This window comes from Manis pentadactyla, chromosome 13 (genome assembly GCF_030020395.1).
Source record: "Manis pentadactyla isolate mManPen7 chromosome 13, mManPen7.hap1, whole genome shotgun sequence".
NCBI classification, from domain to species: Eukaryota; Metazoa; Chordata; class Mammalia; order Pholidota; family Manidae; genus Manis; species Manis pentadactyla.
In genome coordinates, this window is record NC_080031.1 from 10,583,229 (window position 1) to 10,655,317 (window position 72,089).

The 72,089-nt window shown below is 38.2% G+C and overlaps 5 protein-coding genes across 5 annotated transcripts; 4 read left to right on the forward strand and 1 right to left on the reverse strand.

Annotated features, from left to right (window-relative positions):
• Positions 1-17,411: 17,411 nt before the first annotated feature.
• LOC118934639 (olfactory receptor 8A1-like) lies at positions 17,412-18,348 on the forward strand. The gene has a single exon (XM_036930284.2). It carries the CDS (start codon positions 17,412-17,414, stop codon positions 18,336-18,338), a length of 927 nt encoding a protein of 308 aa, XP_036786179.1. The 3' UTR covers positions 18,339-18,348.
• An 8,218-nt stretch (positions 18,349-26,566) lies between these two features.
• On the forward strand, positions 26,567-27,502 carry LOC118934640 (olfactory receptor 151). Its single transcript, XM_036930285.2, has one exon. The coding sequence runs from the start codon at positions 26,573-26,575 to the stop codon at positions 27,500-27,502; it is 930 nt and encodes a 309-aa protein (XP_036786180.2). The 5' UTR covers positions 26,567-26,572.
• A 13,052-nt stretch (positions 27,503-40,554) lies between these two features.
• On the forward strand, positions 40,555-41,487 carry LOC118934665 (olfactory receptor 151-like). The gene has a single exon (XM_057490711.1). It carries the CDS (start codon positions 40,558-40,560, stop codon positions 41,485-41,487), a length of 930 nt encoding a protein of 309 aa, XP_057346694.1. The 5' UTR covers positions 40,555-40,557.
• Positions 41,488-50,365: 8,878 nt separating this feature from the next.
• LOC118934636 (olfactory receptor 8B12) lies at positions 50,366-51,301 on the reverse strand. The gene has a single exon (XM_036930282.2). It carries the CDS (start codon positions 51,296-51,298, stop codon positions 50,366-50,368), a length of 933 nt encoding a protein of 310 aa, XP_036786177.2. The 5' UTR covers positions 51,299-51,301.
• A 9,172-nt stretch (positions 51,302-60,473) lies between these two features.
• On the forward strand, positions 60,474-61,406 carry LOC118934628 (olfactory receptor 151). Its single transcript, XM_036930270.2, has one exon. The coding sequence runs from the start codon at positions 60,477-60,479 to the stop codon at positions 61,404-61,406; it is 930 nt and encodes a 309-aa protein (XP_036786165.2). The 5' UTR covers positions 60,474-60,476.
• Positions 61,407-72,089: the final 10,683 nt, after the last annotated feature.

Genomic DNA, 72,089 nt, shown 5'->3' on the forward strand with positions numbered 1-72,089 from the left:
TGGGAATATAATCCAAACTACACAGTACAGGGACCATAGAGTTTCTTAAAATGAGCAAAGGTATTTAGGTCAAGTTCCACATAAAGTTACTACATGAAAGACTATGTATGAAGTGGAAAACTTTCCTGGAAAAAAATGAGGGTGAAAGGCAAGAGAGTAGGGGACAGTAAAATAGCTCTGCCCCAAAAAATGAGAAGAAAAGCATGGCCAAAAGACATGCTCATAGAACACATGAACACTGTAACCTTGCACTTCAAAATGCACTAAAATAATTTAGAAAATGCTACCAGATACAAAAGAACAATGTAAATCAGAATATATTAAAAAACTCATATAAATTAGGCAACAGACCTCAGGAACTATTTCAAAATTAAAGAAAAATAATTTTCAGAAATGACGACTAAACTAGAAGTAATAGAAAAAGCACAATTGTTAACACCTAAAGAGAAGCATATGTGGAAAAGGAAGAACAACTTAAGATCAAAAGAAAAGTAAGCAAATTCAAGAAATTTTTAAATTTCAAAGCTCTGCAAAGGTGATCCAATATACATAGAACAGGAGACCCAAAAAGATAACGAAAGCAAGGAACATAACAAATGCTAAAAGTTAAAGAGTTCAACAAAATTCTTCTGAGGTTAAAAAAAACTGAAACATTTGTTGCAAAGGAACACAGCTTTTATACGAAATAATGTTGACTCAGAAAAAAACACTAAAGTGCATTCTAATAAATTACTAGAACTTAAAAATACACCAAACTGTATTTTAATAAATTGCCAAAACTTTTTGGTACCCAAGCAAACAGGCCAGTTAACTCCTTAGGGGAAAAAATCATTGTCATCAAATGTCCTCACAACAATATTTTACGGAAGAAGAAAATGGAGTAAGAGATTTGAGAGGTATTCAAAAAATAATGTGAACCAAGGATGATTTTATATATAGCCAGTCTGACCTCAAATATAAAAGCTGCAGATACACTGCTATTAACTGATAAAGATTCAAAGGATCTTATAGCCATGAGCTTTTACTAAAGAATTTACCAGAAAACAAGCTTGAGATAACCACAGTTACTGAACAGATATCAGTAACATTAACTATCTATTTACTAATAGATCTAAGAATAGTGGTTGCTAGGACTTCAGGGGTGGAGGAAATGGGGATATGTTGGTTAGAGTGAAAACTTGCAAATATAAGAGGAATAAGTTCTGATCATTAATGTACAGCATGGTGATTATAGTTAATAACACTGTACTGTACACTTGAAATTGATGAGAGTAGATCCTAAGTATTCTTACCACAAAAAAATAAAGGTAACTATGTGAGATAACAGACATATTAATTAGCTTGATTGTGGTAATCATGCCACAATATATGCATATATCAGTTTATCACACTGTACACCTAAGTCATGTTGTACAACATAAATATATACACTTTTTATTTGTCAATCATACCTCAATAAAGTTAAAATAAAATAAAAGGTAACAAAAATAAGCAAAGTTAATTGTTTCAAGAAATAAAGTTCATTCTGTTTCCATTTAATAAAAACATTTAACTCAAATTAAACAGGTTTCTTTTTTAGTAAACTCAGTGAATTTGTTTTTGGAGAAATTTCCAATGCAGAAAGATATAAAATAAAACCTTTTTATAAATATATATAAGTATAAAAATTTTATAATTATATAAAAAATATAAAATTATAAATATGCTTTATTATACGTAACAAGAAAAAAATAATTGTGAATATTGACCACGTTGGTGATGACTAATGGCAAAAGTGCTGATGTTGTTGATACTCATGGTAAGAATTGATGTGGTTCTGGGAACGATGATGATGATATAAAAATATTCCAGGACTTGGCATCAGGCACCAAGCTTCCCAGGCTGCAGGTTAACTCCCTCAATAAAAGAAAAATTAACACCCCTGGGAGGCAGCACATCATTCATAGCACAAGTGTAAACCCAAATTAATTGCTCCTTCCATGAGGACCCAGTCTCTGGAACAGCTATATCCCAGGAGAAGTTCTGCCTATATATAAGCACCCCCAAGATGCCCAATCTCAGTGACCCATTTTTATGATTGTGTTGGCCCCTCTGACTGGAAACAGATGCAAATGTGGTGGCTTCCTATCTTCTGATATTTATTTCTTGATTGCTGAAAACAAAGTACCACCTGAGATTTCGAGGCAACACAGGTATTCAGTTATAGTTTGAAAGTAATGATGCCAGATGAGAACAAAATATTTTCCATGAATTCCCATTTCTAAAGCAGACATTTTTAATCATATATTCCCCTTCTCAAAGTGCTTTTCCCCCACTTGAAATGAAATATAGTTGTCTATGTAATTCTGAGTATTGCCATTAGCGGAATTTCTGGGCTTCTGGTACCTGATCAAACTAGTGGTAGGATTTTCAGCAACTAACAAGAAATCTGTGGCTCATGTACAATTTAGCTTGAAGATGACAGGAATAAAACTTAAATTTCTGTTGCCCACAGTTTTCTATAAAATAGGAAAGGGGTTCACATCAAGAAGCAGGAACAAACTCTGCTTCATAACAACATTCTGTTTTATAACAGTTTAATTCTTGGTAATGGTAATGTGAAGTGGGTTTTCTGTTTCTCATCATTTAGGAGAGTCGGGTTTGAGGGAAAGGGGTGTGTAAGATATCTTTTATTCCTACTGTTACTATCTAGATGAAATTTGCTCATCTCTTCTTTAAAAACTGAAATACAATTCAAAATACTTGCTATTACTAGTGACTAAGAAGTTAAATATCTTGCTGCTGATAATTTAGGGTATTAAGTTTATTATATTGCAGATTTCCTTGTCTTCAATATCACAACAAGCACAAGTAATGTTATTATTGCTGATCAAGTAAAATCTTTTAATGCCACGTGGACATGCAGCTTATAAAACAACACATACAGTACACTCACATTGAGTAAAAAAAATACATGTATATATATGTGTAAATGCATATATGCATAGAAGATCTGGAAGAATAAACATAGCAATTTTAGATTCTTGGTAATTAGAACATGATGATTTTGTTTTTTTCCTGTCTCTATGTTTACTTTTCTATGTGCATATATATTGCTTTTGTAATTTGAAAAAAAAAATGTTTCTGGAAATATAACAGTAAGATACCTCCTTGACCCTAATGTTATTATTATTTAATATAAAAAATGAGGTGCCACAAAAATATACATTACACCACATGGTGTGTATGTGAGGACAAAACAGACTGATGAACAAAAATCCTGGGTTCTGGCCCAGTTCTGCTTTTTTACTAGCCATATGGCCTGGGGTAAACTGTGTAACTTCTTGAGTAGCAGTTTCCTTGGAGCAGGAGTTAGCAAACATTTCCAGAAAGGACAGAAACAGTATGTGTTGTATACTGTTAATAGGTAATAGAGTATATATTCCAGGCAGTGCAGTCCGTAGGATCTCTGTTGCTACTCCTCTGCCATCCAAGCTGGGAAGCAGTATCGATGATGCATAAAGAAATAGCGGTGGCATTGTTCCGATGAAACTTTACACAAAAAAAGGCAGCAGGCTGGATTTGACTGAGTTTGCTGACCCCTGTCTTGGAAAATAGATGATGTAATGTAGCATCCCTCTTTTTTCCCTGTGCTCTCCACACACTAATAAATGAAGAGTACATCTCGATATTCTGCAGCCACAATATTTCCTAGAGCCCATAGCTTAGACTTACAAGGCTGAGCAGTGAGGAGGAGAGGAAAAAACCCAAATTCAGACAGCAGAATTAGGTACTATGACCTAATAAGGGTCTGTGACTTTTTAGAAAGTCTTCAAATCTCAGCACTTCAGTTTCTCATCAGTAAAATAGGGATAATAATTTCTGCTCTAAATACTTCCCCTCCTCTCCTAAATAATTAGGAGGAGTACATGAGACTAGACCCTGAAAGAAACATCTATACAATAAAGGGTTACAAAAATGTTAGAGGAAATTGAATTAGCAAGAATATAAATCTTTCAGCTTAGAAATACATCTCGGAGATAAGATGTCTATAAATATCATATCCTATATGTTTTGGTGCATGCCTCTTGGAAAGCATGTCTTTATTTGTATATTTCATCTCTGAGAGGACAGTATGGTCATGGTGTGATATTATGAGCTGATGTTAGAATTAGTAATAATAAGCATGGGCCACTTATTATGTATAATACTGTGTGCTACAGTTTGTATTTGTAAGGTAGATATTATTATTATTTTATTACCATTATCATTCTCAATCTATAGACAAGAATGCTTAGAAGTGGGGAGGTTACATAACTTGCTTAAGATCACGCAGTAGAAGTCAGAGTTGGAATTTAACCCAGTTCTCCCTTCTGAGTCTACACCTTTAACTACCATACTAAATGTCAAATATAAGATTTCCAATACAACTATGCTTCTTTATATAGAAACATGATCTGTATTAATACCACTCACTGAAAAATAAACACATTATTTCTGTCCATTTTTATTTTTTTAAATAATATATGCATATAGTTTAAAATTCAAGTGCTAGTAAAAGGTTAATAATAAGTAACAGCTACCTGCCCCCAAGTATCCCCAAATCCACCTCTGCCGCCCAGAGGAAACAACTTCCAAATCTTTTACCTGTTTTCTCTGGTATCTGCCTCTCTATTTTCTCCATTATATTTAGTGCTCTTTGAGGATTTTACTATTTTAGACATTATTCATAGACTATATTAGGACTTAAGTCATAATAGTTATCAGTAAATATCGGTTGAATGCATGACTTCCAATTAATGTAGATACAGATTTCTCTAACACTCCTCTACCCCAATCCCTCTATTCTCCCAAAATAGTTATAATAGTTTTTGATTCTTAGTACTTACTGCCTATAGTATAAAATCTATGATAATGCAGATTTCATTATCAGTTAAGTCTGCAGTAAATCATCACTGCAAAGCAAAATATATTGTATTTTGGATAATGTTTTCTTATTTGTTTTTTGTTTTTTTTTTCTTCTATTTATTTATTTATTTTTTAATAATTATTTTTTATTGAAGGGTAGTTGACGCACAGTATTACATTACATTAGTTTCAAGTGTACAACACAGTGGTAGAACATTTATATACATAATTCTAGGTTCCAGCTATCACCCTACCAAGCTGTTACAATATCTTGACTATATTCCTTATGCTATACATTACAATCCCGGTTACTTATTTATTTTACCATTGGAAGTCTGTCCTTTTTTATTTATTTATTTATTTATTTATTTATTTTTGTGAGGGCATCTCTCATATTTATTGATCAAATGGTTGTTAACGACAATAAAATTCTGTATAGGGGAGTCAGTGCTCAATGCACAATCATTAATCCACCCCAAGCCTAATTTTCGTCAGTCTCCAATCTTCTGAGGCATAACAAACAAGTTCTTACATGGAGAACAAATTCTTACATAATGAATAAGTTACATAGTGAACAGTACAAGGGCAGTCATCACAGAAACTTACGGTTTTGCTCATGCATTATGAACTATAAACAGTCAGTTCAAATATGAATACTCATTTGGTTTTTATACTTGATTTATATGTGGATACCACATTTCTCTCTTTATTATTATTATTTTTAATAAAATGCTGAAGTGGTAGGTAGATACAAGATAAAGGTAGAAAACATAGTTTAGTGTTGTAAGAGAGCAAATGTAGATGATCAGGTGTGTGCCTGTAGACTATGTGTTAATCCAAGCTAGACCAGGGCAATAAAACATCCACATATGCAGAAGATTTCTCTCAGAACAGGGGGGTGAGGTTCTAAGCCTCACCTCTGTTGATCCCCAATTTCTCACCTGATGGCCCCCCTGCGACTGTGCCTGTCTTAGGTTGTTCCTCCCTTGAGGAATCTTACCCGTCTCTGGCTAACCAGTCATCTTCCAGAGCCATACAGGGAAATGTAAAGTTGGTAAGTGAGAGAGAAGCCTTATTGCTTGAAAAGGTTAGCTTTTTACTTCTTTGCATATTTATGCCCTGTGGCTTCTATGCCCAGCATTTGTCTTGAGGTATCTTTACCATTTGGAGGAGTTATGATACTCGGTAAATTTGATATGAGGCACGAATTCTATTTAAGGGTTGTAATTAGGAAGGAAGAAGAAAAGCTATAGAAGTAGCAGGCGGAAGAAAACATGGGAAGATTGATTATTTCTTTGACATATCTTCTTGTAGGGTAACTTCAGCATGTATAGGTTTTAAGCTACTACTTAAATTGCGCACACACATTAACATAATAGGAGTACAGTTACATAACCAAAGCATATCTGTAATTACCAGCCATCTCCAGTGAAACCAAGAAAACCAGTTAGGCACCTTAGGCATTTGTGAAAACTTATCTATGATATGGTGGATATTGTCCAACTGAACTTGAACAGTCTGAGAGAAATCAGACAAATTAAAACAACCCATTCCTGGGGACTGTTCACATGCCATATGTTCTTTTAACAGTAAATAGTCTGTAGTTGTAAGATTTTGGAGCGCTACAATTTGCACTTCTCCAAATTCTTGGTTGAGTTCCAACAGTATAGATCCAGTCAAATTTGTTGTTTTACTGTATGCACAGGCCAGCTTAGATATGTCCTTCCTCATTCCCATGGCAAGTCCAGGAACTGGTGGGATGAGTGCATCTACAGCTATAGCAGTGCGTGGATCTTTGTTGGGGTTTTTTGATGATCATCTTCTGGCATGAGTCTTCCAGAGAGTGCAGATGTTGGAAGTTCTTTTTCATATCGTATCTTAGTTCATTTTCGGGGTAGCCCAATTAGGCTTTGATCCTCTGTATAAACACAAACAGACCCTTTGCCTACACTTTTATATGCCCTTTATACCCATGTGTAGAACTCGTTGGAGGTTACCACACAGGAACTGCCCTTTTCTTTTTTTTTGCTTTGTTTTTGATATCACTAATCTACACTTACATGATGAATATTATGTTTACTAGGCTCTCCCCTATACCAGGTCTCCCCTATAAACCCCTTTACAGTCACTGTCCATCAGCATAGCAAAATGTTGTAGAATCACTACTTGCCTTCTCTGTGTTGTACAGCCCTCCCTTTTCTCCTACCCCCCCATGCATGTTAATCTTAATACCCCCCTACTTCTCCCCCCCTTATCCCTCCCTACCCACCCATCCTCCCCAGTCCCTTTCCCTTTGGTACCTGTTAGTCCATTCTTGAGTTCTGTGATTCTGCTGCTGTTTTGTTCCTTCAGTTTTTCCTTTGTTCTTATATTCCACACATAAGTGAAATCATTTGGTACTTCTCTTTCTCCGCTTGGCTTGTTTCACTGAGCATAATACCCTCCAGCTCCATCCATGTTGCTGCAAATGGTTGGATTTGCCCTTTTCTTATGGCTGAGTAGTATTCCATTGTGTATATGTACCACATCTTCTTTATCCATTCATCTATTGATGGACATTTAGGTTGCTTCCAATTCTTGGCTATTGTAAATAGTGCTGCAATAAACATAGGGGTGCATCTGTCTTTCTCAAACTTGATTGCTGCGTTCTTAGGGTAAATTCCTAGGAGTGGAATTCCTGGGTCAAATGGTAAGTCTGTTTTGAGCATTTTGATGTACCTCCATACTGCTTTCCACAGTGGTTGAACTAACTTACATTCCCACCAGCAGTGTAGGAGGGTTCCCCTTTCTCCACAGCCTCGCCAACATTTGTTGTTGTTTGTCTTTTGGATGGCAGCCATCCTTACTGGTGTGAGGTGATACCTCATTGTAGTTTTAATTTGCATTTCTCTGATAATTAGCGATGTGGAGCATCTTTTCATGTGTCTGTTGGCCATCTGTATTTCTTTTTTGGAGAACTGTCTGTTCAGTTCCTCTGCCCATTTTTTAATTGGGTTATTTGTTTTTTGTTTGTTGAGGCATGTGAGCTCCTTATATATTCTGGACGTCAAGCCTTTATCGGATGTGTCATTTTCAAATATATTCTCCCATACTGTAGGGATCCTTTTTGTTCTATTGATGGTGTCTTTTGCTGTACAGAAGCTTTTCAGCTTAATATAGTCCCACTTACTCATTTTTGCTGTTGTTTTCCTTGCCCGGGGAGATATGTTCAAGAAGAGGTCACTCATGTTTATGTCTAAGAGGTTTTTGCCTATGTTTTCTTCCAAGAGTTTAATGGTTTCATGGCTTACATTCAGGTCTTTGATCCATTTTGAGTTTACTTTTGTATATGGGGTTAGACAATGGTCCAGTTTCATTCTCCTACATGTAGCTGTCCAGTTTTGCCAGCACCACCTGTTGAAGAGACTGTCATTTCGCCATTGTATGTCCATGGCTCCTTTATCAAATATTAATTGACCATATGTGTCTGGGTTAATGTCTGGATTCTCTAGTCTGTTCCATTGGTCTGTGGCTCTGCTCTTGTGCCAGTAAAAATTGTCTTGATTACTATGGCTTTATAGTAGAGCTTGAAGTTGGGGAGTGAGATCCCCCCTACTTTATTCTTCTTTCTCAGGATTGCTTTGGCTATTCGGGGTCTTTGGTGTTTCCATATGAACTTTTGAATTATTTGTTCCAGTTCATTGAAGAATGTTGCTGGTAGTTTCATAGGGATTGCATCAAATCTGTATATTGCTTTGGGCAGGATGGCCATTTTGACGATATTAATTCTTCCTAGCCACGAGCATGGGATGAGTTTCCATCTGTTAGTGTCCCCTTTAATTTCTCTTAAGAGTGACTTGTAGTTTTCTGAGTATAAGTCTTTCACTTCTTTGGTTAGGTTTATTCCTAGGTATTTTATTTTTTTTGATGCAATTGTGAATGGAGTTGTTTTCCTGATTTCTCTTTCTGTTAGTTCATTGTTAGTATATAGGAAAGCCACAGATTTCTGTATGTTGATTTTGTATCCTGCAACTTTGCTGTATTCCGATATCAGTTCTAGTAGTTTTGGGGTGGAGTCTTTAGGGTTTTTTATGTACAGTATCATGTCATCTGCAAATAGCGACAGTTTAACTTCTTCTTTACCAATCTGGATTCCTTGTATTTCTTTATTTTGTCTGATTGCCATGGCTAGGACCTCCAGTACTATGTTAAATAACAGTGGAGAGAGTGGGCATCCCTGTCTAGTTCCCGATCTCAGAGGAAATGCTTTCAGCTTCTCGCTGTTCAATATAATGTTGGCTGTGGGTTTATCATAGATGGCCTTTATTATGTTGAGGTACTTGCCCTCTATTCCCATTTTGCTGAGAGTTTTTAACATGAATGGATGTTGAACTTTGTCAAATGCTTTTTCAGCATCTATGGAGATGATCATGTGGTTTTTGTCTTTCTTTTTGTTGATGTGGTGGATGATGTTGATGGACTTTCGAATGTTGTACCATCCTTGCATCCCTGGGATGAATCCCACTTGGTCATGGTGTATGATCCTTTTGATGTATTTTTGAATTCGGTTTGCTAATATTTTGTTGAGTACTTTTGCATCTACGTTCATCAGGGATATTGGTCTGTAGTTTTCTTTTTTGGTGGGGTCTTTGCCTGGTTTTGGTATTAGGGTGATGTTAGCTTCATAGAATGAGTTTGGGAGTATCCCCTCCTCCTCTATTTTTTGGAAAACTTTAAGGAGAATGGGTATTATGTCTTCCCTGTATGTCTGATAAAATTCCGAGGTAAATCCAGCTGGCCCGGGAGTTTTGTTCTTTGGTAGTTTTTTGATTACCGCTTCAATTTCGTTGCTGGTAATTGGTCTGTTTAGATTTTCTGTTTCTTCCTTCGTCAATCTTGGAAGGTTATATTTTTCTAGGAAGTTGTCCATTTGTCCTAGGTTTCCCAGCTTGTCAGCATATAGGTTTTCATAGTATTCTCCAATAATTCTTTGCATTTCCGTGGGGTCCATCGTGATTTTTCCTTTCTCGTTTCTGATACTGTTGATTTGTGTTGACTCTCTTTTCTTCTTAATAAGTCTGGCTAGAGGCTTATCTATTTTGTTTATTTTCTCGAAGAACCAGCTCTTGGTTTCATTGATTTTTGCTATTGTTTTATTCTTCTCAATTTTATTTATTTCTTCTCTGATCTTTATTATGTCCCTCCTTCTGCTGACCTTAGGCCTCATCTGTTCTTCTTTTTCCAATTTCGATAATTGTGACATTAGACCATTCATTTGGGATTGCTCTTCCTTTTTTAAATATGCTAGGATTGCTATATACTTTCCTCTTAAGACTGCTTTTGCTGTGTCCCACAGAAGTTGGGGCTTAGTGTTGTTGTTGTCATTTGTTTCCATATATTGCTGGATCTCCATTTTGATTTGGTCATTGATCCATTGATTATTTAGGAGCGTGTTGTTAAGCCTCCATGTGTTTGTGAACCTCTTTGCTTTCTTTGTACAGTTTATTTCTAGTTTTATGCCTTTGTGGTCTGAAAAGTTGGTTGGTAGAATTTCAATCTTTTGGAATTTTCTGAGGCTCTTTTTGTGGCCTAGTATGTGGTCTATTCTGGAGAATGTTCCATGTGCACTTGAGAAGAATGTATATCCCGCTGCTTTTGGATGTAGAGTTCTATAGATGTCTATTAGGTCCGTCTGCTCTACTGTGTTGTTCAGTGCCTCTGTGTCCTTACTTATTTTCTGCCCAGTGGATCTATCCTTTGGGGTGAGTGGTGTGTTGAAGTCTCCTAGAATGAATGCATTGCAGTCTATTTCCCCCTTTAGTTCTGTTAGTATTTGTTTCACATATGCTGGTGCTCCTGTGTTGGGTGCATATATATTTAGAATGGTTATATCCTCTTGTTTGAATGAGCCCTTTATCATTATGTAGTGTCCTTCTTTATCTCTTGTTACTTTCTTTGTTTTGAAGTCTATTTTGTCTGATATTAGTACTGCAACCCCTGCTTTCTTCTCACTGTTGTTTGCTTGAAATATGTTTTTCCATCCCTTGACTTTTAGTCTGTACATGTCTTTGAGTTTGAGGTGAGTTTCTTGTAAGCAGCATATAGGTGGGTCTTGCTTTTTTATCCATTCTGTTACTCTGTGTCTTTTGATTGGTGCATTCAACCCATTAACATTTAGGGTGACTATTGAAAGATATGTACTTATTGCCATTGCAGGCTTTAAATTCGTGGTTACCAAAGGTTCAATGTTAGCCTCTTTAGTATCTTACTGCGTAACTTAGCTCGCTTATTGAGCTGTTATATACACTGTCTGGAGATTCTTTTCTTCTCTCCCTTCTTGTTCCTCCTCCTCGATTCTTCATATGTTGGGTGTTTTGTGCTGTGCTCTTTCTAGGAGTGCTCCCATCTAGAGCAGTCCCTGTAAGATGTTCTGTAGAGGTGGTTTGTGGAAAGCAAATTCCCTCAGCTTTTGTTTGTCTGGGAATTGTTTAATCCCACCATCATATTTGAATGATAGTCATGCTGGATACAGTATCCTTGGTTCAAGGCCCTTCTGTTTCATTGTATTAAATATATCATGCCATTCTCTTCTGGCCTGTAGGGTTTCTGTTGAGAAATCTGATGTTAGCCTGATGGGTTTCCCTTTATAGGTGACCTTTTTCTCTCTAGCTGCCTTTAGCACTCTTTCCTTGTCCTTGATCTTTGCCATTTTAATTATTATGTGTCTTGGTGTTGCCCTTCTTGGATCCTTTCTGTTGGGGGTTCTGTGTATTTCCGTGGTCTGTTCGATTACTTCCTCCCCCAGTGTGGGGAAGTTTTCAGCAATTATTTCTTCTAAGATACTTTCCATCTCTTTTCCTCTCTCTTCTTCTTCTGGGACCCCTATAATACGGATATTGTTCCTTTTGGATTGGTCACACAGTTCTCTTAATATTGTTTCATTCCTGGAGATCCTTTTGTCTCTCTCTATGTCAGCTTCTATGCATTCCTGTTCTCTGATTTCAATTCCATCAATGGCCTCTTGCATTCTATCCATTCTGCTTATAAACCCTTCCAGAGTTTGTTTCATTTCTGCGATCTCCTTTCTGGCATCTGTGATCTCCTTCCGGACTTCATCCCATTTCTCTTGTGTATTTCTCTGCATCTCTGTCGGCATGTTTATGATTCTTATTTTGAATTCTTTGTCAGGAAGACTGGTTAGGTCTGTCTCCTTCTCTGGTGTTGTCTCTGTGATCTTTGTCTGCCTGTAGCTTTGCCTTTTCATGGTGATAGGAATAGTCTGCAGAGCTGGGACGAGTGACGGCTGGAAGGACTTCCCTTCTTGTTGGTTTGTGGCCCTCCTCTCCTGGGAGAACAGCGGCCTCTAGTGGCTTGTGCTGCGCAGCTGCGCGCAGACAGGGCTTCTGCTTCCTGCCGGGCTGCTATGGAGTTTATCTCTGCTGTTGCTGTGGGCGTGGCCTGGCTCGGGCAGCTACTCCAAAATGGTGGAGTCACGTTGGAGCAGGAGCTGCTGGGAGGCTATTTATCTCCGTAAGGGGCCTCCCTGCTCCCTGCAGCCCAGGGGTTAGGGTGCCCAGAGATCCCCGGATTCCCTACCTCTGGATTAAGTGACCCGCCCTGCCCCTTTAAGACTTCCAAAAAGCACCCGCCAAAACAAAACAACGACCACCAAAAAAATAAAGAAAAAAAAAATTTTTTAATTAAAAAAAAAAAAAGTTTTTAATTAAAAAAATAAAATAAAATAAAAGGTGGTCGTTCGTTTTTCTTTCTTTATTCTCCGGTGCCAGCCTCAGGCCTCTGTTCACCGGTCTTTCTGCCCTTTTTCCCTAGTATTGGGGTCCCTATCCCTTTAAGACTTCCAAAAAGCACTCGCCAAAACAAAACAGCAAAAAAGAAAAAAAAAAAAAAATGGTCGCGCGCTTTTCTTATGTCCTCTGTCGCCCAGCCTCCAGTGTCCACTCACTGTTCTTGCTGCCCTGTTTTCCTAGTATCCAGGGCCCTGCACTCTGGCCCGGATGTCGGGGGCTGGGTGCTTGGCAGTCCTGGGCTCCGTCTCCCTCCCGCTCTGCCTGCTCTTCTCCCGCCGGGAGCTGGGGGGAGGGGCGCTCGGCTCCCATGGGGCCCGGGCTTGTATCTTACCCCCTTCGCGAGGTGCTGGGTTCTCTCAGGTGCGGATGTGGTCTGGATATTGTCCTGTGTCCTCTGGTCTTTATTCTAGGAAGGGTTGTCTTTGTTATATTTTCATAGATATATGTTGTTTCGGGAGGAGATTTCCGCTGCTCTACTCACGCCGCCATCTTCCTGTTTTCTTATTTGTACTACTTGTAATTTTTCCTGGAATTGTAATCATCGGCCAATACTAAGCATCTCTCCTTTATATTTTCACACGCTCTGTAGTATCTGTGAAGTATCCACTAATACTATTTTCCAAATGTACAAACATCTCAGACAGTCTACCTACTTCATTTCTCTTCTGAAGGCTGCCATCCTCTGTCCTTCTGGAACTCTGTATGGACCTGGGGCATGGCTGTCAGCCCAGACGGCCCTTTGCTCTTCACCTCTGCTGGACTCCCGCTAACCCGGGTCCCAGTGTTGTCACTGAGGTATCCAATGGCATCTGAATCTCATTCCTGCTCCATTACACATTATGTGATTTTTCTCCTTCTCCGTCCCTCTCCCTCTTCTCTATCTCTGTCATCTCCCTGGCAGGTATTTACCACTTTATTGGTATTTTCAAAGGCCAGTTTCAGTTTCATTGATTTCTTTCTGCTATTTATCTGTTCCCTATTTCATTGATTCCCATGCTTACTTGTATTATTTCCTTCATTCTGCTTCTCTATGTAGTTCAGTAAGGTGGAAGCCTAGATTACTGATTTTAGAATTTCATTCTGTTCTAAAAAAAATCATTTAATGACAAGATTCCCTATGAGCACTGTTTTAGCAGCATTCCAAAAACTCTTAACTGTTGTATATCTTCATGTTCATTCAGGTCAAAGTGCTATTTTTGTAACTTAATTTGTGACTTCTTTGACCCATGTGTTATTTAGAAGTATGCTGCTTAATTTTCAAATATTTGAAGATTTTCCAGATCTCTCTAAATTATTAATAGTTTGTATCTATTGTGGTAATGCTGCATACTCTATATGATTTCAATGTTTTAAAGGTATATGGTTTGCTTCATTGCCAGAATAGGTTTTATCTTGAAAACTGTTCCATGTGCTCTTAAAAGACTGTGTATTCTGTTTCTGGATGGAGTGTTCCAAAATGTTGATTTTCTATGCCCTTACTAATTTTTCTACTAGTTCTATCAATTAACGAAAGAGGAGTATTGTAATCTCCTACTGATAGTGGACTTGTCTATTTCTCCTGTTACCGTTGTCAGTTTGGGTTCACATATTTTGAAACTCTATTAATAGGTAAACTCATTTAGGAGTATTACGTCACCTCGATGAATCGAATCCTTTATCATCATGAAATGTCCCTCCTTATTTCTAGTAATACTCCTTGCTTTGAAGTATACTTTGTTCAATGTTGCTATAGACACTCCAGCTTCCTTTAGATTGTTGCTTGCACAGTTTATCATATTCCATCTGCATAGCTTTAGCTATCTGTGTCCTTATGTTTACAGTGGATTTCTTCAGTAATACCTTTTAACCTATCTCATAACCTCTGCATTTTAATTGGAATATTTAAACCATTTGCATTTAACTCAATTATCAATATGGTTGAATTTAAACCCACCCCCTTGCTATAGGTTTTCTACTTCTACCAGTTGTCTTCTATTCCTCTTTTTCTTGCCTTCTTTTGGAGTAATTAAGTATTTTTATGATCATATTTTATCTTCACTATTGGTTTTCTAGCTATAACTCTTTTTTATTTTTTAGTTGTTGTTCTAGGTTTTACAATATTCTCCCTTTCTGGATTTGCCCACCTGGAGTGTGGCATGGAAAAAAGAAGGTAAGCTGGCACAATTACTGGGTTCACATTGTCTCCTGCCTCTCAGGAATCAGTTTGGTGCTGCCTATTGTCAAATGTCTGGAAGATGTTGTTCCATATACTTTGTCTGTTTTTCTAGTTGTTTATAGTGGAAAGGCAATTCCTATGGGAGTTCATCCTCCACGGGTGGGAACACAAGTCCACTCATTAACTTTGAACTATGCTCTGACTATGTTGTGAAATCGTTCAGACAAAAAAAGAAACACATCTTTTTCGCTCACATTTGGACTCCCATTAGCTCATCTATAAGTTGAAATCATAAAAACTAAGGATCAAAGTAGTTTTAAGGTCATTTCATCTACTGACCAATCTTGTTTAGAACTTGGGAAACTTTAGCCAGTGTCAGGACATGATCTTACAGGGACTTAACATTTTCCATTTGACAATTAACAGAATCTACTAAATTATGTCTGGCAAGCAACTTATCAGAAGAAAACTACTATCTGATCTTATAAATTATTGTTTCTTCTGTGTTCTGCTCATTAGGTATAAAGGATAAATGAAGAAAAATCATCACAAGAAGATGCAATATCCAGGGACAAGTTGTTTCTCAAGACTAGCTTTAAATTGCCACTCTGACTTATTTATACCAAGATTCCTCCCAGGGTGTCTCTTGGACATCATGTAATTAACATTAGTTAAGAATATTTTCTGCATTGATCATAGGTTAACTCCACAAAAAGACAAACAGTAAGTAGTAATTTGGAAATCAACAGCATAGAAATAGAAAAATGGTGACGCATTAACAGATACTATGGTTTTTCTATGGGGTACATTTAATATGACAAGAGAAAGTGGCCAAAGAGATACTGACCACTAAGGACATCAGGTTAAGGGCACGCAAAGAAGGGGAACAGAGGAAATGTCTATTTCCCACTCAAATCACATTGCTCTTGATTTGTAAATTATATTCAATTTCTACTTCCACCTACTCCTTATCCTGCTACAACGTGAACTTCGCCTCAGTCTGCTCAGCACAGTGGAAAGCAATCAATCTCAAACCGTTCCTCAGTCGCTTTATTTTACACAAGATAAACTACATTCAATGCCAGTTTCTCAAACTACAATATTAGTCTATTTCCAATAAACACAGAACTTTTTTATGAAACTTTACCTCCTTTTGCTGCACTTTGCTACCTGCCCAGAAAAAGCTCAATACCAGAAAATGCCACAGATCAATAAATCAGAATTACTGTAGGTAGGAACCTGACATCATTTTTTAAATTAAGGTATCTTTGATATATACTCTTATGAAGGTTTCACATTAAAAACGATATGGTTACTACATTCACCCATGTTATCGTGTCTCCCCCACACCCCATTGCAGTCACTGTCCATCAGTGTAGTAAGATGCCACAGAGTCACTACTCGTCTTCTCTGTGCTGCACTGTCTTCCCCATGATTCCACACACACACCGTGTGTACTAATCATAATACCCCTCAATCCCCTTCTCCCCCACTCCCCACCCGCCCTCCCCAACCCCTCTTCTTCGGTAACCCCTAGTCCCTTCTTTGAGTTTGTGAGTCTGAGGCTGTTTTGTTCCTTCAGTTTTCCTTTGTTGTTATACTCCACAAATGAGGGAAATCATTTGGTATTTGTCTTTCTCTGCCTGACTCATTTCACTAAGCATAATACGCTCTAGCTCCATCCATGTTGTTGCAAATGGTAGGATTTGTTTCTCTCTTATGGCTGAATAGTATTCCATTGTGTATCCAGTTAGGATGGCCAACATCGAAAAGACTAGGAACAACAAATGCTGGCGAGAATGTGGAGAAAGGGGGTCCCTCCTACACTGCTGGTGGGAATGTAAACTAGTCCAACTATTATGGAAAGCAATATGGAGGTTCTTCAAAAAACTAAAAATAAAAATACCATTTGACATCATTTTTTAAAGCTCCTCAGATGATTATTACAGGTAACTGAAACTAATAAATAAATATCGTAAGACCTCAGGTTCAATAAAAATTAGGAGAAATTCCAGCCGCCTATTGAAAATTCAAATTTGTGTATCAACTAAATGTTTAGAAAATATTTACATGTATATTACTCCATGCTCTTTTAAACTTTGGGAATTGTAGTAAACTCCATTTATTTCTCAAGTGTGGACATTGATTTGTCATTCAGTAATTGGTAGATTTTTAACCATCAGCACACACTACCTGGATTTAAGATAAGATGGCCACATTTTCATTTTATGAGTAATATTTGGAGATTGCATGAATGATAAGGAAGATTCTCTTTCTAAGGCAAAATTCAACTCCAGCCCCATAATTAAAACACACTTGTAATTGCATCTAGGGTACCTGAGAAATATTAGGGTGGTAAAAGGTCCAAGGGAAGCCCCTTTCTTCATGAATGTGGAGAACATTCATATTCTCCAAAAAACACTAAAATTTTCTAAATCCTAGAAAACATTAGAAGTGAGGAGAGAGTTCAAGATTACTTACTCAGAAATAAATGCTGGTACCTGACCTCACCAGAAAGACTCAGATATAGCTTTTCATAAGCTCTTCTCTCTTATCTCTCCAGGGCTCCCAAATAAAGGCAAATGCCTGCAGAAAATCACTCGGCGGTGACAGAGTTCGTCCTGGGGGGACTAACGAGCAGACCAGAGCTCCAGCGGCCCCTCTTCCTCCTCTTCCTTGCCATCTACTCGGTAACCGTGGTTGGGAACCTGGGCATGTTCACACTGATCTGGCTGAATCCTCAGCTGCACACCCCCATGTACTACTTCCTCAGCAATCTGTCCCTCATGGACCTCTGCTACTCCTCAGCTGTTACCCCTAAAATGCTGGTGAACTTTGTGTCAGAGAAGAATGTCATCTCCTATGTGGGGTGCATGTCACAACTCTCCTTCTTCCTTGTGTTTGGCATTGCTGAGTGTTACATGCTGACCGTGATGGCCTATGACCGCTATGTCGCCATCTGCAGACCTTTGCTTTACAACGTCATCATGTCTCATCAAGTTTGCTCCTTGCTGGTGGCTGTGGTCTATGCCACTGGGCTCATTGACTCAATAATAGGGACTGTCCTCATGTTAAAACTGCCCTACTGTGAGCTCCTCCTCAGTCACTATTTCTGTGACATTGTCCCCCTCATGAAGCTCTCCTGCTCTCGCATGTATGGTTTTGAGATGATAGTCTTCTGTGTGGCTGGATTCAACATCATAGTCAACAGCTTACCAGTCCTGATTTCTTACGCCTTCATTCTCTCCAGCATCCTCCGCATCAGCACCACAGAGGGCAGGTCCAAAGCCTTCAGCACCTGCAGCTCCCACCTGGCAGCGGTGGGCTTGTTCTATGGATCCACTGCATTCATGTACTTAAAGCCCTCTGTGACCAATTCCCTGGCCCAGGAGAAGGTGGCCTCCGTGTTCTACACTACAGTCATCCCCATGCTCAACCCCCTGATCTACAGCTTGAGGAATAAGGAAGTAAAGGCTGCCATGAAGAAAACACTGAGAAAAGTGTTTTGATGCAAATATTACTCTTTCTCAGGTTGAAAAGTGGGATAGAAATATAGGGGAGAATCCCTCTAAAAGGTTACACACACAGGAATGGAGAACAACCACTTCTCAACATGACTGATTGAATGCATTTACTCATTTGACCCTCTTCCCTTTCCCCCGTCACATCACCCATATCTGACTCAGCTTGAACCTTACTTGTTTCAAGGTCATGTTTTCTTCCATTAGGGATCATTTTTCTGGTGGTTAGTTTGTCTAATCCTTAGTCTTCTGGTAAACATGTATCTATCTTGATTATAACGTAACATAAATATAGAACTTTCAGCAATGAGCTTAAGAGAGCTATTCACTGATTTATCATTTTCTGTAAGAAAATATTATTCAAACTAATAGTAATTTGCACTTGAGAGTATAGAAGACAAATGGAGATGAATTTGAAAGGCACCAAGAAGTAGCAAATAGTCTTTTTCAGCCAGGTATCCCTCTGTTCTCTCTCTTTTACTGTTACTGTCTACTTATTATTACAAAGATTATTTAAAGGGTCTCTTCACTCAGTTACTGCCATCATCAAAACTGTCATCATCATTATCACATCTAACAACTATGGAATGCCAAACAATCTTCTAGGTTTTTAACTTAATTATCTTATTTTCTCCGATGAGGAAGACTTTGGTTTAGAGACATTGAGTAACGTTCCTCGGATCACATAGCTGGTAAACAACACTGCCATCCAAATCCACAACTCATTATCCCCTCTTTGTTGGCAATTTTTATTTGCACAGTTATAACTTTCCAATTTCAAATGTTCCCTGAAAATAACTTCCCATCCTTTACTATCTTCCCACAGCTCCAGATGGCCAAAGAGTATTAGACATCCCTGTAGTCTTTTCTCCTTCCTAAATAACTGGCATTCTGCATCACCTGCCAACCTGACCCAACATATCCAGTCGGCATGGGACAAAAGGTCTGTCCCCATTCGATTGAAACATATCAGGGATTCATGTTAGAAAATGGTTATGTTAAAAGATTTAGTTTTGCATGACAGAAGATTTATGGACATTCTGTTATTCATAATTAATTTAGGTAAAATACTATGTTGGTCTTTTGCAACTTTTAATTCTTTTAGATGCAGTAACTCATCCATCATTCAACTATGGAAAAATGAATACTTCTAAGTTTCTCAAGTAGAAAGGGACTTAATATACAAGAAACTAAGTGCTCAAAGTATTTTTCCTAATTTTTAATAGGCTTTATTTTTTAGAGCAGTGTTAGATGCTCAGCAAAACTAAGCAAATAGTAGAGAGATTCCCCATATACTCTCTCCCCACCCAACACATGCACAGCCTCCGACATTAACAACATCCCCCGTGAAGGTGGTACATTTGTCACAATTGATGAACCTACATTTACACTTTATCAACCAAAGCCATAGTTTACATTAGAGTTCACTCTTGATGTTGCTGTTTTATGAATTTGGACAAATGTATAATAACACTATGATCATTATAGTGTCATAAAGAGTAGTTTCACTGCCCTAAAAATCCTCTGTGCTCCAGCTGTCCAACCCTCCCTGCCCCAGATCCCTTGGCAATCACTGATCTATCTACTGTCTCCATAGTTTTAACTTTTCCAAATTTCCATAGAGTTAGCATCTTTCCCTTGTACTTAAATGTTGTCCCTGTCTTCTCATGACTTTGTAGCTCATATCTTATTAACACTGATAAATAGTCCATTGTCTGGGTAACCCCAGTTTATTTATCCCTTCACCTACTGAAGGATATCTTGGCTGCTTCCAAGTTTTGGCAATTGTGAATACAGCTGCTATAAACATTTCTGTGCAAGTTTTTGTGTGAACATAGGTCTCAACTTCTTGGTAAATATCAAGGAGCACAATCACTAGACTGTATGTCAAGATGTTTAGTTTTGTAAGAAATCACCACATTGTCTTATAAAGTGGCTGTATTGTTTTCCATTGTCACCAGCAACAAATAAAAGTTGCTGTCGCTCTACATCCTCATCAGCATGTGGCGTTGTCAGTGTTCCTGACCGCAGTCATTCTAATGGGTGTGTAATAGTATATTATTGTTTTCATTTGCATTTTCCTTATGACAAGTGATGTGGGGCATCTTTTCATATGCTTATTTTCAATCCATGTATCTTCAATCTGTGTATCTTCCTTGGTAAGTTTGTTAAGGCCTTGGGCCCATTTTTTTAATCAGGTTCATTTTCTTTTTTTTACAGCAATATATTTGGCATATGATATTGAGTACATTTAAATATACAGTATGTTAATTTGATACATTTATATATTTTAATATGATTGCCATTATAGTGATAATTGACACCTCTATCTATTACATAATTATAATTTCTTTTTAATAGTTGAAATGATTTTCTTGTCTCTTAACAAATGTGATGATTGTGCTATGGTTGTCCATATTCACTATACTGTGCTTCAGGTCTCTAGGACTTATTCACTACTTAATGCAACCTTGTATCCTTAAAAAACATCTGTCTTTTCCCTCTACACCCCACCTAGTAGCCATCATTTTAATCTCTGTTTTTACAAGTGTAGCTTTTTTAGATTCCACCTATGAGATCACACAGTTCTTATTCACCTATAAGTAAGATCATACAGGTTTGTTTTTCTCTGTCTGACTTACGTTAGTATAATCTTCTCAAGGTCCATCCAGAGTTTGTGTATTTTGGATAGCACTCCTTTATCATATATGTCTTCCAATATTTTCTTATAGACTGTGGCCTGCCTTTTCATTCTCTTGACAGTGTCTTTCTACAGAGTATAAATTTTTAATTTTAATCAACTCTAGATTATCTATTCTTCCTTTCACAAACTGTGCTTGTGGTGTTATACCTAAAAAGTCATTTCTTTCCTCTGTGAGCCCTGCCAGGGAAAGCCTTCCTAATTGCCTGTGCTCAGGCCTGAAAGATTACACAGAGGCTTTGGCCTGGAGAAGGACTTCTCAGCTTCCAGAGCTTATACAAACCTCTCCTCTGGGTCTATCATTCCAACAGCAGAACGTACTGCCGGTGTGCTCACTCCCAGGGTGGTCAGGCAGAAGTTGTACGCAAAGGATGTGGATGGTAGGGGGCATGTGGACTGTAGGCGTTTAGACTCATGCACGTGAAGGGTCCTCGTACTGTAAGGACAGTGGGAATGAGAAGCAGGAGGACGCTGTGGCCACGGGCAGGCACCTGGGAACCAGGTGGTCCTCTCTGTGCCACCACCTTTTGACATGGAACTTCAAAGAGTCTCAGCATTCGAAATTTGAATCTGGCCTTCCAGGGTTGTGGAAAAATCATTTGTCAAGGTAAAAGATGGGAACATATTTTATGTAAAACTTCATTAGGTTTATTTTTTATTTACGTCTTACTTTGGTAGAAAGAACCATATCGTAAAATTTCCATCTTAATTATTTTTAAATGTATACTTTAAGTACTACATCAACAGGAAAAGACCACGGATGACAAGCCCACAGCTAATATCATCCTCAACAGTGAAAGGGTGAAAGCTTTTCTTCTAAGATAGGAAAAGGCCAGCTGCCCACTTTCACCACTCCTATTTACCATAATACTGAAACCTAGCCCAAGCAACGAGGAGAGAAAAATAAACAAAATGCATCCAAAGCAGAAAAGAAAAGGTTAAGTTATCTTTGTAAATGATATGATCTCATAACAAATTCTCAGGACTCCACCAAAAAACTAGTCAATGAATTCAGCTAATTCATTTAGATTAGTGGGAACTAACCAATAAATACACTAAAGTTGCAGGACACAAAATCAACACACAGAAATCAGTTGGATTTCTGTACACTAACAACAAAATATCTAAAAAAGAAATGAACAATCCCATACACAATAGCATCAAAAGCAAACAAAAAAAATAAGAATAAATTTAACCAAGGAGGTGAAAGATGTGCACACTGTTAAGTATAAGAATTTAATGAAAGAAATTGAAGAAGAAGCGAACAAATGGAAAGATAGCCCATGTTCATGGATTGGAAGAACTAATATTGCTAAAATGTCCACACTACCAAAAGCCATCTGTACATTCAATGAAATTCCTGTCAAAGCTACTATGGCATTTTTCACAGAAAGATTAAAACAATTCTAAAATGTGTATGAAGCCATGAAAGCCTCCAAGTAGCCAAAGTATCCTGGAAAAGAAGGACAAAACTATAGGAATCATACTTCCTCATTTCAAACTAGACTGGTACAGGCATACAAATAGACAAATAGACCTATTCAACAGTTCAAGGTCCATAAGTAAACCTTCACATATAAAGTCAACTAATATTTTCATCATCTACAATTAATCAGTTAACATTTGAGCACACAATGCACCATATATTTTATACATGCACTTAATTTACATAGTATTATTCTCAAACAAAAGGAATTCACACTGTATGTAAATTTTTTAATTTTTCATCTTTCATATAATAAAATTAAATATCATTCTTAAATGGTATGGGTGATCCCTTTGGTGGGAGAACCATAATTGTGTAGATTCTTCATTATTTAATAATTTTATGTCCAGATTTGCACTATGATAAACAATGCTGAATAGAATGTGCATAAAATCTGTGCCTGAGATAAAATTGCATTGAAATAAATGTACCTACATGGATGAATGAGGATAACTAAAACCATGAATTTTTAATGAGAGTAGTGTAGTGCATATGGCAATATGCAATATCCTGGGTGTCATAGTATAATTTGGCAAAATGTTACCACTGGGGAAACTGCATAAATGGTACACAGATCTCTCTATATTATTTCTTACAACTACATGTGAATCTACAATTGTATAAAAATAAAAATTCATTTAAAATCTTCATTAGCAATATTTTCATAGGCAATATATTACAGAACATATTCATGAAAAGTAAACTTTCTTACATGCGTGTTTCCCTTGAGTAAAAATGAGAGTAAAAAGAACTTGTAAGTCAACCATTTTGTTTCCCTGAACCTCATGCCATTCTACAATGTCAGTCTACAGGGACAGCGGCAGGGTGACAACTGTAATGTTCCTTATAACATTCCTTTAGTGAATTATATAGTTTGTTTAAAAATGCTTGATTTTTTAAAACCCTTTAAATATTTTAAACCTAGTTCATTATGTTTGTTGAACAACTAAGAGTAAGAACTCTAATGGTAGTGACTGATGAGGTTGATGGTAATGACTGAGCTGGTGATGGTGGTGGTGATAATGATAATGATGATGGGTTTGTTGGTCATAAAATTCCTGAATACTATATTAGGCTCTAAGTTTCCTAAACTGCAAGCTGACTCTCCCAATGAAAGGAAAATCAACACACCCTGAGACAAAACCATTCAAGCACAGGCATAAACACAAGACTCTAATTGCTTCTTTCCTGAGGACTCAACTCCCTGAAGGGACCACACCCAGGAGAGGTTCTACCCATATAAATACAAACAGACTCAGAGTGTCCCAGAGTGTCCCAGAATGTCCCAATCTCAGCGACCCATTTCTCATAACTGTGCCGGCCCCTTTGAAGATTTTTAGGACCAGACACAAATCTGTATGTTCTCTCATTTTCTTGATAATTATTTCCTGATTATTGAAACCAAGTTATCCCTAAAATTTCCAGGAGATTCTATTCCATTTTTCTTCTGCACAGGTATTTTATTACACATTTAAAGCAATTTATGAGGGAAACGTTTCTTCCAAGAACTCCTGTCTCTAATATAGGCTATTTCCAACCATATGTTTTTATCATTGTCTCTAAGTGTGCATTGTGTTCTCATCGGCTGCAGTTCTGAGCCTCTAACTGTCTGGTAACTTTAAAGGTAAGCATTGTAGTACCAGATATCAAATATATACATCATGTTTTATAGCATTAGATGATTATGGAGCAAAATTAAATCATTGCTGTCAGGGATTTTCCCATCTGCTATGCACTGAATGAGTGGGGTGCACTCCGCAGTGCTTTGTAAAGCACGTTATGTTTCTGGTAATATGTTCAACAGGAATTTTCTGTTTCTTTATTGTTTTAAGAGGTGAAAATTGGGTAGAAAGGGATATGTATTAATCTACTTTAGGTCAAAATATTTGTTTTCTCCTTTGTAATACATGGAAATAATATTTCTTAAACCTAGTTAACTCTGATACAAGCTTTTGTGAAGTTAAATACCTCACCACCAATAGTTTACCATATAAAGTTCTCAACACAATGCTTATTTTCTTGTCTTCACACCACAGCCTAAGGATTTAAAGACTCTTACATCAAAGAAAAAGAAATACCGTTAGTGCCAGACTTATTATTATAGTAATAAACTGAACAATTAATTATAAAATACCACATTAAAACAGCAGTTTGCAAAATGCTTTTTAAAATCTGCATACATACTTACACATATAAACACAAATATGCATAGAACATGTAGAAGGATAGTCACTGCCAGAACTGGTCTCCAAATAGTGGGAAAATGGTGGTTTTCTTTTTGCTTGTTTGTATTTTAATTTTTACGATGCATGTATATTGCCTTTGGAATTTTTTAAACGCACCTGAAATTAGCAGTGAATCTATCCTCTGTCTACAGAAATTCAATAAATCAAGTGTACTCAAGAGTCATAAAGTGCTACAAGACAAGCCACAGCAAAACAATATATTTTAGTGGAAACTAAACAGGGGTCAGAAGCCCTGGGTTTTAGGCCCCATTCTGCCTCTTACAAGCTGTAAGACCTAGGTAAACTTGGGAATGAAAAAAAGCAATATAGTATTTGTCATTTTTCTCTTAGGCTGTGCAGAAAAATGTCTAAGACATCGGATGTAAAGCCCATTCAACCACAGCACTGCCCAGAGCTGTAGGTGTGCAGATATGAAAGGCTACACAGGGGGGACAAGGGGAGAAGCTCATGCTCAGGACACAGCACAGTGTGAGCCCAAGTCACCAATCAGTAGGAGGTCTCAGGCAAGGCATGTGGTATCTCACACTTCCACTTTTCAATATGAAAATGGGAATAAAAATCTGACTCTGAACACATTTCCTTCCTCTTCACACACAAAATTTTAGGAAGAGTTAGTGAGTTTTACCTTTAGAGAGCATTATGCAATAGGTAGAATTTTGTAAGCATCAATTAATACAGTGAGAATTTAGGGTTTTAGCCTAAGAAATATATCTCAGAGACAGATATCTATTAGTGTCACAACCAGCAAAGTTGTCCATGCTTCTTAGGGACATGTGTACAATTTGAGCACTTTGCCAACGTGGGCCATGATAAGATATTACACTCTGGAAATAATAAAACCAGCTATTGAACAATTACTCAGGACAGTATTGTGGCCAGTGCCCAGGTTGCACCATTGATTAGTTAAGTCAGATACTCTGTGGGTGAAACCCAAGCATCAATTCTTTTTGAAGGCACCAGGCTATTAGAGTATAGAGTCAAATGCAAAAGCACTGTCTTAAGGCAAGTGAGAAAAAAATACTCCATATGCCTAATGACAACTCACTTTTATAGGTACTGACTGAAAAATATTTGTAAATATTTATTATCCCATGTCATTTTACATTCATCTTTGGAATTCATATTACTGACTTGTTCAGCTTTCAGATACAAAAATTGACTCTGCAATTAATGATACAGGTGTAAATGCCATATTATCCTGACACTGCAACAATTTGAGACAGCTATTTATACATGCATATTGAATGACTACATAGAAATTGCATGGGTGAAAGAAAAGGAAACTTTATTTCTGAATCAAAATGAATCTCCAAAAATTCTGAAATATACTGCTTGTTACCTACAGGGCAGAGTTCTCTAATATTAGCTTCATCAGCATCACCAAGAGAGAGTTAAGCCCAGACTGGTGGGCCCCACCCCCAGGGATTCTGACTTGGTAGGTCCTGGGTGAAGTCTGAGATTTGCATCTCTAAAATCTCCAGGTGAAGCAGATGCTGCTAGTCCAGGGACTGCATGTTTAAAACCACGATTGTAGGATATCTGAGAAAAATTGCAATGGAAAAAGCTCCAGATCGTGACCCCTTTCTCCTCTTATCATGATCTTTGAAATAGACAGGGGCTGGCTTTCCTCCCGACACAGCAGGATAAGGGAGGGACGCATCAGCACAGAGCCCAGAATTGCGGACCTGGTCCCAAATGCTCAAACCAGCTTCTCCAAGCACATCAAAGGGCCATCTTTCATGGGGTTCTCCTCTCTCCTCCCCACAGGGCTCCAAAACCAACAAAGCAGATGGCTACACAAAATCACTCGGCAGTGACAGAGTTCGTCCTGGGGGGACTAACGAGCAGACCAGAGCTCCAGCGGCCCCTCTTCCTCCTCTTCCTTGCCATCTACTTGGTCACCGTGGTCGGGAACCTGGGCATGTTCACACTGATCTGGCTGAGTGCTCAGCTGCACACCCCCATGTACTACTTACTCAGCAATCTGTCCCTCGTGGACCTCTGCTACTCCTCTGTCATTACTCCTAAAATGCTGGTGAACTTTGTGTCAGAGAAGAACACCATCTCCTATGCGGGGTGCATGTCACAGCTCTACTTCTTCCTTGTGTTTGTCATTGCTGAGTGTTACATGCTGACCGTGATGGCCTATGACCGCTATGTCGCCATCTGCAGACCTTTGCTTTACAACATCATCATGTCTCCTCAACTCTGCTCACTGCTGGTGGCTGTGGTCTATGTCATAGGGTACATTGGCTCAACAATAGAGACTGTCCTCATGTTGAAACTGTCCTATTGTGACCCTCTCATCAGTCATTACTTCTGTGACATCCTCCCCCTCATGAAGCTCTCCTGCTCTAGCACCTATGATGTTGAAATGATAGTCTTCTGTTTAGCTGGATTCGACATCACAGTCACCAGCTTAACAGTCCTGGTTTCCTACGCCTACATTCTCTCCAGCATCCTCCGCATCAGCACCACAGAGGGCAGGTCCAAAGCCTTCAGCACCTGCAGCTCCCACCTGGCAGCGGTGGGCTTGTTCTATGGATCCACTGCATTCATGTACTTAAAGCCCTCCACGGCCAACTCCCTGGCCCGGGAGAACGTGGCCTCCGTGTTCTATACCACAGTCATCCCCATGCTCAACCCCCTGATCTACAGCATGAGGAATAAGGAGGTAAAGGCTGCCTTGCAAAGAACACTGAGGAGAAAAGCATTTTAAGGCAAATGTTAATAATTTTCTCAATGTTAAAAGTAGGCTGTTATAAATATAGAAGAGAAGCCCTCTGCATGCTCGCCCATTGTACCACAATGAGAAACAATCATTTCTCTATATTGTTGGGAAAATGCTTCATTCCCTCCTTTCATCATTCTCCCCTCCCTTTCTATACTTTCACCTTCTTTAAACACAGTGATTTCGAGTTTGTGTTTTCCTTCACTTGGGATTCATGTCCCTACCCTGAGTCCCTTGGGAAACTTTTACTATTTTAAAAATAATTCAGCATAAATTTAGACTATAAGCATTGACTCAGAAAGCAAGTCATTGTTTTATTACCAGATGGGTAATATTCTTATCCCTATTTCACAGATAAGGAAACTTGGTTTAGTAACTTGCTGAAGGTCACATAGCTGGTAAACACTTTGGAATTCAAACCCAAGTCTACGTGGCTGCAGAGCCTACACGGTTCTCACACAGTATCCCCTTGGCTTCATGATAACTATGCCTTTGAACAACCTACTAAGCCTTACAGAATTATGCTCTTCAAGTTTCAAATACCTCCAGAATATTTCTCAGATCCCTACCATTATCATCTACCCTGGCCTTTGTCCCTTTATGTGCAACTGCTTCAGGATAACAAAGGCAAAATTGAAGTAGAAAGACCAACTTAACCAGGTATATCTGGCACTCTCCCAGTGCCACCACCGAGGATAACCTCGCAGTCCCAGACAAACCAGGAGAATTCGTCACCCAAGATTACACAATGCTGCAAAGTCTCTGGTTCTTCTTTAATAAGTAACAGATCTACTGCCAACCTCATTCAGTAAATGGTATGGGACCACTTTTCTCACTGCACCCTTTTTTAATAATATCACAGATACTGGTTTTAGACTCAGCAGCCTGACACAGGTACGTTACAGAATTCATGGACATCCTCTAGTCATCTATAGCCATTTTGGGTTTCAGGCAGGGGTTTATTATGGGAAGCAAAAATAATTCTAGATTTTTCAAAAGGAAAGTATTTAATACAGGGATCTCCTGTTTAAATTTTTGAAATCTCTGGAGAAGCGGTGAGGGAGCCCCAAAAGTGACTCCACAATCGTTATGACCTAGATGTCAGAAACTCCAACTGCCACAGTCACCACTGCCACCATGAGAATTGCCTCTAAACACTTTGACAACAATGTAAATAACCCTATGATGAGCAGCATCTGGAAACTTATTAGAAATACATGTTTCCAGATATACAGTGTTATTGGCAGAGCCCAGCAATCTGTTTTTTGCATCTGTCATCATAGCAAGTAACTTCAATATTTTTTATTATATTCCCCATGCTGTACCTTTCATGGTGTGATATATTTATTTTAATACCAGAGTGTATAACATGACTACAAGGAGGGTCAAACATACTAAAAGTACCATTACCAAATGGCTTTCCCCATTTTCTCCTGACCTTTCTCCGGGAAGCAATGAGATCTCTATCACAGTTGATCTACTCTAGTTAGAAAACAACACTAAAAAATATGTTTGCTATTCTCTGAGGTTAGAAAACATAAAGCCAAATAAATTGATCAATTTGATTATATAAAAAACAGGAATTTTTTTCAACAAAGGACCTGCGGGGTTAGAGTTAGAAATGAAATGGAATAAGAAATCTTACAAGTATGTATTAGAAAACCCTGAAAACCAACATAAAATATGGGCAAGGTATGTAGTACAAACATTTTACTAAGATAAGAATTACTTAGAGTGCCACCAAGCATGTGAAGGGATGCTCAAGCCAATTACTAATCAGAGTATTGAGAATTAAAACAGTGAGGAATCTCCTACATCTTCCACTGGGTCAGTAAATAGGTAAACTGCAGTAGAGACAGTTTAGTATTAGAAGCAAAGGATTAGCTATATGCAATATGGCCTGGAGCTGGAGTACCATGTAAGAAAGGAAGATAATGAGGTGCAAAGCACAATATAGCTTATGCATATACCTCCACATGCACAAACCAGTAAAAAAAGCACAGTTAGCAAGAAAAACATCATAACATAAAAAACACAAAAAGCAGGTTAGAATGGTTACCCAAATGAGATGCCTGAAAATAGGTAGTGGGTAACAGAGAAAGAGAACTAAAAGTTTATTTTCCCAGACCAACCCCTAGTACACAGTGTTCAACAAAGCAAAAAAGCCACAGATTAGAATTAGCCATTATATGTTTAAACTGTTAACAGGTAGGTCCACCCTTAATATTTGTGCAGTCTCATAAAATATTCTCTAAATATTTACAAGTTAAAAATCATGCTAACAAAATATTAAATATTTTCTACTACCTACCTTCATAACAAGCTATAATGTCAAGTTCAAATTCAGAGTTCTCAGAATTCTAGGACTTGCATGACAGAAAGCAATAATAAAGCAAGTCTTGGGGAGAATGGTGAAAAATATGGTGGACTAGGAAGGCAAGGCAGAAATATCCACCCACATACAAACTAAGAAAGCAACTACAGAAAATACAACTAACCCTGAAAATAACCAGAAGATTATAGAACAGACCATCTATATCTGCTGAAGAAAAGAAACATAAAGAAGGGTAAAATGGCAGTGCCAAAATCAATTAGGAACCATGTTCTTTCTGCATATGGGTCCACAAGTGGAAGATGGATAGGAAAAGAGGGGAGAGGATAAGCACTCAGGAATTCTGCACACCTGGCCTTGAAGATCTGCTCTGAAAACTTGAGTCCACATTGCACTGGACCTCGGTGATTAACACAACTGCACACCAGGGCAAGGTGCAGAACACTGGGAGGCTAAGACTCCTTTTGCTTGTAGAGGATAGGCATGCTCCATTGGACCCACTGAGACCTAACAGAGAAAGAACACTTCAAAACATTTACCAGTAGTGGAAAGTGTGCCAGAGAGAGAGAGAGTTTGGAGGGAGCTCTCTCCAAAGGAGAAAGGGAAGTGGAGGATGCCTCCTTACTCCCCCCTCAACCCAATTCGTGTACCACTCAGAGGAGCCACCTCCAAGTGCTCCATCTTCCTTCTTGGAAGGTCAGCTGTGCAGCACACCCACCACACCCACCATGCCAGCCCAACAAAGGCTACCACTGCTGCTCAGCAGGCAGAGGTTGGCTCAATCCACAGCAGTCCCTGCAGAAGCAACACAAGGCACACGAAAGGCCTGCATGGGGAGAAACCTCTTGACAGAGAAAAGCAACTGCCAGCAGACAGGCTGAAAGGTGACCCTGTGCACAACCCACCGACAACAACTGTGTCTCCACCACAAAGAACACACACCGGTGAGCAAAGAGTCTTGAGCACTATTTATTTCCATTATTTTCTACATTGGAAGGTAGAGCAGACCTATCTAATGCAAATGAAGAATCATAGGAACACAGACAAAAGGAGGAGGCAGTGGAATACGACTGATGTTTCAGTGAGAACATCAAGAAAGAGAGGAGAAAAATGAGAAACTTGAACTTTTATTTATCTGGGAAACATTCAATCTTTTTCCCAATCTGTTTCTCATAAAATGAGAAAATGCTGAGAGCTGCATGAAAATCTAAATGAAACAATATGTGCATACTAGGGGTCCCAGAAGGAGAAGAGGAGTGTGACAAAGTAGAAAGTCTCTTTAAAGAAATAATTGGTGAAAACATCCTCAATCTGTGGAAGGAAATAGACACCCAGGTACTGGAGGAAGCACAGGGAGCCACTAACCAAAGGGACCCCAGGTACGCAACACCAAGACATAGAGTAATAAGAATGGCAAAGATTAAAAATTCAGAATCTTAAAAGCAGCAAGTGAGGGGCAGCCTGTTATCTATGAGAGGAACTCCATAAGGCTCTCAGCAGATTTCTCAACAGAAATGACTGTCCATAAGGGACTGGCATGAAATATTTAATGTATTGAAAGAGAAGAACCTACAACCAAGAATCCTCTACCCAGCAAGGTTATCATTCAGAATTAAAGGACAGATTGAATGTTTCCCAGATAAATAAAAGTTTAAAGAATTCACCATCACAAACTGGCCTTACAGGATATATTAAAGGCACTTTAGTAGATGGAAATGTCCTTAAGCTTAAATATTTTTCATCAGTGAAAATAAGCCTGTGTTAAAGTTAGTAGAGCAATTACTTACTAACCAAGTATGAAGTTTAAAAAAAACAAAACTAGTAAAACCAGCTATATATATATAGTAAAATAAGTCAAGGGATACACAAAAGATGTAGATTATGACATCTTATACAAAAAGTGTGAAGGAAGAAGAAAAATGTAGTACTTTCAGATTGTTATCAAAAAATAGCAACCATTAATTTAATATACAGTGTTACTTACTTAGGAAACTGTGAACATTATGGTAACCACAAACCTAAAGCCTATTAAAGATACACAAAAACTGTTTTAAAAGAAATTCAAGCATAATACTAAAGAAAACCATCGAATAACAAGAGAAGGGTATAACAGAGGAAGGAAGGAGCACACAGGAACTACAAAAACAACCAGAATAAAATTAATACAGTGGCAATAAGTAAATACCTATCAATAATTATTTTAAATGTAAATGGAATAAAAACAGTCAAAAGAAACAGAGTGGCAAAATGCATAAAGAAACAAAATCTATCTATATGCTGCCTACAAGACACTCATTTCAGACCTAAGGACATACATTGACTGAAAGTGAAGGGATGGAAAAAGATATGTCATACAAATGATAGGGAGAAAAAAGAGTAGTATCACTTAGACAAAATAGATGTCAAAACAAAGAAAGTAACAAGAGACAAATAAGGACATCACATAATAATAAAGTGAGTACCCCAGTCCAATAAGCTATAGCATTGTAAAAACCTATGCACCCAACATAGGAGCACCTAAATATATAAAACAAATACTAACAGACCTAAACTGGGAAATGAAAAGCAACACAATGATATTGGGAGACATTAACACCACACTTACATCAATGGGCAGATCATATAGATAGAAAATAAATAAGGAAACATAGGTGTTGAACAACACATTAGACCAGATGGACCTGACAGATATATACAGAACATTACACCCAAAAGCAGAAGGATACACATTTTTCTCAAGTGCACATGGAATGTTCTCCAGAATAGATAACATATTAGGACACAAAAAAAGCCTCAATATATTCAAAGAGATTGAAATTGTATGGAGCATCTTTTCAGATCACAATGGTATGAAACCAGAAATCAATTACATGCAGAAAAGAAAAAATATCCCACAAATATATGGAGGCTAAACAACATGGTTCTAAATAATTGATAGATCAATGAACAAATCAGGAAGAAATTGATCAATTCATGGAGACAATTGAAAACAAAAATAAAATAATTCAAAATATATAAGATGCCACAAAAGTGGTTCTAACAAGGAAGAACATAATGATACACACTTAGCTCTGGAAACAAGAAAAATCCCAAATGAACAGTCTAAATTCACAACTAAAGAAACTAGTAAAAAGAGAGCAAATTGAACCCAATTCAGCAAAAGGAGGGTCATAAAAAGATCAGAGCAAAAATAAATAGAGAATAATAAAACAGTAGGAAAAATCAATGACACCAAGAGCTGGTTCTTTGACAGGACAAACAAAATATCCAAACACTTACCCACACTTACCAAGAAAAAAGGAGAGAGTACAAGAACAAAAACAGAAATGAAAAAAGGAGGAGTTACAACAGACACCACAGAAATGCAAAGAATTATGAGAGAATTGTATGTCAATAAATTGGAAAATCTAGAAAAAATGGACAAATTTCTAGAAAAGTACAATTTTCCAAGGCTGATGCAAGAAGAAACAAATCTGAACACAGCTAATTACCAGTAATCAAGGTTGAACTGGTAATCAAAAAATTCCCAATGAACAAAAGTATATGAAAAGATAGCTTCACAGCTGAATTGTACCAAACATTTAAAAAGAGCTAACACCCAGCCTTCTTAAAGTATTCCAAAAAATAGAAGGGGAGGAAATGCCCCCAAACTCATTTTATGAGGCCAGCATCACTCTAATACTAAAACCAGTAAAAGAAACTACAAAAAAAGAAAATTATAGACCAATATCCCTGATGAACATAGATACAAAATCCTCTACAAAATATTAGCAAAATGAACTCAAAAATACATCAGAAGGATCATCCATCACAACCCAGTGGGATTTGTTTCAGGGATGCAAGGATGGTACAATGTTTGTAAATCAATCGATGTGATACACCACATAACAGAAGGAAAGATAAAAAAAAACATGATCATCTCAATACATGGTGAAAAAACAATTGACAAAATTCAGCATTGATTTATGATAAAAACTCAACAAAGTGGGTGTAGAGGGAACATACCTCAACATAATAAGGGCTACATATGACAAACCCACAGCTAACATCATACCCAATGGCAAAAAGCTGAAAGCGTTTCCTCTAAGATTAGGAACAATACTAGGATGCCCACTTTCACCACTTTCATTCAACATAGCGCTGGAAATCCTAACCATAACAATCAGACAAGACAGAGAAAAAAAGGCATCCAAATTGCTAAGGAAGAGTAAAACTGTCACTATTTGCAGATGACAGGATACTATATATAGAAAACCCTAAAGATGCCACTGATAAACTATGAGAACTAATAACTGGATTCAACAAGGTTATAGGATACAAAATCAATAGAAAGAAATCCATTGCTTTCCTATATACTAACAAGGAAATAGCAGAAAGAGAAATCAGGAAAACAAAACCATTTACAATTGGATCAAAAAATAATAAAATACCCAGGAATAAGCCTAACCAAGGAGATGAAAACTGTAAGACACTGATGACATAAAGTAAAAAAGACACAAATAAATGGAATTCTATACTATACTCATGAATAGGAATAATTAATATTGTCAAAATGGATATCCTGCCCAAAGCAATTTATGATTCAGGGCAAACCCCATCAAATTAGCAATGATATGAATCAATGAACTAGTGCAAATAATCCTAAAATTTATATGGAACCACAAAAGACGCCAGATTGGCAAAGCATTCTTGAGAAAGAAAAAAGCTGGAGTTTCATGCTTCCTGACTTCAAGCTATACTACAAAGCTATAGTAATCCAAACAGTATGGTAGTGGCACAAAAACAGACCCATACATCAATAGAACTGAATAGAGAACCCAGAAATAAACCCATGTGTATATGTTCAATTAATATATGACAAAGGAGCCATGAAAATTCAATGGGGAAAAGGCAGCCCCTTCAATAAATGGTGAGGTGAAAACTGGGCAGCTACATGTAAGAGAATGAAACTGGATTACTGTCTAACTCCATACACAAAAGTAAACTCAAAATGGATTAAAGGCCTGAAAGTAAGACATGAAACCATAAACCTATTGAAGAATCATAGACCATAAGCATGAAAAATTTTTTCTGGACACATCTCCCTAGGTGAGAGAAACAAAAGCAAAAATGTACAAGTGGGACTACATCAAACTAAAAAGCTTCTGTACAGCAAAAGACACCATCAATAAAACAAAAAGGCAACCTACAATATGGGAGAATATATTTGTAAGTGATTTATCTGGTAAGGGGTTAACATGAAAAATATAAAGAACTCATAGGACTCAACACCAAGAAAACAAATAACCTGATTAAAAAATGGTCATATGAACTGAATAGACATTTCTCCAAAGAAGAAATACAGATGACCAACAGGCACATGAAAAGATGTTCCACACTGCTAATCATCAGGGAAGCACAAATCAAAACCACAATGAGATATTGCCTCACACAAGTTAAAATGGACACTATCCAAAAGAAAATAAATAATGAGTGTTAGCCAGGATGGGGAGAAATGGGAACCCTCCTACACTGTTGGTGGGAATGTAAATTGGTACAACTTCTGTGGAAAGCAATATGGAGGTTCCTCAAAAAACTAAAAATAGAAACGCCATAGGACCCAGTAACTCCACTTCTAGGAATTTCCCTGAAGAAAACAAAATATCTGATCCTGAAAGACAAATATATCAGTATGATTATTGCTGTATTATTTGCAATAGCCAAGATATGGAAGCATCAAAAGTGTCCATCCATAGATGAATGGATACATTTGTGATACATACAGTGGAATATTATTCAGTCACAAAAAAGAAATAAAACCTGTCATTTGTGACAACACGGATAGATCTACAGGGTATCATGATAACTGAAATAAAACTGGTGGAAAAATACAAATATATGATTTCACTTATATGTGGAATCTAAAAATAAAACAAAATAAACAAAATAGCAGTAGCCTCATAGACACTGAGACATACTGGTGGTTACCATGAGAGAGGCATTGAGGTGGGTGAGTCTGGTAAGGGGAATAAAGAAGTATAAAAAACTCAATCATAGTAGAAATTAATCATGGGGTTGGAACTGCCACATGGAGAATATAGTCAATGGTTCTGTAACATCTTTCTGTCGAACCACTGTGACATATACTTGAAACCGATGTAATATTGTATATCAAATATACTACAATATAAAATTAAATAAATTATAAAATATTAAAATAATATAAAAAATAATATAATATAAAATAAAGTCTCTCCCTGGTGCCCAGCTCCCTCCCCATGGCCACAGTGCCCTCCTTCCCTGTCCCACTGCCAGTCTGTCCCTCCGCACAGGAACCCCTACAAAGCTCCATATATTCCTCCTACACACAACCACCCTCTGGCCATCCCTTTGGTTTAGGGGAGGAGGACAAGCTGTATGATCTCCTTGGGGAGATAGATGGGCCTTACAGGCAAGTACAGGGTATTTGTGTGGGGTATTTGAGTTGCTTGTACACACAGGGGTGGAGCACATGCCTTCAGAAGCCCTTGCGCCTGGTGGAGAGTCACGTTTACTGCTGTAGGCTTCTGCTTACTCCTGATGTTCTGGCCCAGATGTTCCCCTCCAGTAGGTTGCTGTCACCACATAGTGAAACACGGGGCTTCTGAACCACCTCAGTCCCCTCCTTCCATGGGATTTGGAGTAAGGCAGCTCCAAGACCAAATCATCTTCCCCACACAGGCCAGTGCTGAGGTTACAGGCTTCACCCTTGACTCTGGATGGAGCAGGGGGAGAAAGGAAAACCCACTCTCCTGAGAGCCCTGAACCACATCTGCACCTAAGTGTGTCAACACCTAAGTGTGTGGACCTGGAATAGCATAAGCAATTCTGAGTAGAGTGTGCATGAACTTACATGTCAGATAAAATTCCGTTGAACTAAATGCTCACACACTCATAATTAGTGTAAGTAAAAGTGGAGAAATCCAAGTGAGATAAGTGTACTGCATATGCAACATACAATATCCTGGGTGTGTGTTGTATGATAATTGTGCAAAATTTATCACTGGGGGAATTGCATAAGAGCTGCACAGGTTCTCTGTATATTATTTCTTACAACTACATGTGAAACTACAATTGTGTCAAAATAAAAACTTCAAAAATCTTCATGATAAATATTTCATTGCATAATGTATTACTGAATGTATTCCTGAAAAGTGGATTTTCTTATGAGTATATTTCCTTTTTGAATGAGTATATGAGAGTATAGGCCTTATAAGTCAACTTTCTTACGTCCCTCACCTCCTGCCATTCTATCATGTCAGTGTACAAGGGGCCCAGCAAGGTGACAAATATATGTTTCTTTCAATTGAATGTTCCTTTACTGAATTATACAGTTTGTTGATATTAGAATTTCTTTTTTAAATGCTTCAAAATAAACATTTTAGGCCTAGTCGATTATGCCTAATGAAATGATACCATCATCAAGTAAGAACCATAATGAGAGTACCTGATGCTGCAACGGAAATGATGGTGATGATGAAGATGCCGAGATGCTGCTGCGGCTGCTGATGATGCGGTGAGATGACGTGACGGCTGCTGGTGATGCCAATGCTGATGCCGACAGCGCTGATGAAAATGAGGACATGATGGTGATGGTGATGATGACAATGAAGTGGGGGATGCTGCTGGAGGTGAGGGTGAAGATGAGGAGCAGGAGGATCGTCTTGGTTTGCTCATAAATGCTTGAATGCTGCATTCGACTCTAAATTTCCCAAATTGCAAGGTAACTGTAACAATAGGAAAATTAACACACCTGGGAGATAAAACATAATTCGCAGCACAGCCATAAACTAAGACTCTAATTGCTCCTTTAGTGAGAGCTCCACCCTTGAAAGGGACCACACCCAGGAGAGGTTCTGCCCATATAAACAGACCCAGAGTGTCCCAGTCTCAGCGGCCCCTTTCTCATGACTGCGCTGGTCCTTTTGACAACTATTAAGAATAGACATGAATCTGTATGGTCCATCATTTTTTGGTAATCATATTCTTATTATTAAAACCAAGGCATCCCCTAAAATTTCCAGGAGACTCTATTCCATTTTTCCTCAGCACAGGTATTTAATTACACCTTTAAAGCAATTGTGTGAGAAAAATATTTCTTATGAGAACTCTAATCTCTAGTCTCTAGTATCGGCTATTTCCAACCATACGTTTACCTCCGTCTCTGAGTAGTTTTCTCTTGTGCACTGTGTTCTCAGCGGCAGCAGTCCTGAGCCTCCGAAGGTCCAGTAAAGCTAGAGGTGATCGTCACAGTAACAGACATCAAATGTGTGAGTCACGTTTGCCTGTTTTATATCATTAAGTGATTATGGGAGTAAAATTAAATCATTGCTGTCTAGGATTTTCCCATCTGCTCTGCACTGAGTGAATGGTGTAAAATCCACAGTACTCTGTAATTTGTTCTGGTAATTATGTTTCTGACAACATGTTCAAGAGGGATTTTCTGTTTCTCATTGTTTTAAGAGGTGAAAATGTTGGATGAGGGAATAATAATATGCTTTTAATCTCTATTTATCTAGAAGAAATGTTTTCTTGTTTGCAAGAAGTGGGAGTAGTTTTCTCCATTAGGCTTCCTCTAATACTAGTTATGGTGAACTTAATTAAATACCTAACCACCAATAATTTAATGTATAAAATTTACAAAGAACACATATTACCTTGTCTTCATAACACATCCTAAAAATTTAAAGAATCTTAACATCTGAAAAAAAATAGTTAGTGCCAGAGTAATCATTATTATTATTAATTATTAGAATAAATTGAGATGTATTGTAAAGTCCTATATTAAAATAGTATGTTACAAATGTTTTTTAAAAGATACATACATGCTTACACATGCAAATACAAATATGCATACAAAATGGAGAAGTATAGTCCCTGCCAGAATCAGGCACCAAATATCAGCAAAGTGGTGTTTTTGCTTTTGCTTATTTGTACTTTAAATGCTACAAAGCATGCATATCAACTCTGTATGAAATGCATCTGAAATTAAGTGTGAATCTATCCTCTCTGTCTCCAAAGATTCAATGAGTTAACTTTACTAAAAAGTAATAAAATTCTACAAGATAAGCCATAGCAAAACAATATGTATTAGTAGATACGAAGCAATGGTCAGAAGTCCTGGGCTTGAGTCCCATTTCTGCCCCTTACTAGTTCCAGGAACTAGGTAGCCTCGACAATGAAAAAAGTAATATAGGATTTCTCATTTTTCCCATGGGCTGTGCACAGAAACGCCTAGGACGTCAGGTGTAAAGCACGTTCAACCACAGCATCGCCCAGAGGCGGATGTGTGCAGAGGTGTAAGGCCGCCCGTGGACTGAAGGAAGAGGCTCCTGGTCCGGCTCGGCACAGCCGGAGCCCCAGTTACCGATGGCGAGGCGGCCACGGGCAGGGCCCACAGCCTCTGCACTGCCACCTTCAGTGTGAAAATGGGAATAAAAATCCAACTCTGAACGCATTTCTCCTCATGCTGAATATCTGAGGATGAGTTCACAAGTTTGCCCTTCAGGGAGCATTATACAAAAGCTCATAATCATAAAACAGCAATAAAAACAGTATGATTTAAGATTTTTAATCCTAAGGTATGTATCTCAAGGACAAATCTATAAAAGTATCATATCTGAGAATATTGTTCCATGCTTCACATGAACATGTCTATGATTTGAGCACTTTGCCAATAGAGAGATAAAGGGGTCAGAGTTTGATATTATGATCTGAAAATAATAGTGAAACCAACTATTGAGCACTTATTCTGACATATGATGTGCCCATGCCAAGGATGTATCACTGATCAGTTAAATCAAATATTTTGTTGCTGGAACCCAGGCATCAATACTTTTTAAATGCTCCAAGAAATTATAATATACATTCAATGTCAAGATCCACTATCTCAGGGTCTCAGATCCAGTGAAAACCTAAGGGCAAATTCCAAATGCCTAGAGCCAACTCACTTTCAGAGGAACTCAGTGACTGGAAATGATTTCTCAATTTACACTATGCCAGGTTATTTTTACAGCCATGATTGAAATGATATTACTGATTTCTCTTCATCTTTCAGATACAGAAACTGACATGTTAATCAGTGACACAGTTGTGACAAACACATAACACTGACACTGTTGATCTGAGCTAGGTATTTGTACATGCACATTCAGGGACTACTTAGGAATTGCAAGGAACACAGGGAAATTTCATTTCTGAAAAAATGCACCCCCAATGAACTATGAAATACACTACATATTACCTATGGGGCAGAGTCCTCTAATGTTAGCATACATCAGTGTCACCTGGAGAGACAGTTAAGCCCAGACTGATGGGCTCCATCCCCAGGGTTTCTGAATTGGTAGGTCCTGGGTGAAGTCTGAGACTTTGCATTTCTAACGTCTCCAGGTGAAGCTCATGCTGCTGGTCCAGGGACTGCATGTTAAGAATCAGTACGCAGGTTATCTGGGAAACACAAAGGTGGCAAGTGTTCCAGATTATACCTCATTAACATCATGATCCGTGAAATACCCAGGGGCTGGCCTTCCCCCCAGGACAGCAGGAAGAGGGGTAGATGCATCAGCTAGGAGCCCAGGACCACTCAGCTAGTCCCAATGGTCAGAACCAGCTTCTCCAAGAAGACCAGTACAATTTAAGCCTTACAAGGGTTCTCCTCTCTCATTCCCACAGGGCTCCAAAACCAAGAAAGCAGATGACTACACAAAATCACTCTGCGGTAACAGAGTTCATCCCGGGGGTACTAACGAGCAGACCAGAGCTCCAGCGGCCCCTCTTCCTCCTCTTCCTTGCCATCTACTCGGTAACCGTGGTTGGGAACCTGGGCATGTTCACACTGATCTGGCTGAATGCTCAGCTGCACACCCCCATGTACTACTTCCTCAGCAGTCTGTCCCTCATGGATCTCTGCTACTCCTCTGTCATTACCCCTAAAATGCTGGTGAACTTTGTATCAGAGAAGAATGTCATCTCCTACGTGGGGTGCCTGTCACAGCAATCCTTCTTCCTGGTGTTTGGCATTGCTGAGTGTTACATGCTGACCGTGATGGCCTATGACCACTATGTCACCATCTGCAGACCTTTGCTTTACAACATCATCATGTCTCATCAAGTCTGCTCCTTGCTGGTGGCCGTGGTCTATGCCATGGGGCTCATTGAGTCAACAGTCGGGACTGTCTTCATGTTAAATCTGTCCTACTGTGAGCTCCTCATCAGTCACTATTTCTGTGACATTGTCCCCCTCATGAAGCTCTCCTGCTCTTGCATGTATGGTATTGATATGATAGTCTTCTGTGTGGCTGGACTCAACATCATAGCCACCAGCTTACCAGTCCTGGTGTCCTACGCCTTCATCCTCTCCAGCATCCTCCGCATCAGCACCACAGAGGGCAGGTCCAAAGCCTTCAGCACCTGCAGCTCCCACCTGGCAGCGGTGGGCTTGTTCTATGGATCCAGTGCCTTCATGTACTTAAAGCCCTCCACAGCCAACTCCCTGGCCCAGGAGAACGTGGCCTCCATGTTCTACACCACAGTCATCCCCATGCTCAACCCCCTGATCTACAGCCTGAGGAATAAGGAGGTAAAGGCTGCCGTGCAAAGAACACTGAGGAGAAAAGTGTTTTGATACAAATGTTAAAATTCTTTATCAATGTAGGAGTAACTTATAAACACAGGCAGGAAGCCCTCTGAATGTCTGCCCCAGCCAACCGTGATGGGAAACAGCCCCTTCCCTCCATGGTCAGCAGAATGCCTCCATCCCTCCTTGGTCTTCCTTCCTCCCCTCTCTACTTTCATTTCTTTTCAAAAATCAATGATTCCAACATTATGTTTTCCTTCTCTTGGGATTCATTTTCACTTACCTAAGTCCCTTGGTAAATATTTACTATCTTAAATGTAATTTAACATAAACTATAAACTTTCAGCACTAACTTAAAAATCCATTCATTATTTATTTACTCTCTATACAGAAAATGTTACTCAACCCAATTCCAACTTTTTGCACCCGGGAGTTCACAGGACAAAGAGAGGTGAATGCAAAGGTCACTGAGCAGTGACCCCAGCTCCTTGCTCATCCAGGGTTCTCCATCTCCTCTCTTCCAGCCCTGTTACTTATTCTTGCCCAAGAGCTTCTACCTGGTCCCTTTACGTAATTTCCTTAGTGACAACAATAATAATGCCAGCATGAACATGTGTTGGGGTGCTTACTCAGAGTCATGCAACTCTTCCAAATGCTTTCTATGCATTTTTTTTCACTTACACCTCACAATGGATAGGTACCATTGTTATCCCCATTTCAAAGATATGGAAACTTGGCATGTAACTTGCTCAGGGTCACATAGATTGTGAGAACACTGGGATTCAAATCCAAGTCTGTGTGACTCCAGAGCCTACAATCTTGGTTCTCACGTTCTATCCCCTTGGCTCAGGCTGACACTGACCTTGAACAGCCTACTCAGTCTTACGGAGTTATGCTCTTCAGATTTCAAATACCTCCAGGTAATGAATTCTTACATCCTCGACTTTATCTGTGTCTTGCCTGAGGTTTTGAGCCCCGAGGAATTTCACTATGGACTCAGTGAGACCAAGGAATGACAATGGATTGCTCTGGGGGTAAAAGGGTTTATACCCAGCTTTATTCTCATGGCAGTAGGTCAAGCACTAGAATCACGTCTGCATCCAGTGTCTGAAGGTCCATGATCCACTCATCTCTGCCTCCGTCCACAGCACTGGGCAGAGCTCATTACAAGTGACTCATTCAATAATAGCTTATTGGCTGCAGGTGTAGAAGCAGTAGCCTAGCAGCAGGCCAGTTCCATCATCAGGTTGTTTATGATCAGGTGAGGATCCTGGCCACAGGAACTTCCATTTTCCCCACACTTCACCCTTAGCATTCTTGCCTCACAACCTACATGCCCTCAGTCCTCAGTCTTCCATGATAGTCCCTGTGTGAGAGAGCTGGATCATTTTAGCCTGATTCCACAATTGGAACAGAGGATAGCAACTACATAGAGATAATAACAAAAATATGATACAATAAGATTTTGATGCAGGTAACAAAAATTATAATAATCCTCAAATCTGAGGAGGTTGGTTGTGGGGAAAATGAAGTTCCTATGGCCAGGATCCTCATGTTAACCTAAACTACTTGAGATGTAATTGGACTACTGCTAGGCTACTGCCTCCAAAACTGCAGGCACTAAGCTTTTATTGATTGAATCACTATATAAAGAGCTCTGCCCAGTGCTCTGGGCAGAGGCAGAGATGAAGGAGGATTACAGACGTGCAGACGGTTCGATAAAGATGTAATTCTACTACTCACTACAGATCAAAGCCAGGTACTAAACCATTTTACCACAAGAATGGCCCATTGTCATTCCTAGGTCTTACTGAATCCATAATGACCTTGTGCAGGACTGAAACCCGTTGGCAAGACACTGGTCCATCTGTATTCAAAATCAGTTCTACTCACATGAGTTCATGACTCACATTTTCCAGGGGAGGCCAGTAGTGGTACTGATAGGGAGCTCTGTGCACCCCAGTGAATAGTTTTTTGCTAGGGTGTGTGCCCCATCTACTAAGGTATTAAGGACAATAAGACACATGTTTTAATGACATCAACAAAGGCAAATATTGCTGTGGAAAAAGTGAGGGTTCCTATGGCCAGGATTTTCACCTGGTCTGGTCAGATTGCTCACTATTGCTCACTACACACATGTGGGCAATACGTTGTTATTGACACTACATAAAGAGATCCACACAGTGCTCTGGGCTGCACAGCTGAGAAAGAGCAGAGACTGAAGTGATGGCAGTGCCAAGAACAGAGTCTGAGTTGGCTCTGGTGCTAGAGAGACCCAGAGGCAGAGACTGGCTTGCTGCATGCAGACTTATTCTGAGTGGATGGGATTCTAGTGATTCACCTGCCACCATGGGAATAAAGTGCGGTATAAACCCTTTCACCCCAAAAGTGGTCCACTGTCATTTTTTCTGTCTCACTGAATACATAGTGAACATGTCTGGGGCTGAAACCCACTGGCAATACACTTGCCCATCAGGTAGGATGCATGCAAGAAAACGGTCCTGTGAAAAGACTGTGGCAGGAAGGGGGTGTTGCTGAGACAGGGACGATGGGTGTAGTCAGAGTAGGGTGAGGTCCTCCAGGAAAAGCAGGGCAGAATATTTACATTCTGAGCAATTACAGTCAGAGCAATGTAACAATGGGCAAAGAAGTCCCCGTTGAAACTGTTAAGCATTATGCAAAGTCAAGGTGACACTAATTCTCTAGGGAAAGATACCTAAGAATATAGACATCTTCAGTGAGATCAGTTAAAGGTCAAAAGGCCAAGAGCAACTTAGCCTGGAATGTTTTGAGTGTTCTGCAAGGGTATCAGCATAACCCGTGACTCTACTGTCAGCCCTGGCAATCAGACTATGACCCAGCCCACCTTGAGGACTGGGCAGGTGATACAAGTCCACACCCCTAAGTTTTTTCATGTTCTCAAAAAATCCTCAACTGCCTATAAAACCCCCTAGACAACGCACCACTATGGGCTCTCTTGTCCCTTCCTGGCGTGAGCCGGGAGTTCTATTCTCTCACTTTATTTTTAAATAAAAGCCTGTACCTTACTCTTCTACTTTGAGTGTTTGTGAAGCTCATTCTTCGCTTCATGAAGAAGAACCCCGGCATCATTGCCATGTCTAGTATATCATAATTTTAGCCCTCTCCATGTGGGAGTTACTGAGGGGTCTATATATAGTGCTGCTGGAGGTGCATGCACTGGCCATAATGACAAAACAAAACTCCCCAGTAAGTAGCACCTGCCTTTGGGCCATTCGGGATATATCACCATGATCTCTGAGGGACTCGCTGCTGTTACTCCAGGACTACACAGGCCTTCTATCATGTTACATAATTATAATTTCTTTTTAATAGTTGAAATAATTTTCTTGTTTCTTAGCAAATGTGATGATTGTGCTACGGTTGTCTATATTCACCATACTGTGCTTCAGGTCTCTTAAGACTTATTCACTACTCAATGCAACTTTGTTTCCTTAAACAACATCTGTCTTTTCCCTCGAACCCCCACCTAGTAGCCATCATTTTATCTCTGTTATTACGAGCATGGCTTTTTTAAATTCCACCTATGAGATCACACAGTTCTTATTCACCTATAAGTAAGATCATACAGGTTTGTTTTTCTCTGTCTGACTTACGTTAGTATAATCTTCTCAAGGTCCATCCAGAGTTTGTGTATTTTGGATAGCACTCCTTTATCATATATGTCTTCCAATATTTTCTTATAGACTGTGGCCTGCCTTTTCATTCTCTTGACAATGTCTTTCTACAGAGTATAAATTTTTAATTTTAATCAAGTCTAGATTATCTATTCTTCCTTTCACAAACTGTGCTTGTGGTGTTATACCTAAAAAGTCATTTCTTTCCTCTGTGAGCCCTGCCAGGGAAAGCCTTCCTAATTGCCTGTGCTCAGGCCTGAAAGATTACACAGAGGCTTTGGCCTGGAGAAGGACTTAGCTTCCAGAGCTTGTACAAACCTCTCCTCTGGGTCCATCATTCCAACAGCAGAACGTACTGCCGGTGTGCTCACTCCCAGGGTGGTCAGGCAGAAGTTGTACGCAAAGGATGTGGATGGTAGGGGGCATGTGGACTGTAGGCGTTTAGACTCGTGCACGTGTAGGGTCCTCGTACTGTAAGGACAGTGGGAATGAGAAGCAGGAGGACGCTGTGGCCACGGTCAGGCACCTGGGAACCAGGTGGCCCTCTCTGTGCCACCACCTTTTGACATGGAACTTCAAAGAGTCTCAGCATTCGAAATTTGAATCTGGCCTTCCAGGGTTGTGGAAATAGTTTGTCAAGGTAAAAGACGGGAACATATTTTATGTAAAACTTCATTAGGTTTATTTTTTATTTACGTCTTACTTTGGTAGGAAGAACCTATCGTAAAATTTCCATCTTAACTATTTTTAAATGTATAGTTTAAGTACTACATCAACAGGAAAAGACCACGGATGACAAGCCCACAGCTAATATCATCCTCAACAGTGAAAGGGTGAAAGCTTTTCTTCTAAGATAGGAAGAGGCCAGGTTGCCCACTTTCACCACTCCTATTTACCATAATACTGAAACCTAGCCCAAGCAACGAGGAGAGAAAAATAAACAAAATGCATCCAAAGCAGAGAAGAAAAGGTTAAGTTATCTTTGTAAATGGTATGATCTCATAACAAATTCTCAGGACTCCACCAAAAAACTAGTCAATGAATTCAGCTAATTCATTTAGATTAGTGGGAACTAACCAATAAATACACTAAAGTTGCAGGACACAAAATCAACACACAGAAATCAGTTGGATTTCTGTACACTAACAATAAAATATCTAAAAAAGTAATAAAGAACAATCCCATACACAATAGCATCAAAAGCAAACAAAAAAAATAAGAATAAATTTAACCAAGGAGGTGAAAGATGTGCACACTGTTAAGTATAAGAATTTAATGAAAGAAATTGAAGAAGCAGCAAACAAATGGAAAGATAGCCCATGTTCATGGATTGGAAGAACTAATATTGCTAAAATGTCCACACTACCAAAAGCCATCTGTACATTCAATGAAATCCCTATCAAAGTTACTATGGCATTTTTCACAGAAAGATTAAAACAATCTTAAAATGTGTATGAAGCCATGAAAGCCCCCAAGTAGCCAAAGCTATCCTGGAAAAGAAGGACAAAACTGGAGGAATCATACTTCCTCATTTCAAATTAGACTGGTACAGGCATACAAATAGACAAACAGGCCTATGGAACAGTTCAAGGTCCCCTAAGTAAACCTTCACATATAAAGTCAACTAATATTTGACAAGGGAGACAAGAATACTCAATGCAGGAAGTATTTTCTCTTCAATAAATGGTGCTGGGAAACTGGATTATTACATACAGTGGAACAGAAAAGCTAAATATTTGATGTCACATATGGTGATGTTTTTCATTGTCACAAGATCATCATATTAGGAGAAATGATGAAAGAATTAAAGAAACCAATGAAGGGAAAGCTTAAGATTTAAAAGTATATGGAGGCATTAAAGTTATAATTATCCAAGCTAGGATGATCAGAAAACAAAGAGAAAACAGAGGGCTGATCCACCTGTCAATTTAATAAAAATATACCTGAGAGAAAAAATGATTAAAACACATTTCTAAGTAACAAATGGGCCAAAGAAGAAGACATCATAGGGGAAATTGGAAATCTTTTGAACTGAAAAAGTAATGAAAATAAAATAGGAATCTGTCTTATTTTAAAATAATCAGAAATAGAGAAAAAAAGTTTTCACACAAAGTTATTATAAAACCATAAGTTATAATAATAAAATACTGGAATGTGTGACACAATTTTAATGTTCAAGGTAAAAGCTTAAATAAAATATGATGATATCCATGAAAAACTAGAATTAAAAAATATTTATTAGTAAGTAAAAAAGCTATTATAATGACAAACATTTTATAACAAGGCATATAGACTATGATCCTGCTGAAAGAAAATTTTATACCCTGGGTAAGCTTCTCCTTTTCTGATCTCTGAGTGGCGGAGTTTATCAGTTAGCTCTTGCTGTAGAAGAACCTCACAGAATCTCATTGGCATACAACAATGAATATTTGCTCCTCACATGTCTACAAGATAATTGTGGTGGCTCATCTTGTATGGCCACAGGGTGGCACTCCACTTCCAGATCTGCTCCACATGTGTTCATCAGGAGAGTCAGTTGGAAGTAGCAATTACTTGGGGGAAACTCTTCTCAAAGTAAAGGCAAAGCACAAGAGGCAAGCTGCACCAGGCAAATGTACACCATGCATCTGCTTACATCACATCTTCTAATATTGTATTGGCCAGAATGAGTCACATGGCCAAGCTGACCATCAATAAGACAGGGAAATGGATCCTACCTCTATGAGACTATGGGGTATGGATGCATAATACTACTAGGCAAGTGATAAATTTTGACCAACGATGCAAACAAGCACATTGCCATATAGGTAATCTTTTTATTCAAACATTTTTTATATTCCAAATTTGCAATAACAAATATGAGTTGCTTCAAGAATCAGAAAAAGAAATACCATGTGCTTCATTTGTTAAAATGGAGAAATAAGCATATTTAGAACTTATGCTGTATTAAAAATACTTGCCATCCTGGTGTTCTCAGCTACCAACATCTCTAACCTCTTCACAGCACCAACCAGAGATGGAGGTGATACAAAAATGGAATGAGGACAGATTAGGGGACCAAAATGTTGTTCTGGTACTATAGAGTTTGGACCCATAGCAACACATCCAGAGCCAAGAATACCCCCTGCTTTCCCTCTCCTCCTCATGCCTTTTCTGTGATTGGCACCTCTTCTTTTAACCCCTGGAATGCTCTCTGTCCTATCGTTTTAGAAGCTGTTTACATTGAAAAAATGTCTTAAAACCCCTACTATACTACTTTAAATGAAGAAGGGTCAGTAGATAGGTTAGTGATTAGAATAGATAGGTAGATGATAGATAATGTAGAGATAAAGATGCGTGTTTCTATAACTATATAAAGAGACATATGTTTGAATATTAGAGAGTTCACAAAGAATTAGCCGTAATTCTTGCTTCTACACGGAATTTAGGAATGGAATGACTCGAAGGGATGAAGACTATTTTCACTGTATAGCCACTTAACAGTTGTTAATATACTTTTATATTGTTTATTTTTATATAAAATTGTTAATATCCTTTTTAAATGAAACAGAAAAGTCCATTTTTCTCATGATTAAGCAGAGTTCCAGGAGGATGAAGTGATTTGCCTCAAGTCATGCAAAAGCTGGAGGAAGTGCTGATAACTAGACTCAACTAGTTCCACAGGGAAGGAACTAAGATTTATTAAGTACTTGGGATTTAAATCTCTCCAAGCCCCACAAAGTCAAGGTCATGGTCTCACTTTTAAGAATAGAGAAATTAACATTTAGGGACATTATTAATTTGCTGAAAGTCATACAACTAGTAAATAACTGAGCCAGGATACACAAACTACTCCACTAAATTCCTCATGAATTTCTGTTTCTCCTACTACGTACTGAAGTGGCCTGTTCACCTCACCCACCTGACACACAACCACACATCTCCTGAACACAGTTCTCTTCCCATATTCCGTACTAAAGCCAAATCTTCCCCCCAGATGTGCTCAGTTTTATAACTCCACCTGCTTTGATCTATGTCATACTAGAGATCAAAACTAAACACTCATCCAGACTTCCTTTTTTTCTCAAAAGAAGGGCACCTTCCTAAAGAAAAGCTTGTAAGGCAAATGTCTCCACAGCACTTAATATATTAGTGTTTTGCCAAATAACCTTCCTTTATTCGTTGAGATCAAAGTGTTTTGATGTATTCTATATCTCTCCTTATCCAATGATTTGGATTTATAAGCTGGTCTTCAGGTGAATCATCCTTTCCCACATATGCCTCTATCAGATCAGTGCAAACTGCAGTGCCTTAAAATTCTATGGAAATTCCCCCTTCTGTTTACCATCCACATGGCACTGCCTTATAACCAACTATTCCCCAAATTATCTACTCTTCCTTTAGAACTTACAGACCCTTAGTTGATAATCCTCAGCAACAGATTTCTCCAGCACAGCTAAAACACCCAAACTAATCTTTAGAAAAAAGCTATAAATGTCTGGCTCTCTTAGTCTTGAAATAAGGTACAAAAGTTTCCACTCAGCATCGTTATAGACCTTAAGCCTACAGAAGCCCTAATTCACTAGGCTGGGTTTAAAGAGTCCCACGCATGACCTCGGGAATTACCATGTATTACCTGCTGTCTGAGACCTACCTACTTGCCACTCACACACCACAATCTTAACACTTGGTGTGTTAAGATGTGTTAACACCTTTCTTATCACTTAACCAAAACCAACTTCAGTAAATTTTTTGCCTTTTACCCTTTTGGGTAAAAAAGAATGTAAGTTTCAAAAATTGTTTATTAAGAAGTTACATTAAATTATTAGAAGTAGAATCAGATTTCAATATGCTGAGGTAGTGTATTTTCAAAATGAAATCTTCAAGGGCAGCGATGAAGCAAGAAAACATGGCACAAAGGGAAACAAAGTAGACTGGAATCAAGAGCCTATTTCCAGTCCCAGTGATAGTACCAGTTAGTTGTGTGGCCTTGGAAAACATACATAGTATTTGTAAGTCTCCATTGTCTGTTAAATGAAAGGTTAGATAAAATGATTTATAAGGCCCATTCAAAATTAAGTGATCAATAATATTACTGTAGAAAAATTGCAAATAATAGTCTTGGACTAGTCAAGGTGGATGAAGGGACAGGGTAAATAGGTTTGCATTAATATAAGATTTAAAAGTCTCATTGCAAGAGTGGAAAAAATCTGGAACTTGGACCCCTCATGGAAAACACACACACTAGTAAACAAAGCATTATTTCTCCTTCCTCAAATACTACACCACTCTCAAGAAAATATTTTTCTTCCCAAGGTTTTCCTCAGGGCAACTTTAACATCTGTGTTCCTCAAACTATAGATCAGTGGATTTAACATGGGCACCACAATGGTATAGAATAGGGAGGACACTTTCCCTTGGTCAAGGGGTAAAACAGAAGGTGGTTTGAGATACATGAAAGCCCCAGAACCAAAAAAAAGAGAAACCACAATTATATGAGAGCTGCATGTACTGAAAGCTTTGGACCGGCCCTCAGAGGAGTGAATGTGGAGAATGCTAGAGAGGATTAAAGCATAAGAGACAAAGATGGTGGCAATTGGCATTCCAATGTCAATGGCCACAACTATGAAGACCACCAGCTCATGCACGTAAGTGTTGTTGCAGGAGAGCTCAAGGAGAGGAAAGATGTCACACATGAAGTGATTGACAAGGTGATCGGCACAGAAGGTCAGACTTGCTATGCTTCCTGTATGGACCAAGGCCCCTGAAAACCCCATCCCGTAGGCACCCAACAAAAGGAGTAAACAGATCTGAGGACACATGGTGACTGTGTACAACAGTGGTCTACAGATGGCGACGTAGCGGTCATACGCCATTGCTGACAGGATGAAGGACTCAGAGACAACAAAGAAGCAGAGGAAAAAGAGCTGAGTCATACACCCTGAATGCAAGATGGTGTTCTTCTTTGAGACAAAACTCTTCAGCATTTTGGGAGTGATGGTAGTGGAGTAACAGAAATCTATTAAGGAGAGATTGAAGAGGAAAAAGTACATGGGGGTGTGCAAGTGAGCATTCCACCCAATCAGGGTTATCAAGCCCAGGTTCCCCACTACAGTGACCATGTAGAAACCTAGAAACAGGAAAAAGAGAGGGATCTGGAGTCCAGGCTGGTCTGTTAAGCCTGCGAGGGTAAATTCTGTCACAGAAGAATTCTCAGCTGCCATTCTCTGGGGACAGGCAGGAGAAGGGAAGTCTGTGGGAAAAGAAAAGAAAGCCATTTAGAGAGAAAGAAGCACCACCAACACCTCTCCAGTAGGCATCCTGCATTCTTGAGAATGGAATCCACTGAGATTTGAACTTTAGTGTGGTAGGAAGCTCTTTACTGTTGCTATGGGTCTGTCTTCACAGCCCAGATAACTTCAACTTCCAAAGAACAATGAGGCTAAACTTTGCCTCCAGAGTGAGAACTAGGTGTTTCTAGAAAGCAATAATGTATTCATATTCCAGTTCATTCAAAAATAAGACAGATGTCTCTTAGGTTTTTAAGTCAGTCCATTTTCTGTGTCCTTCTCTCTCTTGCTTCTCTGTTCAGTTGCTGAAACTTGGGCCTCTTCACTAGAGAGAGAGTCCTCATTGGTAGAAGACACTGACTTCTCAGAGTTCCCTCCTCTGAGTTACTGCTATCAAATCAAGAAGGTGTGGTTGCATTTTCCTAAGATCTCCTCGTTCAAGTGGCTTTAGGATTCATGATTTTTTTTAAGCCAGCACTTACTTAAGCAATTACTGTGAGACACTGTGTGCCATTCTGTAGATGAGAGACCTGAGTTTAGTAACTAGCACAAGTCCCAAAACTACTGAGTTGCAGCCGGTCAATTAGGCACTCTCACTTTCATGGTTTGCACTCATGCCCACTATATTACATGGCTGACCGAAGTCAGGCAGACACTCACCTTCCTTTAGCTTAGTGCTGTAATGTTGTACTCTATTGTCATATCTCTTGTCCACAACTGTCCTGGGAAAGAAAATGACCATAGCAAATAGAAGATGATAGCTTGAGCTCAGGACCCTCTCCTCCCAGCCCAGTCCAAAGAATCAAATCTCTAATTTAACTTTTCTTGCCCTGAAGAACATGACTTACGATTATCGATTTGCCCATAAGCCCCTCAAGCGACAAGGAACGAGACAGTGCCTTTTCCTGACCGGTAGATAATAGGAGAATCAAGAGTTTTATTAGGATTACAGATCTCATTGGCCTGATTATTAGGACAGAGACTCCCTCAAGACCTTTTCCTCAGGGATTCCTTCCCCAAAGGAAGAAGACATGTTTGTTTATGCACTTGAAATTACTCGATTTGACTTTTGGTCCAATTCTTTCAGCAAACATCTATTCAGTACCATTTAAAAAATAATAATAATGAAAAAAAACTATCATTACTATTTCTTGCATGTCCCATAATGTACCTGATACAGAACCCTTATCCTCACTTCTGAATGCTAAGATCCAATGCACTATACAAATATATTCTTATTCCTCACAATAATGATATCCACATTCAAGGATATCATTGAATGTGTCAGAGCCTAATGCCTAGATCTGCCTGATTCCAGGCCCCTATTTCATAATCACTAGACTAAATTTCCTCCTAATGAGAGCGACTAAAATCCATAAAGCAGTGTTACTGCCCTCTGGGATCTGGCAACATCTGAGAAAGTAACAAGTAAGTTTGTAATGACTTTCATAAAAACAGGTGATGTAAATCAAGGAAAAATTAATGCAAAGCTATCTACTGTAAGGTAGGGTAGGACATTAAACAATTTACTCATATTCCAATTCATTCTAGGAATAATTGTACTACATTTTCAGCTCAAACAAGAAAGGGGACTTCTCTGATTGCCCTCACCTGTCTTCTCATGGAATGTAAGTTTCATGATAACAAAGAATCCCTATCAGATAACCGTTCTCAAACTCTGTCAATAACAGCCTTTCTCTAAAGTACTAACCAGTCAAAGCTTCCTTTGTCTCTGCCTTTCACTCAGTTTTCTACAAGCATGACTCTCTACTGACTTTCTAGCTTCTCATTGCTCTCAAACTGAATCCCAGGAGATCAAATTCCCAGTGCAGAGACATATCCAAACATGTTCTTCCTCTTTGGCTGCTTTTGTCTTTTCCTGTCTTCCACTCCCCAACACCAGCTTCTGCCTTGACAAAAATTCTATCCTATCTTAATTTCTTGGATCTTTACTTACCTTTCTTTAATATCAAGCCTGCACATTTGTAGAATTTCAAACCTGAAAAACACTCAGGAAATTTTCAAATCCACTATTTCCCAACCATGACTGAGCACCACAACCATATAAAACTGTCAATATCTAATAAAGTGAAACATACACCTTCCCTGTGACCCAGCAATTCCACTCCTAGTCACATACCCAAAGAAATGAATGCTATGTCCACAAAACATCTCATACACAAATGTTCATAGTAATTTTATTCTTAACAGCCAAAAACATTTCCCCTATTGGGAAATGACTCAAAGAGGGATCAACAGGAAAACAGAGAAATAAAAGTCATGGTATATTCACACAACAGGATACAACTCAGCAATAAAAAAGAATACACTATAGATATGTGCAAATATGTGAGTAAATCTTGAAAAGAAATAAGGAATTCATGTAAAAGTACAAAGGCATTTTGTTAGCAAATTAGTAACCTCTAAAAGTCTTCCAATAACAGTCACATTCACTGATTCATTGAACAAATAGTTGGGAAACTATGTCTGGCACTGTTCTGGAGACTGTAGATAAACTGCTACACAAAACAAAGTCCCTTGGCCTCACTGAGTTTTACTCTAGTAGGGGGAACACAGACAATAAATAAAGGAAATAAATAACTAATGTAATGTGAGTTATGTAGTAAGTTACTTGTAAAAATATTTTAGAAGATAATAGGAGCTATAAAAAACAAAGATTAGATCTCTTTGTGAAAGTGACATTTGAGCAGTTTTGAAAGACTGTGGTCAGAGCTGAACTGTTAATATTAGCTACTCCAATGGACCAATAGGTGAATGTTGCCTAATGTATCCCTCCTCCCAGGCAAAGCATTATTGCCCTGTTTTCACACAGTTATCTTCATAGTAAGCACTGGTTCCAATGAAGGGAATTTACACATAGTGACAAGCTAAGAGATCAAAAGACCTTTCTGGACTTTTAATACAATCACAAGTCACACAATGAGGTTACTGCCCACACACATTTCTGTTCTTTAAATAGCAGCACCACCTACTCTAACTTTCCTTAATTTCAGATCAAATCTCAGGAAGGGAGCCAATCAACTCCTTTATACAGGAATTAATTGAGCTGGTGAATGGCCACCTACACTCGAAGTCCTTTCACAGGGCATTTTACAATGTTTTCAGCCAAAAGGAAGAAATTCTCTATTTGGGGAAAAATCAAGCCTCATGAACAAGTGGGTAAGCTACTATTTTGATCAGGGCTTCTCATGAGAACTTTATGAAATCTAATCACAGAAGCAGACACCCAGCTTCTTGTCAAATCCACCTACAATAACTGCATCTATCATGTTTACATGTGTGTGCATGTAACATGTAAATGTCTGCTTGTTTATCCACCTCTGTGAGACATTTTCAGCAAATACTCCACAATAATTGTGCTTCATCTGTAGATATACACTTAGAATTTTGCTGTGTTCTACAGTAACTCTAATGAATCCCAAGGCATGATCTGAATCCTACTACACACAAGTTACAAATGGAGAAAAATAATTAACTATCATAAACTCTCTTAGGGACCTATTGGTAAAGAAGACCTTAAGGATTCATTAAAAGTTGACTTTTCTCTAGGAGGTTTAGAAGTTTCTTGTCTTAGGATGGATTGATACCACCTCAGAGTCTATTACCATGAAAACTTTATATTCAAATGCATTTCATCCATGGTTTCTCCAAAGTCAAGTTCATGGATGACTTGCTCTAGCAAGCAGGAAACAGCGTGGAAATATTTTTGACCATGAAGAAACTATATCAAAACTTACCACAGAATTAGGTTATGGAACTTCCTCCAGGCTATCTTAGTTACAGGTATCTCTTCAAAGCTCTTCAAAATGAAATTCTTATCTTAAGCATTACATTTCAGGAACATATATGCCATTTCATAAGGTAAAACTGCCTGAACAATGCTATAAAATCTACAACTTCCCAAGGAGGAAAGATTAATGAAGATTGTGGAGTGGACTGGAAAAAAGAAGGGGTTAATCAGGAAAAAACTAAGAAGATCTTCAAGGGCAAATTGTGTGGTTTGATAGGATCAGAGAGATGATTCTAAACATAATAAAGACAGCTCCATGGACAAGAAAAAATTTCAAAAACGAAAATCTTAGACAAGCAGAAAACAAGCATTGAAGAGGCTGTCTGAAATTTACAAAGACCCTTACTAAGAAAAGAACTACACACTTTCTTTGTAAAGTGTTCCAGAATTTTATAAACTCTTCTTTTAAGAACTATATTCTGCTGGCTATCTTAAATCTGAAGGCAATATGCTATTATGGAAAGAGTCAAGTCTAAAGATGGGCTCTGATTGAATCACGATGAACAAGAAGTTAAGTTCTCTTTGTCTAGTATTTCCCCATCTGTAGGGTAATGATAATTAAACCTGATTTATCTATGTCGTGATGTTGAATGAATCAAATGAGATGTTGTTAAAACACAGTGAATACTTTGCAGGCCTATTTTGCTTGCTCCTGTTGACAGCTAATGCCTTCCCAGACTCTTCATAGCCCTTCACTTTAAAAAGACACAAGAACTTTCTGGTTTCCTCCATCTTGGCCACTTACTCTCCTTCAAAGCTCCTTGCTTGCCCATAAATGCTGAGGATCTGCAGGTCCTCAGCGTTCTTCCTCTAGTCCTACTTCCTTTCTCTACAGATCTCAATCACTCCCTTGCCTTGAATGACTTCATTAGTTGAATGTCAAATCTTTATTTCTAGTTGAGACTTTATATCTAAAATACCAAAACCTAGAAGACACCTCCACTTGAATGTTCCACAGACACTGAAAAGACAACATATTGAAAACGTATTTTACTATGTTCGCTCAAAAATTTCTCCTTCTCCTACGTTACCCCATTCCAGGATATGGCACTATTTTCCTAATTGCTCACTCCCCTCTATCAATATTCAAAAAGTGTCGATTTTACCCTTTAAATGATTCTTTCCAACTGCCTGAAAATCAATTCACTGGAAGTTAATTTACCAAAACAAGTTAATTTGATGAAAGCCAATTTACTGAATTGCCAATTTGTAAAATAGTCAACTTACTAAATTTAGTTTTACTTTCAGGTTTTAAATTCAGTTACTTTCAGTTTCTTTAAGTAGTATGTGTTATTTCAGAAAATTATAAAATATGGGTATATATAATACCGAATAAAAAGTACTAATATTTTCATAATCTATAATTAATCACTTAACATTTGAGCACACAATGCACCATATATTTTATACATGTATTTAATTTACATAGTATTATTCTCAGACAAAAGTAAATCACATTGTATGTAAATTTTTTAATTTTTCATCTTTCATATAATAAAATTAAATATGATTCTTAAATGGCATGGGTGATCCCTTTGGTGGGAGAACCATAATTAATTGTGTAAATTCTTCATTATTTAATAATTTTATGACCAAATTTGCACTATGATAAACAATGCTGAATAGAATGTGCATAAATCTGTGCATGAGATAAAATTGCATTGAAATAAATGTACCTACGTGGATGAATGAGAATAACTAAAACCATGGATTTTTAATGAGATTAGTGTAGTGCATATGGCAATATGCAATATCCTGGGTGTGTATCATACTATAATTTAGTAAAATGTTACCACTGGGGAAACTGCATAAATGGTACACAGATCTCTCTATATTATTTCTTACAACTACAAGTGAATCTACAATTGCCTCAAAATAAAAACTCATTTAAAATCTTCAATAGCAATATTTTCATAGGCAATATATTACAGAACGTATTCCTGAAAAGTAAATTTTCTTGCATGCATATTACCCTTGAGTGAAAATTTTGAGTAAAAATGAGAGTAAAGAGAACTTGTAAGCCAACCATCTTGTGTCCCTCAACCTCATGCCATTCTACATCATCAGTCTACAGGGACAGTGGCAGGGTGACAACTGTAATGCTCCTTATAACATTTCTTTACTGAATTATGTGGTTTGTTTAAAAATTCTTGATTTTTTTAAACCCTTTAAATATTTTAAACCTAGTTCATTATGTTTGTTGAAGAACAACTAATGAAGAGTAAGAACTCTAATGGTAGTAACTGATGAGGTTGATGGTAATGACTGAGCTGGTGATGGTGGTGGTGATAATGAGAATGATGATGGGTTTGTTGGTCATAAAATTCTTGAATACAGTATTAGGCTCTAAGTTTCCTAAGCTGCAAGCTGACTCTCCCAATGAAAGGAAAATCAACACACCCTGAGACAAAATGATTCAAGCACAGGCATAAACACTTTAATTGCTTCTTTCCTAAGAACTCAATTCCCTGAAGGGACCATGCCCAGGAGAGGTTCTACCCATATAAATACAAACAGACTCAGAGTGTCCCAGAGTGTCCCAATCTCAGTGACCCATTTCTCATAATTGTGCTGGCCCCTTTGAATACTTTTAGGACCAGACACAAATCTGCATGTTCTCTGCATTTTCTTGATTATTATTTCATGATTATTGAAACCAAGTTATCCCTAAAATTTCCAGGAGATTCTATTCCATTTTTCTTCCGCACAGGTATTTTATTACACATTTAAAGCAATTTATGAAAGAAATGTTTCTTCCAAGAACTCCTGTGTCTAATATAGGCTATGTCCAACCATATGTTTTTATCTTCGTCTCTAAGTGTGCATTGTGTTCTCATCAGCTGCTGTTCTGAGCATCTGAGGGTCTGGTAAAGTTAAAGGTAAGCATTGTAGTACCAGACACCAAATATATGCATCATGTTTTATAGCATCAGGTGATTATGGAGCAAAATTAAATAATTGCTGTCGGGGATTTTCCCATCTGCTGTGCACTGAGGGAGTGGGGTGCACCCCGCAGTGCTCTGTAAAGCATGTCATATTTCTGGTAATATGTTCAAGAGGAATTTTCTGTTTCTTTATTGTTTTAAGAGGTGAAAATTGGGTAGAAAGGGATATGTATTAATCTACTTTTAGGTCAAATAAATTCGTTTTCTCCTTTATAATACATGGAAATAATATTTTTTAAACCTAGCTAACTCTGATACAAGCTTTTGTGAAGTTTAACTACCTCACCAGCAATAATTTGCCATATAAATTTCTCAACACAATGCTTATTTTCTTGTCTTCACACCACAGCCTAAGGATTTAAAGACTCTTACATCCAAGAAAAGGTAATACAGCTAGTGCCAGACTTATTCTTATAGTAATAAACTGAACAATTGATTTTAAAATACCACATTAAAACAGCAGTTTGTAAAATGCTCTTTTTTAAAAATCTGCATGCATACTTACACATGTAAACACAAATATGTATAGAAAATGAAGGAGGATAGTCACTGCCGGAATTAGTCTCTAAATAGTGGGAAAATGGTGGTTTTCTTTTTGCTTGTTTGTATTTTAATTTTTGTGATGCATGCATATTGCCTTTGCAATTTCTTAAATGCACCTGTAATTAGCAGTGAATCTATCCTTTGTCTCCAAAAATTCAATAAATCAAGTGTACTCAAGAGTCATAAAGTGCTACAAGACAAGCCACAGCAAAACAATATATTTTAGTGGAAACTAAACAGGGGTCAGAAGCCCTGGGTTTTAGGCCCCATTCTGCCTCTTACAAGCTGTAAGACCTAAGTAACCTTGAAAATGAAAAAAGCAATATAGCATTTCTCATTTTTCTCTTAGGCTGTGCAGAAAAATATCTAAGACATCGGATGTAAAGCCCATTCAACCACAGCACTGCCCAGAGCTGTAGGTGTGCAGATATGTAAGGCTACACAGGGGGGACAAGGGGAGAGGCTCATGATCAGGACACAGCACAGTATGAGCCCAAGTCACCAATCAGCAGGAGGTCTCAGGCAAGGCATGTAGTATCCGGCACGTCCACTTTTCAATATGAAAATGGGAATAAAAATCAGACTCTGAACACATTTCCTTTCTCTTCACACACAAATTTTAGGAAGAGTTAGTAAGTTTGACCTTTAGAGAGCATTATGCAACAGCTAGAATTTTGTAAGCATCAATTAATACAGTGAGAATTTAGGGTTTTAGCCTAAGAAATATATCTCAGAGACAGATGTCTATTAGTGTCATAACCAGCAATGTTACCCGTGCTTCTTAGGGACATGTCTACAATTTGAGCACTTTGCCAACGTGGGCCATGATAAGATATTACACTCTGAAAATAATAAAACCAGCTATTGAACAATTACTCAGGACTGTATTGTGGCCAGTGCCCAGGTTGCAACATTGATCAGTTAAGTCAGATACTCTGTGGGTGAAACCCAAGCATCAATTCTTTTTGAAGGCACCAGGCTATTAGAGTATAGAGTCAAATGCAAAAGCACTGTCTCAAGGCAAGTGAGAAAAAAAATACTCCACATGCTTAATGACAACTCACCTTTATAGGAACTGACTGAAAAATATTTGTAAATATTTATTATCCCATGTTACGTTTACATTCATTTTTGGAATTCATATTACTGACTTGTTCAGCTTTCAGATACAAAACTTGACTTGGCAATTAACGATACAGGTGTAACTGCCATATTATCCTGACACTGCAACAATTTGAGACAGCTATTTATACATGCATATTGAATGACTACTTAGGAATTGCATGGGTGAAAGAAAAGGAAACTTTATTTCTGAATCAAAAGGAATCTCCAAAAATTCTGAAATATACTGCTTGTTACCTACAGGGCAGAGTTCTCTAATATTAGCTTCATCAGCATCACCAAGAGAGAGTTAAGCCCAGACTGGTGGGCCCCAACCCTAGGGATTCTGACTTGGTAGGTCCTGGGTGAAGTCTGAGATTTGCATCTCTAAAATCTCCAGGTAAAGCAGATGCTGCTGGTCCAGGGACTGCATGTTCAAAACCACGACTGTAGGATATCTGAGAAAAATTACAATGGAAAAAGCTCCAGATCATGACCCCTTTCTCCTCTTACCATGATCTTTGAAATAGACAGGGGCGGGCTGGCTTTCCTCCCGACAGAGCAGGATGAGGGATGGACGCTTCAGCAAAGAGCCCAGAATTGCTGACCTGGTCCCAAATGCTCAAAACCAGCTTCGCCAAGCACATCAAGGGGCCATCTTTCATGGGATCCTCCTCTCTCCTCCCCACAGGCTCCCAAACCAAGAAAGCAGATGGCTGCACAGAATCACTCGGCAGTGACAGAGTTCGTCCTGGGGGGACTAACGAGCAGAGCAGAGCTCCAGCGGCCCCTCTTCCTCCTCTTCCTTGCCATCTACTCGGTCACCGTGGTCGGGAACCTGGGCATGTTCACACTGATCTGGCTGAGTGCTCAGCTGCACACCCCCATGTACTACTTCCTCAGCAACCTGTCCCTCGTGGACCTCTGCTACTCCTCTGTCATTACCCCTAAAATGCTGGTGAACTTTGTGTCAGAGAAGAACACCATCTCCTATGCGGGGTGCATGTCACAGCTCTACTTCTTCCTTGTGTTTGTCATTGCTGAGTGTTACATGCTGACCGTGATGGCCTATGACCGCTATGTCGCCATCTGCAGACCTTTGCTTTACAACATCATCATGTCTCCTCAACTCTGTTCACTGCTGGTGGCTGTGGTCTATGTCATGGGGCTCATTGGTTCAACAGTAGAGACTGTCATGATGATGAAACTGCCCTACTGTGAGTTCCTCATCAGTCATTACTTCTGTGACATCCTCCCCCTCATGAAGCTGTCCTGCTCCAGCACCTATGATGTTGAGATGATAGTCTTCTGTTTGGCTGGATTCAACATTGTAGTCACCAGTTTAACAGTCCTGGTGTCCTACGCCTACATTCTCTCCAGCATCCTCCGCATCAGCACCACAGAGGGCAGCTCCAAAGCCTTCAGCACCTGCAGCTCCCACCTGGCAGCGGTGGGCTTGTTCTATGGGTCCACTGCATTCATGTACTTAAAGCCCTCCACAGCCAACTCCCTGGCCCAGGAGAATGTGGCCTCCGTGTTCTATACCACAGTCATCCCCATGCTCAACCCCCTTATCTACAGCATGAGGAATAAGGAGGTAAAGGCTGCCATGCACAAAACACTGAAGAGAAAAGCATTTTAAGGCAAATGTTAATATTCATCTCCATGTTAAAAGTTGGCTGTTATAAATACAGAAGAGAAGCCCACTGCATGCTCGCCCATTGTACCACAATGAGAAACAATCATTTCTCTATATTGCTGGGAAAATGCTTCCTTCCCTCCTTCTGTCATTGTTTTATTACCATCTCTATAGAGAATATTACTCAACCCAATTCTTACTTTTTGGACCTGAAAGTATGTAAAGCAGAGAAGTGAAGGTAAACACCACTGAGAAGTGATCGCAGGCCCTTTCTCATCCAGACTTCTTCCTCTTCTCCCTTCCAGCTGTGTTATTTATTCCTGCTCAAGAACTTCTACCTGATTCCTTAATGTAATTTCCTTAACAATAATAATGACTATAGCCATTAACTTGGGTTGGGATGCTTACTCAGAGCTGGACAATTTTTCCCAATGCTTCATAGGCATTTTTTTCACTTACACCTCACAACAGATGGGTAATATTGTTATCCTTACAACTCAGATTAGTAACTTGTGGAAGGTCACAGAGCTGGTAAACACGTTGTGATTCAAACCCAAGTCTACGTGGCTGCAGAGCCTACACGGTTCTCACACAGTATCCCCTTGGCTTCATGATAACTATGCCTTTGAACAGCCTACTAAGCCTTACAGGATTATGCTCTTCAAGTTTCAAATACCTCCAGAATATTTCTCAGATCGCTACCATTATCATCTACCCTGGCCTTTGTCCCTTTATGTGCAACTGCTTCAGGATAACAAAGGCAAAATTGAAGTAGAAGGACCAACTTAAGCAGGTATATCTGGCACTCTCCCAGTGCCACCACTGAGGATAACCTCGCAGTCACAGACAAACCAGGAGAATTCGTCACCCAAGATTACACAATGCTGCAAAGTCTCTGGTTCTTCTTTAATAAGTAACAGATCTACTGCCAACCTCATTCAGTAAATGGTATGGGACCACTTTTCTCACTGCACCCTTTTTTAATAATATCACAGATACTGGTTTTAGACTCAGCAGCCTGACACAGGTACGTTACAGAATTCATGGACATCCTCTAGTCATCTATAGCCATTTTGGGTTTCAGGCAGGGGTTTATTATGGGAAGCAAAAATAATTCTAGTTTTTTCAAGAGGAAAGGTATTTAACACAGGGATGTCCTGTTTAAGTTTTTGAAATGTCTGGAGAAGGGGTGAGGGAGCTCCAAAAGTGACTCCACAATGGTTATGACCTAGATGTCAGAAACTCCAACTGCCACTGTCATCACTGCCACCATGAGAATTGCCTCTAAACACTTTGACAACAATGTAAATAACCCTATGATGAGCATCATCTGGAAACTTATTAGAAATGCATGTTTCCAGATATACAGTGTTATTGGCAGGGCCCAGAAATCTGTTTTTTGCATCTGTCATCACAGCAAGTAACTACAATATTTTTTATTATATTACCCATGCTGTACCTTTCATGGTGTGATATATTTATTTTAACACCAGAGTTTATAACATGACTATAAGGAGGGTCAAACATACTAAAAGTACCATTACCAAATGGCTTTCCCCATTTTCTCCTGACCTTTCTCCAGGAAGCAATGAGATCTCTACCACAATAGGTCTACTCTAGTTAGAAAACAACATTGAAAAATATGTTTGCTATTCTCTGAGGTTAGAAAACATAAAGCCAAATAAATTGATCAATTTTATTATATTAAATGTAGGCATTTTTTTCAGCAAAGGACCTGGGGGATAGAGTTAGAAATGAAATGGAGTAAGAAATCTCACAAGTATATATTAGAAAACTCTGAAAACCAACATAAAATATGGGCAAGGTATGTAGCATAAATATGTTACTAAGATAAGAATTACTTAGAGTGCCACCAAGCATGTGAAAAGATGCTCAAGCCAATTACTAATCAGAGAAGTGAGAATTAAAGCAGTGAGAAATCTCCTACAACATCCACTTGGTAAGTAAATAGGTAAACTACAGTAGAGACAGTTCAGTATTAGAAGCAAAGGATTAGCTATAAGCAATATGGCCTGGAGCTGGAGTACTGTGTAAGAAAGGAAGATAATGAGGTACAAAACACAATATTGCTTACGTATATTAAGCCTCCATGTGCACAAACCAGAAAAAAAGGGACAGTTAACAAGAAAAACATCATAACATAACATACACAAAAATCAGGTTAGAATGGTTACCCAGATGAGATGCCTGAAAACAAGGAGTGGGTAACAGACAAAGAGAACTAAAAGTTTATTTTCCCAGACCAAACCCTTGCACACAGTGTTCAACAAAGCAAAAAAGCCACAGATTAGAATTAGCCATTATATGTTTAAAGTGTAGACAGGTAGGTCCACCCTTAATATTTGTGCAGTCTCATAAAAGATTCTCTAAATATTTACAAGTTAAAAATCATGCTAACAAAATATTAAATATTTTCTACTACCTACCTTCATAACAAGCTATAATGTCAAGTTCAAATTCAGAGTTCTCAGGATTCTAGGACTTGCATGACAGAATGCAATTATAAAGCGAGTCTTAGGAAGAATGGTGGAAAATGTGGTGGACTAAGAAGGCAAGGCAGAAACATCCACCCACATACAAACTAAGAAAGCAACTACAGAAAATACAACTAACCCTGAAAATGATCAGAAGATTGTAGAACAGACCATCTATATCTGGTGAAGAAAAAAACATAAAGAAGGGTAAAATGGCAGTGCCAAAATCAATTAGGAACCATGTTCTTTCTGCATATGGGTCCACAAGTGGAAGATGGATAGGAAAAGAGAGGAGAGGATAAGCACTCAGGAATCCTGCACACCTGGCCTTGAAGATCTGCTCTGAAAACTTGAGTCCACATTGCACTGGACCTCGGTGATTAACACAACTGCACACCAGGGCAAGGTGCAGATCACTGGGAGGCTGAGACTCCTTTTGCTTGTGGAGGACCGGCATGCTCCATTGGACCCACTGAGACCCAACAGAGAAAGAACACTTCAAAACATTTACCAGTAGTGGGAAGTGTGCCAGAGACAGAGAGTTTGGAGGGAGCTCCCTCCAAAGGAGAAAGGGCAAGTGGAGGATGCTACCCTACTCCTCCCTCAACCCAATTGGTGTACAACTCAGTGGAGCCAACTCCAAGTGCTCCATCTTCCTTCCTGGAAGGTCAGCTGTGCAGCACACCCACCACATCCACCATGCCAGCCCAACAAAGGCTGCCATTACTGCTCAGCAGTCAGAGGTTGGCCCCACCCACAACAATCTCTGCAGAAGCAACACAAGACACATGAAAGGCCTGCATGGGCAGAAACCTCTTGACAGAGAAAAGCAACTGCCAGCAGACAGACTGAAAGGTGACCCTGTGCACAACCCACCAACAGCAACTGTGTCTCCACCACAAAGATGAACACACACTGGTGAGCAAAGAGTCTTGAGCACTGTTTATTTCCATTACTTTCTACACCATGATGTAGAGCAGACCTATCTAATACAAATAAAGAATCACAGAAATACAGACAAAAGGACAAGGCGGAGGAATATACTCCAAACAAAAGAACAGGATAAGACACCAGAAAGAGGACTAAATGAAACAGAGATCACAAACTTCTTCATAAAAATTTCAAAGTAACACTCATAAAGATGCTCACTGATCTGCAGAAAAGAGTTGATGATTTCAGTGAGAACATCAAGAAAGAGAGGATATCAAAAAGAGCCACTCAGAGTTGAAGAAAACAATAAATGAAATGAAAAATACAATGAAAGAAATGAATAGTAGACTACTGGAATAAGGGGGAAGGAATACATGTGTTGGAAAATAGAGAATAGGGAAACACCCAACATGAGGAGCAGAGAGAAAATGCAATTTCTAAAAATGATAAAATGCTGAGAGCTGTGTGAAACTCCAAATGAAACAATATGTGCATACTAGGGGTCCCAGAAGGAGAAGAGGAGTGTGACAAAGCAGAAAGTCTCTCTAAAGAAAGAATTGATGGAAACGTCCTCAATCTGTGGAAGGAAATAGACACACAGGTACGGGAGGAAGCACAGGGAGCCTCTAACAAAATGGACCCCAGGTATGTAACACCAAGACATACAGTAATAAAAATGGTTAAGATTAAAAATACAGAAACTTAAAAGGAAGTGAGAGGTAGCCTGTTATCTATGAGAGAAACTCCATAAGGCTATCGGATTTCTCAACAGAAATGACTGGCCATAAGGGACTGGCATGAAATATTTAATGTATTGAAAGAGAAGAACCTACAACCAAGAATCCTCTACTCAGCAAGGTTATCATTCAGAATTAAAGGACAGATTGAAATTTTCCCAGATAAATAGAAGTTCAAAGAATTCACTGTCACCAAACTGGCCTTACAGGATATATTAAAGTGACTTCAGTAGATGGAAATGTCCTTAAGCCTAAATATTTTTTATCAGTGAAAATAAACCTGTTAAAGTTAGTAGAGCAATTACTTACTAACCAAGTATGAAGTTTAAAAAAACAAAACAAAACTAGTAAAACCAGCTATATATGTATAATAAAATCAGTCAAGGGATATACAAAAGATGTAGATTATGATATCTTATACAAAAAGTTTGAAGGAAGAAGAAAAATGTGGTACTTTCAGATTGTTATCAAAAGATAGCAACCATCAATTTAATATAGACTGTTACATACTTAGGAAACTATCTATGAACATTAGGGTAACCACAAACCTAAAGCCTATAAAAGATACACCAAAATTGGTTTAAAAGAAATCCAAGCATAATACTAAAGAAAACCATCAAATAACAAGAGAAGAGTATAACAGGAAGGAAGGAGCACACAGGAACTACAAAAACAACCAAAATATAATTAATAAAGTGGCAATAAGTAAATACCTATCAATAATTATTTTAAGTGTAAATGGAGTAAACACAACAATCAAAAGAAACAGAGTGGCAAAATGGATAAATAAACAAATCCTATCTGTATGCTGCCTCCAAGACACTCATTTCAGACCTAAGGACATACATTGACTGAAAGTGAATGAATGGAAACAGATATGTCATGCAAATGATAGGGAGAAAACAGAGTAGTAGCACTTAGACAAAATAGACTTCAAAACAAAGAAAGTAATAAGAGACAAAGAAGGACATCAAATAATGATAAAGAGAGTACCCCAGTCCAACAAGGTATAGCATTGTAAAAACCTATGCACCCAACACAGGAGCACCTAAATATATAAAACAAATATTAACAGACCTAAATGTGGAAATAAAAAGCAACACAAGGATATTGGGAGATATTAACTCCACACTTAAATCAATGGGTAGATCATCTAGATAGAAAATAAATAAGGGGACATAGGTGTTGAACAACACATTAGACCAGATGGACCTGACAGATATATACAGAACGTGCCACCCAAAAGCAAAGGATACACATTTTTCTCAAGCGCACATGGAATGTTCTCCAGAATAGATAAAACATTAGTACACAAAAAAAGCCTCTATATATTCAAAGAGATTGACATTGTGTGAAGCATCTTTTCAGATCACAATGGTATGAAACCAGAAATCAACTACATGAAGAAAAGAAAAATAATCCCACAAACATATGAAGGATAAACAACATGCTTCTAAATAATCAATACATCAGTGAACAAATAAAGAAGAAATCAATCAATACATGGAGACAATTGAAAACAAAAATAAAATAATTCAAAATATATGAGATGCCACAAAAGTGGTTCTAACAGAGAAGAACATAATGATACACACTTACCTCAGGAAACAAGAAAAATCCGAGCTGAACAGTCTAAACTCACAACGAAAGAAACTAGTAAAAGGAGAGCAAATTGAACCCAATTCAGTAGAAGGAGGGACATAATAAAGATCAGAGCAAAAATAAATAGAGAATAATAAAACAGTAGAAAAATGAAATGAAGAGCTGGTTCTTTGAGATGAAAAACACAATAGCCAAACATCTACCACACTTACCAAGAAAAAAGGAGAGAGTACAAGAAAACAGAAATGAAAAAAGGAGGAGTTACAACAGACACCACAGAAATACAAAGAATTATTTGAGAATTGAATGTCAATAAATTGGAATATCTAGAAGAAATGGACAAATTCCTAGAAAAGTACAATTTTCCAAGACTGATGCAAGAAGAAACAAATCTGACAGAACTAATTAACAGTAATGTAGTTGAACTGGTAATCAAAAAATTCCCAATGAACAAAAGTACATGAAAAGATGGCTTCAAAGCTGAATTGTACCAAACATCTAAAAAGAGCTAACATTCAACCTACTTAAAGTATTTCAGAAAAGAGAAGCAGAGGAAATGCTCCTAAACTCATTTTATGAGGCCAACATCACTCTAATACCAAAACCAGTAAAAGAAACTACAAAAAAAGAAAATTACAGACCAATATCCCTGATGGACATAGATGCAAAATCCTCTATAAAATATTAGCAAAATGAACTCAAAAATACATCAGAAGGATCATCCATCACAACCCAATGGGATTTCTTTCAGGGATGCAAGGATGGTACAATATTTGTAAATAAATCAGTGTGATACACCACATGACAAAAGGAAGGATAAAAAAAAACATGATCATCTCAATATACGCTGAAAAAGCAATTGACAAAATTCAACATCCACTCATGATAAATTCTCAACAAAGTGGGTGTGGAGGGAATATACCTCAACATAATAAGGGCTACATATGACAAACCCACAGATAACATCATGCTCAATAGCAAAAAGCTGAAAGCTTTTCCTCTAAAATTAGGAACAATGCTAGGATGCCCAGTTTCACCACTTTTATTCAACATAGCACTGGAAGTCCTAACTATGAAAATCAGACAAGATAGAGAAAAAGCATCCAATTGATAACATAGAGTAAAACTGTCACTATTTGCAGATGACATGATACTGCATATAGAAAGCCCTAAAGATGCCACCAAAAAACTATAGAACTAAAAACTGGATTTAGCAAAGTTATAGGACCCAAAATCAATACAAGAAATTCCATTGCATTCCTCTATATTAACAAGGAACTAGCAGAAAGAGAAATCAGAAAAACAAAGACATTCACAATTGCACAAAAATAATGAAATACCTAGGAATACACCTAATGAAGGAGAGGAAAACTATAAGACACTGATGAAATAAAGTAAAGAATACACAAATAAATGCAATTCTATACCATGCTCATGGATAGGAAAAATTGATATTGTCAAAATGGCTATCCTGCCCAAAGCAATTTACAGATTCAGTACAATCCCCATCAAATTAGCAATGGCATGAATCAATGAACTAGTGCAAATAATCCTGAAAATTTTATGGACCCACAAAAGACTTTAAAGAGCAAAAGCAATCTGGAGAAACAAAAACAATGGGCGGTTTTATGCTCCCTGACTTCAAGCAACTACAAAGCTATAATAATCCAAACAGTATGGTAGTGGCACAAGAACAGATCCATATATCAATAGAACTGAATAGAGAACCAAGAAATAAACCCATATGTATATGTTCAATTAACATATGACAAAGAAGTCATGAACATACAATGGGGAAAAGACAGTCTCTTCAATAAATGGTGATGTGAAAACTGGGCAGCTACATGTAAGAGAATGAAAATGGATTACTGTCTAACTCCATACACAGAAGTAAACTCAAAGTGGATTAAAGGCATGAATGTAAGGCATGAAACCGTAAAACTCATACAGAAACAAAGGCAAAAATCTCTTGACTATAAGCATGAACAAATTTTTTCAAGACACTTCTCCCTAAGTGAGAGGAACAAAAGCAAAAAATACAAGTGGGACTACATCAACCTAAAAATCTTCTCTGCAGCAAAAGACACCATCAATAAAACAAAAAGGTGACCTACAGTATGGGACAATATATCTACAAGTGATTCATCTGGCAAGGAGTTAACATGAAAAATATAAAAAACTCATAAGACTCAAAACCAAGAAAACAACCTAATTAAAAAATGGGCATATGACCTGAATACACATTTTTCCAAAGAAGAAATTCAGATGACCAACAGGCACATGAAAAGATGTTCCACACTGCTAATCATCAGGGAAGCGCAAATCAAAACCGCAAAGAGATACTGCCTCACACAAGTTAGAATGGACATTATCCAAAAGAAAAGAAATAATGAGTGTTAGCCAGGAAGGGGAGAAATGGGAACCCTCCTACACTGTTGGTGGGAATGTAAATTGGTGCAGCTTCTGTGGAAAGCAATATGGAGGTTCCGCAACAAACTAAAAATAGAAATGCCATAGGACCCAGTAACTCCACTTCTAGGAATTTCCCTGAAGAAAACAAAATATCTGATCCTGAAAGATAAATATATCATTATGATTATTGCTATATTATTTGCAGTAGCCAAGATATGGAAGCATCAAAAGTGTCCATGCATAGATGAATGGATACAGATGTTATAAATACACTGGAATATTATTCAGTCATAAAAAAATAAAACTTGTCATTTGTGACAACATGGATAGATCTAGAGGGTATCATGGTAACTGAAATAAGACTGGTGGAAAAACACAAATATCATATGATTTCACTTATATATGGAATCTGAAAATAAAACAAAACAAACAAAATAGCAGCAGCCTCAAAGACACTGAGACATACTGGTGGTTACCATGAGGGAGGCGATGACTTGGGTAGGTGTGGTGAATAAGGGGAATAAAGAGGTATAAAAAGCTCAATCATAGTAGAAATTAACCATGGGGTTGGAATTGCCACATGGGGAATATAGTCAAAGGTTCTGTAACATCTTTCTATGTCAAATCACTGTGATGTATACTTGAAACCAATGTAATACTGTATATCAAATATACTACAATAAAAAACAATATATAATAAAATAAATTCTAAAATACTAAAATGAAATAAAAAATACTATAATATAAAATAAAGTCTCTTCCTGGTGCCCAGCTCCCTCCCCATGGCCACAGTGCCCTCCTTCCCTGTCCCACTACCAGTCTGTCCCTCCGCACAGAAACCCCTACACATGCTCTTATTGACTAATCATGTCAAAGCTCCACATATACCTCCTGCACACAACCACCCCTAGTGCTCAACCTACTGCCATGAGGATAAAGCCGGGTATAAACCCTTTTACTCCAAGAACATTCCATTATTATTTCTTGGTCTCCCTGAATCCATAGTGAACATCCCACCGTGAAACCTTCAGGCAAGACAGATAATATTATAATAGTTTCAGATGTATAACATCATGATTCACCATTTATATACATTACATAATGCTAACCATGATGTGTGGTTCCCAAACATCACCACAATAAGTTATTATACTATTGTTGACTGTATTCCCCATTCTGTACCATTCATACTGCGACATTTATTTTACAACTCTAAGTATTCAACATGACAACAAAGAGGGTGGAAGAGATATTAAATGAGCAATTCCCAAAAGAATACTCAACCCATTTTCTCCTGAACTTGAGATGATACCACCACCGCTATAGATCCACTCTACTTAGAAAATAGTGTAGGAAGACATATCTGTTATTCTCTGAGGTGAGAAATCATAAAGCCAAATAAATCTGTCAACCAGATTATATCAAAAATGAGAGTAAATAGGAACAGATTGGAGTAACATATTTTGCTAGCATGTATTAGAAACTCCTGAAAACCAACAAGAAAGACAACAGAAAATATGGGCAATATACATACTATAAATATTTTACCAAGAAAATCATGACTTGAATTGCCACCAAGCATGGGAAGATATGATCAAGCAAATTACTAATCAGAGGAGCACAAATGAAAACAATGAGGTATCTCCTACATCTACCACTAGGGAAGTAAATGGGTAAACTGCAGTAGAGACAGTTCAGCATTAAAAGCAAAAGTTTAGCTATAGGCAATATGACCTGGAGCTGTAGTACTGTGTGAGAAAGTAAGGAAGGTAAGGAATACACAATATTCCTATGTATATTAAACCTGTATGTGCACAAACCAGAAAAAAAGTACAGTTATCAAGAAAAACATCATAACATAAAATACACATGACGCAGGTTTGAATGGTACTGACACAGATTAGAAGCCTGAAAATAGGAAGTACGTAACAGAGAAAGAGAAATAAAAGCTTATTTTCCCAGAACCACCCCCAATGCATAGTGTTCAACAAAACCAAGAAGTACCAGATCAGAATTAGCCATTATATGTTTAAAGGGGAGACAGGCAGGTCCACCCTTAATATTTGTGGGGCCTGGGGAAAGATCCTCTAAATATTTATAAGTTAAAAATCATGGTAACAAAATATTAAATATTTTCTACTTCCTACCTTCATAACAAGCTAGAATGTCAAGTTCCAATTCAGAGTTCTCAGAATTCTAGGAGTTGCATTACAGAATGAAATACTAAAGCAAGTCTTGTGGAGAATGGTAGAAAAGATGTTGGACTAGGAAGGCAAGGCAGAAACATCCTCCCACATACAAACCAAGAGAAAAAGTGTGAAGGAAGAAGAAAAATGTACTTTCATATTGTGTTCAAAATGCAGCAACCATCAACTTAACACAGACAGTTACATATTTAGGAAACTGTCTTTGAACATTATGGTAACAACAAACCTAAAGCCTAGAATAGATGTACAAAAATTGTTTTAAAAGAAATCCAAGCATAATACTAAGGAAAACCATCAAATGAG

Coding starts and splice junctions, on each gene's coding strand:
- LOC118934665 (XM_057490711.1), top strand. CDS start 40,558: ATGACTACACAAAATCACTCTGCGGTAACAGAGTTCATCCCGGGGGTA.
- LOC118934628 (XM_036930270.2), top strand. CDS start 60,477: ATGGCTGCACAGAATCACTCGGCAGTGACAGAGTTCGTCCTGGGGGGA.
- LOC118934639 (XM_036930284.2), top strand. CDS start 17,412: ATGCCTGCAGAAAATCACTCGGCGGTGACAGAGTTCGTCCTGGGGGGA.
- LOC118934640 (XM_036930285.2), top strand. CDS start 26,573: ATGGCTACACAAAATCACTCGGCAGTGACAGAGTTCGTCCTGGGGGGA.
- LOC118934636 (XM_036930282.2), bottom strand. CDS start 51,298: ATGGCAGCTGAGAATTCTTCTGTGACAGAATTTACCCTCGCAGGCTTA.